Raw genomic sequence first — 72,089 nt, 5'->3', positions numbered from 1 at the left:
CACCCACATCTGTGTCACCCAGTCCACGACCAAAAGACAAGCACAGTTTCTTTACGTGTCTCTAGGCTCCATGCGCCTCCTCCAGGTCTCCTTCTGGCTCCATCCTGCTCTTTCCTTCCTCAGTCTCTTCTTCAGCTTCTCTTCTTCCGGCTCAGCTCCACCCTCCCTTGGGTGGGGCAGGGAACCTCCCCCTTTCCTGGGGACCACCCTGTTACACAACCATGCAGGCCTCTCTTAGCAAACCTGTCCCAACTGGGGCAGCTCTTGCTGCCCACTTGTGTCTATGCAAGTGTCTTTAACTGTTTTATCCCTTCCCTAATAAACCTGCCCTTTAAATATAACTAACATCTCTGTCTCATGGAGAAACTCGCCTGGGAAACTCGCGGCATGTCGCTGAAGCGGGAGCTCTGGGGAAACCTTTCCCAGAGTGAACCCAAGGACCCCGCACTCCAAACCCACAGACTCCAAAAACCACAACATTAGCCTGATGCCAAATCCAGACAAAGGAATCAGAATGTAACAAAACTACACACAAACATTTCCTATGAATATAGATGTAAAACTCCATAACAAAATACTAGGTAAAAAAGGATTGTGCACCATGACCAAGTGGGATTTGTAAGTAATGTTTGTCATGTGAAAAAAGAGTCAATGTAACTCACCACCTAAATAGAGCAAAGGGAGAAAAACTCACCATCTCAATTGATAAAGAAAAGCATTTGACAAAATCCAGCACTTTTTCATGACAAGTCATTTAGCACATCCTAAACTTAAAATCACACCTTTTAAAAAATAATCATTTATCATCTTTTTAAAAGTTTTTAAAAGATTTATTTATTTATACAAGAACTGGGGTACAGGCAAGAGGCGCAGGAGAGGGGGAGGGGGGAGGGGGGTGAGAGAATTCACCAAAGACACAGCGGGGAGCAAAATAGGCAGAATGACCCAAGATGCTGCTGAGGGGAGCAGGGGCGAGGCAGGAGAGCTCTGCTGTGCTTGTGGTAACCTAAGGATTCTTTCCATCAGGTATTGTAAAAGTATCACCACTGTAGGGTACTTGCCACTAAATTACCCAAAGTCCATCATCATAGCCCACTGTGTCTCCTTCCCACTTTGTTCCTACTCCTCCCCTGCTCCCTCCCCCCTTTGGATGCTTCAGTTCTATAGTCACTTTTCAAGGGTTAGCTTTTTAAGTTTGTCTTTCTCTGGTTCTTAGTTTGGTTTCTCTATATTCCACTTATTAGTGACACCATCTGGTATTTATTTTTCTCCTTCTGACTTAATTCATTTAGCATTATTGCTTGCAATTTCATCCAGGTTGCTGCAAATGGCAGTTTATTTTTTTAGATTTCTGAATGGTATTCTATTATATATATATATATATATATATATATATATTCCATACCTTCATAGTCCATTGATCTATTTTTGGGCATTTAGGTTGTTTTCATATCCTGGCTATTGTAAACAGTTCTGCAGTGAACATGGGAGTGCAGGTTTCCTTTCCAATTGGTGATTTTGTGTTCTTAGAGTAGATATGTAGGATGGAATTGCTGGGTCATATAGCAAATCCATTTGAAGTCTTTTGAGAGATCTCCATACTGTTTTTCATGGGGCTGGACTAGTTTACATTCCCACCAATAATATAGTAGTGTTCCTTTTTCTCCACCTCCTCCCCAGCATTTATTGTTTCTAGTCCTTTTGATATGGGCCATTCTCATGGGTGTGAGATTGTATCTCATGGTGGTCTTGATTTGCATTTCTCTGACAATAAGTGATGATGAAAACCACACTTTAGATCAAAATATTTAAAAAATCACAAATACCACCCTTCTCATCCAATATAGTCTGTATAACATACAAACATATGGTGTTTTTCTGATACCATCAAAGCTGAGGTTGCAACATAACAAAAATGAACTATTTTCCAGAAAATGATGAGTCATTCATGGGCCATTTCTTTCCTAGAAGAGTGTCTTGGATTGTAGTAAGGAGAAAGCTACCAAATTTCTTAAGGAAACATTAAATGCTCTATGATGACTGGTATGTTATTTTAATTTTCCAAGGAGTTTCATTCAATGAGTAAATTTATACCCACACACCAGCTACTTTCCCAAGCCTTCATTAAATACATGGGGGCAATGCACTAAAATCTGGTGACAGGGTTAAATCTGACAGATGTATCTTACCCCACATTGTGTTGTGTAGGCCATCTGAGAGAAATCATTATGAATCACTGCAGGTCTTCCAAGAGTAGAAGTCAGACACAATGAAGGTTAAGGATGTGTCAGGATAGTTGAAAGACATTTCTCCACAATACTCCAAGCCTTCAACTAGTAGAAGATAGCAGCTTAAATAGTCCTCTGAACACAGAGAGCCAGGCATCAGTAAAAAGTGATTATCCCCTGAAGCTCTTGCATTCTTTGGGTATATATCTATGAGTGGAAATGCTGGATCACATGGTAGATCTATTTTTAATGTTTTGAGATACCTCCATACTATTTTCCATAGAGGCTGGACAAGTCTACATTCCTGCCAACATTTTATGAGAAAGGAAAACCACTTTAAATATAAAGACATAGCTAGAAAAAAGGAAAAAGATGGGTAAAAGATGGGTAAATATATACCATACTAATGTTAATGAAAATATGGCTCGATTAACAATATAGTATTTAAACAAAGCAGACTTCAGAGCAAGAAAATTTTCAGAAATACAGAAGGGCAGTATATGATGAGTCAGTTCTCTCAAAACATACAAGAGGGCTCTCAATATGTATGCATATGACAACAGAATGTTAAAATACTTAAATTTATGGATCAAATAAATTAGTATTTTTAAAATGTTGTTGGGGGAAGTCAGGTGAACATGACTGCTAGTTGACCTGTGCCCTAGACCAGGGCAATTAAAGTCTTTTCACCCCCAACACTGTTCTTGGAATATGTTTTCTTGTTTTCTCTGCTCCCAGAATCCTTTTCCACAGATACACCCTTGCGATAGCAATGAGATGCTGAGACCATCTGGATGGTGTATATGACTGAACCCAGTTAAGGCCTCTATATAAATTTTCAAGATTTGGCAGAAGGATATTAAAAAACTACTCAGAAGACCACACAAGACTGGTCTAGTAAGACTAGTAAGACAAAACTAGTAAGTTCTTGCTCATTGAAAAACCTACCAATTTGGTGTGGTCTACCTCTTTCTTTGTTTTCTCCTTGTTCTTCTTGTACAGGGGCTGGTTTCAGATTACACCTGGGAAGCCCCTGAGGTTGTTACTCAATAATTGAGTCTCCAGGCAGGAAACCAGAGAAATGAGCCATGGGAAAGAGGCATCCACAGGGGAAATCCATGTGGGATACAGAATTCCATGTGGGGAAGCATGGCCCAGACATCAGATGCTTATGGAGTCCTGTGTATGGGGATGGCCTGAAATCAGTGGCGGCTTTAATGTACCGGCTGAGGAACAGCAAATTTTTCACTACTGTGAAACAAACAAGTTGTTACTGTGATGGGCTGACATCTACCGTAGGCAGCTTGGCCACCAATGCCCAACTCAAGGATGAAACAAGACAGGAAGTTAGAAGAGAGCTGAGATTAAAGGATTGGGAGTTGTTGTCCGCCACTCAGCTAGCTTTGAGGCTAGCAGGCAAACTAGGCAAACACAATAATAAGTTGGGGACCTTAGCCTGATGTTTTGCAAAGCCAGGAGAGCTAAGATTAATATCCAAGCACTCGTGACAGCCTGATTAAGATGGTAAGAGTTCAGGGCCTCCCCGGTGGCGCAGCCGTTGAGCGCTGGGTTGCGAAGCTGCCTGCGGCCTCTGCGGCACCAGTTCGATCCCCGGCTGCTCCCCGGCCACCGGAGGAGGGTCCCACATGGCGCGCAGACCTCTCCTGCCGCCCACTGCTCCCCTCAGCAGTGTACTTTCTCCTGCCGCCCGCTGCTCCCCTCAGCAGTGTACTTCGGTCCTTCTGCCTGCTCTGCTCCCCGCTCTGGCTCTGGTGAATTCTCTCACCCTCCCGCACTTCTGACTGTTCCCAGTGCATGTATAAACAAAACAAACAAACAAATAAATAAATAAAAAAACATGCCTCTATTAAAAAAAAAAAAGATGCTAAGAGTTCAAATCTTCAGGAAAGAGGAGAATGAAGGGGAGGATGTTGTGATTGACAAGCATATGAATGGAGTGAGGGTAATGTCTGATGCCGAATACAAAGGCAAATTTTAAATAGCAATTACCTTAGACTTCTGAAAATAGTGAAATATACCCCAAAATTCCTAAGTGAAAATTTGCATCCTTTCTCTGTCCCTTGAAGTTGTAACCAAAGCACTGTCCACAGAGACTAAAGGGATAAAAAGGTGTGTGTGTGTCGGGGGGGGGGGGGGTGTTAAAATACAGACCACTCCAAAAGGTATGGGGTCTCTGTGGCTGTTTGCATGGTTATGTGTTTATTTTATGTATAAGTAAAGTTTTTCTGCCTCCAAAGGAATTATCAAAATTAATTTATAAAAAGGCCTATTTAACTGGCTTAAAAATAAGTTTTATTATTATCAAAATGTACTTATGTAAAACTGAAACCTAATTTTCTTTCATCTGCTAAAAGGATAAATTTTTCTTAGATTATTGGCTTGTTCTTAATAAAAAATTATGAAATGTTTTTTTAACTTTTTGAGTAATCTGCCTAGAAAACAACCATTCCATGTTTTATCAAAATAATTTCCTGTGCTGGGCCTCCCCGGTGGCGCAGCGGTTGAGCGCTGGGTTGCAAAGCTGCCCGCGGCCTCTGCAGTGCAGGTTCGATCCCTGGCTGCTCCCTGGCCACCAGAGGAGGGTCCCACTTGGGGCACAGACCTCTCCTGCCACCCGCTGCTCCCCTCAGCAGTGTGCTTCGGTCCTTCTGCCTGCTCTGCTCCCCGCTCTGGTGAATTCTCTCACCCTCCCGCGCTTCTGACTGTACCCAGTGCATGTATAAACAAAAATAAACAAACAAATAAATAAATAAAACATGCCTCTATTAAAAAAAAAGATGAATAAAATAATTTCCTGTGTTTCATGCTGTAGATTTATAGAAAGACTCTGACAAGTACTGGTTTCTGATAAGATCAGTTTCTCTTCATGTGGAAGGAACACTGATGGACCTTTCAAATGTTCCCCCAAGGCTACCTGAACAGTGCTCAATGATTAGGAACCTGAGATCTGTCCCTGTTCTTCCCCACATAAGTAAAATGAGTCCATTACGTTGATCAACATGTGAAGACTTGCCTCTGCTACTGGATGAACAGGTTTTGCTGGAACGTTTGCAAAGGAAAAGATAAGCTGCCATTTGAATTAGATGTGTCTGTGACTTTGAAAGGTATGGATTGGACAATGTGGCAGAATGACGAAAGGGAAGAGTTCTCCTAGGATTGGGGTTGTAGTGCTGGAAGGGGGCAGAAACCCCATGCACCCCCAGAGAGAGGCAGCTCTTTGCAGTATATATAGTACTCTTTAAACTAGAGCCTCTCAGGACAAAATGAACCACCAAAGCAACGGGTTGAATGAACTCAGATTGGCTTTGCTGGTGATAACTCATGAGTCCTGGCTGTTGAACTTTTTGTAAAATGTATTTATTTATTTATTCTAATTGAGGTAATATTTGGATAACTCCATTAGGTATTGTCACTGTAATTCTAAAAGAGTAACCCTTATTACTTGGACAATGGAAAACAAGGGATGGGGATCCAAAGGGGGAGGAGCTTGTAGAGTCAGGATGTGTGGAGAGACATTTGTGTTTCCCTGCAAAAGCCTGAGGCAATCCTCACTGTCTTCTGTATCCCAACTCCTAAGGTTCTGACACCTCCAGATAATCAGGAAGTTGCCTTAGCTTAGGTATGAGACCAAACAACCGACCTTTCAGGAACTATAGCAGATTGGGTGTACAGAAAAAGCCACCAAAATATCCAAATGGGATGACACATTGCCAAGGATGCCAGATGGCCCTTAAAATACAGTGACTTAGTGAATACGGTAAAAGCATGATTTATATGTTTTTAAAGAACACCCAAGGCAACTGACAAAGAGGTTCGAGGTCATCCACTGGAGTTTCCAACAAGTGAAAAATTGATGAATGGATTATATTGGCTCCCTACTTCCAAGTGAAGATTCAAGTGTGCTCTAGCTTGTGTGGACATTATACTGATCTAACCCAAGCTTTTCCTGTGACCCAGCAAACCAAGATGCCACCATTAGAGAATTGGAGAAACTGAGTACCACGTATAGATACCCTCATCAATTAGATAGTGATCAAGGGGGTACCATTTAAAAATTCATGCTATGCAAGACTGGGCAAAAGAACTTGACGTTGAAGGCAGGGTCCATCCCTGCTATAACCCGCAAGCAAGAGGACTGATAGAAAGAAAAAATGAAATATTAAGTAAGAGGTTAAATTACTGTCAGGTAAAATCACCTTGGCCAAATAGACTAAAATAATGTCCCAGGTTTGAATCCATTTGAATAATCAGTCTGCCTGTGGCCCCCACATGGCAGGCCGGGGAACCCCTGCGAAGACCCCCTGTACCATAAAGATATGGACCTCCCATGAAACTGTCATTGTCCCAATTCTCACCAAGGATCAACACGCTATGCTACTGAGAACACCACGCTCTGTTAGACGCGGGAAGGCTGTCATCTACTGAAATTTGCAAGAAGATGTCTCACCACCATGGGTAAGAAACTTTGCACCCCTGGGTGAGGGAAAACTACTCAGCCCCCACTGGGATTCCATTATCCTGCTGAAAACTGGACCTGTTGAAATTCACTATGCCTGGAATGGAAGATGCACCACGGAAAGGGGGAAAGATGGAGGTCCTGTCTGGCTATCCATGCCCAGTCCATCTCCTCACACCTGACAATGCTGCCTCCCTCCAGCCAACATACATGAACTGTCTAGACAAGTCAAATTGCTAAAGTTGTCAACCCCCACTCCCCAAAGACAAGTGGGCACATTCTATTCACACACAGAGTCCTTACTAACATCACCCAACAGGCAGTAAATGACAACGAACAAAGCCTGTCCTTACTGAACTCTAAAATATCTCTGATAAGAGAAGCTGTCCTCCAAAATGGAATAGTTTGGGACATTGTTACTTTCTCTCAAGGAGGGACCTATGTTGTTTTTCTAAACAGAATGTTCTGTGTTTATACCTGATGAGTCTGCTAATATATTATCTTTATTAAATCACATGAGGATACAAATGAATGCTCTGAAAAATACAACCCCAGCCTAGGGGACTTAATAAATCAATGGTTTGTATCACGGGGCTCTTGGTAGAAAAATTAGTCACTGATTTGGGGACTCATTGTCTTAACTTGTGTTTTCTCTTTCAAGCGCTCTATTACTGTTATAGCATCTGCCTCCAATGCAGCATTAATGTATTTTGTAAGTCTATATCATATCTAAGTGGAATTCATTCCAGGTGTAGAAACTTGTTAATCATTCGTAAGTCAAAAAATGCAATCCATCCTATCAGTTGACTGAAACAAAAATCATATGATCATATCAATTTGTCACAAAAAGCATTTGACAAAAGCCAGCTTCATTCTTGATAAATATTCTCAGTAAGTTAGCAATAGAGAGGCATTACTTTAACTTAATAAAAAAAAGTGCCTACAAGACAGATAATGAGGGAAGGAAAAGAGGAGGAAGGAAAACAGGTCTTCTGGGAAACAGGAAGTAAAAGGAGACATTTATTTATAAAACAAGAAATCAAGGGAGAATCCCTCAGGTTGAAAAGACTAAGCTGCAGATATCCTTAAAGTTGCAAGCTTTGCTCTTCTCTGAGCATTCTTGGAAATGGCATGTTCAAATTACAAAAGCAGTAAGAAAGACATGCTTGAGGAAGAACTAGATGAGAATGAGATTCTCACATTGCTGCCAGTTAAGGAGGAATTTATTGGGGACTGTTTAGTGGAACCAAGTGTTTCTTCAACTACAGAAGTCAAACCTAGGGGAAAAAATAAAGCTTCCACTATCCTTCTCTTGCTAGTCACATTGCCTCCAGTTAATAAAGGGCACCAGGACACTTTGTAGAACTGGTGCCAGCAATTTAATTTCAATATCAATGGGCAGAAAATAGAGGTTTATCAGAGGCTCCAGAAACATGCTTACTGTGAAAATAACAAGGATATTCCAGAAATGCCATGATAGCCCAGATTGCAATCATCTCCAAGGACATGCAAAATGGCAATCAAGAGAGTAAAAGTTCAGAAAAGTTGTAAGATGAATGAGCGAGAACCAGAGATAAATATAGTTCAAGTGATAACTTCACCTCAGAAAGCCATGTTGGCATCACAGGCAGGTTGTTGGAAGAACCACTTAACCTAAAGCTGAGATTCATGTTCCACTTCTGCTGAGTCCTGTGTCTGCCTCAAGCCTCTGGCATCAGGTGGCGCTTGGTCCATGGTAGATCTTTCCATGCAGATGCAAACACTATGTTTACCTACAATGCCATGCAGGTCAGGCCTGGGTGATTGACACCTCCGAGAGGATGATCACTTTCTTGTTGTTACTGGACTGTACTTTCTCATATATGATATGCCCCGAATGTACCAGGGGTAATCATATGGTGATGAAAAGATGTGGAGAAGGAAAAATAACTTGGTTTGAACACACCAAGATCATTCTATTGTGTTAATAATGCATTGATAAAGAATAAATGGTGGAGATCCCACAACTAAATTGAAAAATAAAGTGTCTATGAAGAACTTTATGTATTAAAGTTATGTATTAATCAAGACTTTCAGCAAAACATAACCAATAGGAGATGTTACATAGGGAGAGGACCTATGCGTGGATTAAGAAGATGTGGCACACTGCAGGTGGGAATGTAAACTGGTCCAGCCATTATGGAAAATGGTTGGAGCCTCCTGAAAACACTACAAATCCATCTGCCATGTGACCCAGCGATTCCAATCCTAGGAATCTACCCAAAGAACACAAAAGCACCAATTCAAAAGGAAACCTGCAGTCCTATGTTTATAGGAGCACTATGTCCAATAGCCAGGATATGGAATAAGCCTAAATGCCCCAAAACAGATGAGTGGATCAGGAAGATGTGGTGTCTACACACAATGGGATTAGAGAGATGACCTGGATCATAGGAAAGGATGGCTGAGTGGCTTGAAGGCCCAGCTGGGGCTAGAAATTCTGACTAGAGATGTACCAATATTGGGAGTTCTACTCCTTTCTCTCATGATGAATTATAAGGCTGGGAGAAATCAGATGTTTGGAGGGACCCCAAGATGAGACACAATAGTAGAGACATGGTGTTTTGAGATCTTGACTAGATCAGGAAAGAAATGAAAGGAAAGGGAAAGGCTTGAGGCATCAGGCACCCCAATGAGGCCAAATGGCAGGTTTGAATCAAAAGGGCATATTGGAGTTGAGTCTTTTAGAATTGAGGCCCATACCCAGTGAGGCCAAGTGAGTAGGGAGGACCAAAAGGAGTTAAAAGGCAGGGAGATGCGGCCAGGATGTATGGGATGGTTCTTCCCCACACAGAGACTGAAGTCACCGAGGATGAAGACAAGACTTGAAATGTCAAGTAAGCTTGTTGAACTGGTCCTCATAGCATGGGGAAGAGTGAGGGTAACCCCCACACCCACTTCCCATTCTTAGTTCCAACACGACATGTCAGCACCCGGGAGAAACAAAACGGAAAATAATGGAAGCAGTAAGATCAGGAGAAAACTGGTTTCAGGTAAGGCCAGAAAGTGAAGGGAATATTTTGAAACAATCTACATTCCCACATTTGTTACGGGGTTCATTTGCTGGTTTTTAAACCAAGCAGCAAAAGCACAGGTAAACTGATCCTGAAACATTTTACTATTTTTGACCCCATAAAGTCCTGGAATGGCAGTCAGAAGTCCTGTCTGAATTTTGATCCAGATGTTTCTAACTTTCCACCTGTCTCCAATACACAAAGAATTTCTCAGTTGTAAACTCCTGTAATCTCTCCCTCTGCTCTCCTGCTTAGAAGCCCCCTCAGTAGCTTCCTTCCTTGTGCTTGCTTCTTCTTCATCCCCCACGAGCCCTTTATTCTAATAGAGCCTTTCCCTTCTCTGTTTTAAATTACAGACCTCCTGGTCCTCCCTGGTGGCACAAGGGGTTAAGATGCAACCTATGAGGCTGTCCGCAGCCACTGCAGCACGAGTTCGATCCCCAGCCAGGGAGCTACCCACATGGCACAGCAGACCTCTCCTAACTTGCCTGTTGCTCCCCTCAGCAGTGTATTTCAGTCGATCCGCCTGTTCTGTTCCCCACTCTGTCTCTGGCAGACCCTCTCAGCCCCCACAACTCTGGCCTGTGCCTCAGTTCTTGTATGCATAAATAAATCTTTAAAATAAAAAAAATAAATAAATTACAGACCTCCCACTTTACTCCATTTTATTCCCTTTATTCCACATTATGCATTTCCTTTATTCCCCATAACCTACTCTATTCACATCACCGTGTCCCCTTTATTGCACATCATCCCTTCCCTTGATTCCTGCAAATGCAGCTCTTTTATCCCACATCACTCCCTCCCCTTTAGTCCACCTCACTGCTCCCCATTATTCCATTTCTCTCCAACCCTCATCCCACATCACTCCGCCCCTTTATTCCTCATCAACCCTCCCCTTTATTTCTACATCACCATTCCACTCTAACCCTTATGCCCTGCAATCCTCCCTTGTATTCCCACACCATCCTTCCCCTTTAGTGCCCATTCGCCCCTCCCCTTTTTTATTTTATTTTTTTATAGAGGCATGTTTTATTTATTTATTTGTTTGTTTGTTTATTTGTTTTTGTTTATACATGCACTGGGTACAGTCAGAAGCGCGGGAGGGTGAGAGAATTCACCAGAGCCAGAGCGGGGAGCAGAGCAGGCAGAAGGACCGAAGTACACTGCTGAGGGGAGCAGCGGGCGGCAGGAGAGGTCTGAGCGCCATGCGGGACCCTCCTCTGGTGGGTGGGGAGCAGCCGGGGATCGAACCGGCGCCGCAGAGGCCGCGGGCACCTTTGCAACCCAGCGCTCAACCACTGCACCACCGGGGAGGCCCTCCCCTTTTTTATTAATTAAGGAAATTATTTTTTCTTACATCGTTGTATTCCCCATAGTTCTCCCACCACCATAACACCCGTGCACCATCACCATGTTCCCTGTGCTCTTCGCTCCCCTGTGGGGACCCCTCCCTCCGTCTCCCCTGCTGTCTGCCTCAGTTCTATGGCCAGCTTGCTCGTTTTTTTTTGGCTTTTTCTTGCCCTTTTGTTTGATTTCTCTACATTCCACATATACATTAGACCACCTAATATTTGTTTTTTCCACCTGACTTCTGGCTAATCCCCTCCAGCTCCATCCATGCTGCCACAGTTGGCATGACTTTGTCTTTGTGATCACTGAGTGATATTCCATTCTGTAAATATACCGCAACCTTTTTATCTGTTCATCTATTTTGGACACTGACCTCTTTATTCACCATCACCCCTTCACTTTAATCCCCATCACCCCTCTTCCCTAACCCACATAGCCCCTTCCCTTTATTCCCCATTCACCCCTCTCCTTTATCCCACATCACCCCTGCTCTAAACCCATGTCTCCCCTTCCCTTTGTTCTCCAACATCACCCCTCCCCTTTATTCTCACATGACCATTTCCTTAGATTCCTCATCATCCCTCCCCTTTACTCCCCATCACCCCTCCCCTTTATTCCACATGCCCCTCACCCCTATTTCCCAACACTCCTCCCCTTTATCCCCCATCAGCCCTCCCCTTTACTTCCCATCACCCCTCCCCTTTACTCCCCATCAGCCCTCCCCTTTTCTCCCCAGCACCCCTCCCCTTTACTCCCATATCCCCTCTTCTCCCCTTTATTCCACATGCCCCTCACCCTTATTTGCCATCACCTTCCTCTTTATCCCCCATCAGCCCTTCTGTTTATTCTGCATCTTGCTCCCTTTCTATCTTGCTGGCTCCTCTTTATCCCACCTGACCCCTCCCCATGCCTGCCTCACCCCTTCCCCTTATGCACTATCAGCTACTCTTTATCCACATCCCTCTGTCCTCCTTATTCCCCATCACCACCTTCCCTTCATTATTCCATATCCCCTCCCCTTTATTCAGTCACCCCCCTTTATTCTGTATCACCCTTTGTTTATTCCCCACCACACCTCCCTTTTTCCCACATTAACCTACCAATTTTTCCACACCCCCATCCCTTTTTCATATCACCCCCTCTTCTTTATTCTAATCACCCCTCCCCTTTACTCTGCTGCTATTGCATTATTCTGTATCATCCCTCCCATTTATTGTACTTACCCCACCCCTCTATACCATGTCTTCCCCCCTTTATTTCACATCACCCCTCTCCTTGATTTCTCCTGCCCACCTCTTTTTCCCCTTCAGCTCCAGTCAGAGCATCCCAACTCACCCACAAAATTTTCAAATGAAGAAAAAAACACACACCATAAGCCATGAATATGCTGCTGTCACAATACAGATGTTTATTAATGATTAAATGCCAGAGAAGTTTGAACAATCACAAATCTTCGAGCTCTGCGGTTGTTACCCATTGTGTGATCAATTTCTATCCCTCAATACAATACATTCTTCATTCTATGGACCTTAGCAGTTGTTACCCATCAATATCAGCTAGAATTTTGGATGTCATACATAACCCATATCTGTGTGTTACCAGAGCATGTCCCGCAAATTGGTACCGTCCTGCATAGAGGAGCTACAGAGACGATAGAGAAGAGCATTTATAATCAGGTGACTTTAACTACTTGGAACTATGTGTCCTTACCTAACTAGATGTTTTGCTGACAACAGGGTGTGAACGCCAGCTGTCTGTAAAACAGATCTAGGTAATAAAACCAAATTTGTCCTCTAACTTTTGACCCAAGAAAACTAGTTAGGCTTACACTAGAAGTTTCCCTGTTGGCGTAACCTGAGCAAAACTGCACAGAAATTTGGGAGTGGCTGTTTGACGAGCCGTTGGTCTAAATAATTTGGAAAAAGAAAGATCCTGAGGACGTGGAGTTGCTGCGGGGACACGGCTATGAGTTGGTGTGACATGGTTTAGCATTAATTGTTTGTCAGCTGTCAGGGGGCTGACCTAACGTCCTAGCATGCCTCTTGAGGGCCTTGCCAATTGAGCTCTCGGGAGGAGGGTAGGAAAGTCAGGAAAAACATGCAATCCCCTTTGGGGGAGGGAAAGCACCTCGAGATTTGTGAGCTTCTCTGGGACAGGTGTTTACCACAAATGTCACATCAATTAAAGGGAGGGCTGTACTGAGGGAAAGCCAGGATCAGGGGTAAAAGAGAAAGGCAAGGTAGCACCAGGGAGCCTGGGCATGACACAGAAACATCTCTGCTTTAACCAGCTGGAAGGACCGAGCTTCCCCCACGAAGGGGCTGGCAGTGTGTTTGGAATTCTCAGCCTGACCCGAGCATCAGGTGGAACTCCTTCTACCCTCAGCACCCTCAAGACTCTCCTGAATGTTTCCTGTGACATCCCAGGTCTACCCCCACCCTTTTCCCCTGTCCGGCACTGTATAGAAGGAGAACATCTAAGGAAAGAAGTAGCCGATGCCAGTTTTGGCCTCCTTCTCCCGGGGCACACGGAGCAATGGGCGGTCTTGCTCCGGAATGGGGGGGTTACCCGCTCCTTCCTCATCGTCATGGGAACGGGCAGTGCCGGGAGGCACAGCTGGCTCCTCAGAGGAACCTGGAAAATAGTAACAATGTTAACTCCTTATGTTTCTAGATCTCAGACTTTGCACAGCACCCAAGGAACTATGACCGAATTTTGAACTTCAAACACAAGTATGAAGCAAGAAGGTAAGGCAGGAGTGATTATCCCCACTTGACATGTAAGAAACTGCAGCCTAACAACAGAATATAGATCTCCAAGTCAAGGCCCACGGTGGAAGCTGGGGGAGGAAACTGGGTTAGAGAACAGAAAGCGACAGACACTCAGCGTTTAGAGCAAATGGACGATGCCACCTGCAAGGCGGGGATCAGGACGACCTCCTAACAACCACCACCACCCCACAACTAACCTGACCAGTTTTACTAAGCAAATGAGTAACAAAGCTGGAGCCGGAAGCTTACAGCACTTCATGGAGGGGAGAAAGCAGGTGTCATTCTTCAGGGGTTCTGGGAAGGACTTGTAGTCCATGACTTGCACAGGCCGAGACTGATTTTTAAGGAGGGTGGTATCTACAGCACCTGTGTCTTCCTTATAGAGCCAGGATGGATTCTGAACTTCTTTAGGGTCAACGTCATTAGGCACTGGAACTGCTTCCACATTCATGATTTCTTCAAGATTGAGGGACAGGTCGGGCTGAGGGTCTGGAATTGTGTTGAGAATGGAGACATCTTCCAGTTCTGGAGCCACATTGCTGTCGTCCTCTTCTTCAAAAGCACTGGCTCGGTCTTTCTGAGAATCTGGCATTTCGGTGTGAATGTCAGCATCCTCAGGGTATGAGGCCCTGGAGTTTTCTTCAGAGCCCTGGATTTCACTGACTTCCGATGCTTCCTCGTGTGCTAAGATTTCTTCAGCATCCGAGGTCTCTTCGTTGCTTGAGACCTCACTCACATCTGAGGATTCTTCTTCATCTTGAATTTCATCAAAATCGGGGATGTCTTCAGGGCTGGTTACCACATGGAGAGCTGGGACCTCTTCGGGGTTGGAGTCTTCTTCAGAGTTTGCAACGCCATTTACTTCTGGAGTTTCTTCATGGTCTGTAATTTCTTCAGCATCAGAGGTTTCTGCATCATTTGGGATTCCAGCAAGTGCTGGAACCTCTTCAAGATTAAGATCTTCTTCAGAGTCTGAAAGTCCATTAATTTCTGGGGAGTGATCATAATTTGGGATTTCATGATCACCAGAGACTTCTTCAGGACTTGGAACTACATGAAGAGCTGGAACTTCTTCAAAGTCGAGGTCTTCTTCAGAGTCTGAAATCCCATTGACCTCAGGGTCACCTTCGTGGTCTGGAATTTCTTCATCATTTGGGATTTCATCAAGGGCTGGAACCTCTTCAAGATTGGGGTCTTCTTCAGAATCTGGGTTTTCGTCATTATCTGAGGCATGTGCATTGTCCGGAATTTCATCAGCATTTGAGGCATCATCGTTGTTTGGGACAATGTCAAGATAGGGGACCTCTGCAAGGTCAAGATTTTGGCCGTCTTCAAAATCTGGTCCTTCTTCAAGGTCATGGTTTGGGTTTTCTCCAGGATTTGGGATTTCTTGCTCATCTGGGCCTTCTTCAGGTTCTGGGACTATATCAAAATATGGTATTTCATCAAAGTCTGGGATTTCAATGAGTTCTGGAATTTCATCATCAGGCTCTAGAATATCCTCAAGGGGAGGAAGATCATCAAAATTCAGGGTATCGTCATCATCATCGTCGTCGTCATCGTCATCGTCATCATCATCATCTTCATCAAGTTCTGGTATGCCTTCAAGGTGTGGGCCTTGAATCTCAAGATCATTTGGGATCTCGAGACCTTGGACTTCCCCAAAGACTACTCCTTGATTGAGATATTCAAATACTAGCTCTTCATTGACTGACACATCTTCCTCAGAGGACTCATCTTCCTCAAGAGGCTCATCTTCAGCAAGGACCTGGCCTTCAGGAAGGGCCTGACCCTCACCAAGGGACTGACCTTCAGCAAGGGCCTGACCTTCAGCAAGGGCCTGACCTCCAGCAGGGAACTGACCTTCATCAAAGGGCGTGCTTTGAGCAAGGACAGCAGCCCGGATTTCAGCAGAGTTTTCCACTGGATCAGAAAGTAAAGCATCCTCCTCCATCTTAATCCGTGCACTCCTGAATGGGAATGAATTTTAAAAAGTCAGTCAGTTTGTATACTTGGGTTAACTAACACAAAGGTGGTCTTGGACCAGAAACCCCCAGAGGAGATTCTGCTTCAGGCTAAGCATAAACAAACCAAGAAAACACTCACTGGATCTTCCTCAGATTCCTGCGTCTGATAAAATCAAGGGCCTCGGGACTGGACTTCCACACCCTTTTAGCAACCTGCTTCTGGATATGGGGAGGTACCTGAGGGCAAAATTAGCAACATGAGCCTTTATTGCACAACATTTTAAAATTTATACTCATCTCTATCAGGTGCCCAGGAGTGAAGGCACCATGACCAGCTAATGAGAATGGGAGATTTTGCAGCAGCCTGCTTTGGTTACCGTCAGGGATGTGCATACAACTCTCCCCTGCTTGTGAACAGCAGAGAGAGCTGTGAAATAAATGTATCCAAAACTTCTACCTACCTGGAAGAGGACATCCCAGTTATCAATCATGGCGCGGACCACATTGACAGAAGCAACATAGTGGTCAATCCCCAGCCTTGTCTTCCTGGATTCCCTCTTGCCAAATCTCCCCTTCTTCAGAAGAGCAGATCCAAACACCAAGGCCAAATTGGTAGAAGTCATCCGGTTGCCAAAGACCTAGGTAAAAGGCAAACAGAAAGTAATATTAGAGTATGAGTTAGTAATGGAAGTTGTTCAAAAAGAAATGCCTTTTTGTACTTGTTTCCCTCTCCCTCTGGCTGTGTCCCTCTCTTCTACTCCCACACATGTCCCCTACTACAGCCCTCACTACCCTCTCCCAGGGCATTGTACCAGCTGTCCATCAATGCCAATGGAGTCCTCGCAGTTCTCAGTGATCTTATGCAGGGCCTTCAGCAGACGCTCCAGGGTGTCACTGTGACAGGGTGGCATCAGGTAAACCAGCAGTTGCAGGGCAGAAAGTTGATCCTGCGGCTTCAGAGCTGGAGGAAGGAAAATGGGGCCCGGCTCAGGGGGCTGCCCTTGGTAGCAGCCTGATACCAAGAGAGACAGGATTCTGTTTGAAAACTGCTGAAAGTTAGAAAGTGTCTATGCCCAAAGCATCGGGGCTCAAGAGTCCTAAAAGAAGAGGTGCTCTCATCAATATCAGACCCCCTCTAAAAGGTTCTTCTTTGCCCTTGAGAGGGCACACACCGCTTCAGGAAGCTCTGGGAAAATTTCCCAACAACAGATTTATATTGAACTATTAAGAGATATGACAAAAGTAATCTGGAGAGGTAATTTCAACTTTTCTTTTGGTTGAAATAATTTTTATTTGATATGTTTTCATTTTTAAGACTACATAAAGTATTTGCCTATTGCTTTATGTTTGTGTGTTTTCCTTTTTATATGCGTTCTGTCTTCGTTCTTTGGGGTAGTGCAGCCTGACCTCTGTTCCTAGACCCTTGCACCCCCCTGTACTATTTCCTTCCTTTGCCTGACAGAGGAGAACAGAAGACTCACTTGCTGTCAGGAGGAAAGACATGTAGAGATCATCTGGCAGCAGAGAGTCCTTCATGTCACGGAAAAACTCCTTAAGGAGTGCGGCCACATCATGCACATTCTGATTGTCATCCAGCACTACATCCAGACCTTGATCAAATTCTTCACGCAGCTAGAAGAAGGGAGAGAATATATGGACTGTGTGCCCTGCCAGTACAGGCACCCCTTCCCCCCCCCATAACCCCCAGCCACTTCTGTAGTAAGGTTCAGGCTTCAGTGGAGGGATCTAGATGTGTGGTGTGCCAGGGGGAGTGGGGCTCAAAAGAAGACCTTGGTCTCCCCTCAGGTCTATGAGGGAGCCCTCAAGCCCACCTGCTTTTTCTCAAGAAGAAAAGTGTAAACACAACCAATTTACCTTACGGACTCTCTCCTCAGAGTATTCCAAAGTGAAAATCCCCACCGTGCTTAATCCTGAAAGAAAAGACCAGAAGGTGTTAAGTTTATTCAGTGCCCTTCCCTATGGAATTTCCCTTTTCCTCCCCTACTGCATCCCCATCCCAACTGGTAGCCAGAGAATGTTCCAAGCCCTTCATTACCTCCCCGCCCCCCCACCACCATATTTTTCTGTCTACTGCGCGGTTCTTTTCCTTTAATTGCCTCCTAGTTTGATTTAACCATCATTTGGGGTCACCTTACCATGTTTCTCAATGAAACTGCAGCAAGCTTCAACAACCTGGGGGATTTGTTTAGCAATCGGGTTGAGGCTCATCTTCCTTTTGGACCCCAGAAGTCGCTGGCCAATTGGAAAGGAAATCTTGGAAAGTTGCAGGGTCTGCAGCAGCAGGGCCCCATCCTCCAGTTCAGCCAGGCTATCCACAGATACTGCACCCTGTAAAGACAGCCAGACAACCTTAAAATGGGCAACAGGAGGGTCTCTTCGGACCTTCTCCAGGACTGCGTCACATTCACAACAGGAAACATTCTCTCCAATTACATCCTGCCAAACTATTCTGTCCGAACCCCCTCTCCCTAAGGGCACAGGACCCGACCCTACCGCCCCACACCCCTGCACTCCTTAGTAAAGACCCCCAGATGAAACCCAGAAAGTTTAACTCACTCGACGACCACGGCGAGTGAACTCCCGGGGCAGAGTGGGCTCAGCCCGTCTGCGGCTGAAAAAGCGCCTGATGCGGCCAAACATCCGTTGAACCACGTTTCCCCGACGACGACGACGTCCCGTAGCCGGACCGGTGGCTTCTTCAATCTGCATCGCGGCTGTTAGTTCCAGATGCTTGCGGCGGGTAAGCTCATTCACCAGCACCTCTTCCAGACGAATGCCAAACGTCTTCAGTGATACGGCTGGGGAGCCAGAGAGAGAAAGAATGAGAAACGTCAAAGCTCCGCAGCGCTTAAATCAGGAGGAACTGCAGGGGCTGTACCACTCCGAGCCGCCGCTGGCAGCCAACCCCACCCCTCCAGACCCGCAGCGCCCCTCCCTGGGGAGGGAGCCGAAAAGACCCTGCAGCGGTTTGGCGGAAGGACTCAGTACCTCTCCCCCACCCCGACGGAGCCCAAGATCCCTGCCTTAAGTCCTGTTCGGGGGTGACTACCTTGAAGTAAAGTGGGCAATTTCTCCAGGGCGATGTGCCTGGGGTGGATTCACCCGGGAGACTTAGGCAGATCTGATGGGGCCTCACCCCCGCCCCCTCCCAATACGCCAGCAGCTAGTGCGCCATTTCCTGAAATCATCCCCTACGGGGTTTCTAGGAGGGGGTGAGTACCCCCAGGGGCACTGAACGCCGCCCAGCCTCCAGTAGCCTGGGACCAATACTGGGGGAGGGGGGAGGGGTGGCTGCGTTTCTATTTCTTTCCTAAGTAAAGTATGAGAGACCCTCACCCCTCTCTTGTCCTCTCAGAATCAGAAACCACTTCTCCAAGGTGTTTGGACGGTCAATAGGTAGAGCTACGGGAAAAGAAAGAGAAAAGACACGCACACTCACCCAAACAGAATTTGATAAGTGACTGAAACATCGCAACGCATTGATCTGCAACGATGGGGGTGAATTGGGGAGGTGGGGGAGGGGGAGACCAACAGCTCAATCCAGTCCACAAAAAGTGATTTGCCTCTCTCAGCCTCAGTTTCCCCACTTGACAATGGGACCAGTCCTATCTACCACCTAAGAGATTTAACCAAACCAGACACTTTGAGGCTCTGCGTGCGCAGAGCGCATCTTGCTACGCACCAGTAGTAGCTCAACACAACTCTTACAGCAAGAAATCGGGGGCTTTGAGGCGCTGGGACTGTGCAACAGGCGAGGGGAGGGGTTGTGCCTGCGGCGCCAACACGAGCGAGTAGGGGTCGCCAAGTTACTGCGGACGCGCGCACACCGGGGATGCCGTCTGCTCACCGCGCTGCGGCTGGGGAAGCTGCAAATACCCGCGGTCCCCGCGCTCAGACCCCGCAGCCGCAGCCGCCTGCGGGGTCTCCCAGCTCTTGCCTTAGCTCCTTTCAGGCTGTGCCCGCTGCGCGCACCCTGCAAACCCTGCCGCCCCTGCGCTTTCCATGACTGCAGGGACGCCCCTCAGTCCGCGCGACCCCTTCCCGCCTCCCCTCAGCAGCCCGACCTGCACCCGCACCCCAGAGACCCCCTGGCACGCTCGAACCCCGTCCGGTGCCCGGTCCCGCTCGCTCCCCTGCAGCCAGCTGAGGTGGGAAGCGCTCCCGGCGCACCTCCTGCCTCCGCTCCCGGCGCCCGCACCGCCCTCCCGCTCTCTGCCCGGATTGGCGCGTGTCTCTCTCTCTCACTGTCTCGCTATCTCTCTTTACTCTCCGTCTCTCAACCGCGCTGTCTCTGTCCCGGTCCTCTCCCAGAGTACCTCTCTGCGCCTCGGTCTCGCCCTGGCCGGTTCTCGCACCGCACCTGGTGCGTCTATCTCTCCACCTGTCCTCCGTCCACTTCCCCGTCCCCGAGAACTGCCTGTCTGTCTGACCGCCCCTCAAGCCCCCAGAGTCAACCCAACTCAACTCATCTTTACCTCTTCCTCAATTCAACCGCCGGCTCCCTCCGTTCCAGCCGGCTCAGGTCCCCAGGCGCAAGGAGAACCCAGCAGGTCTGAGACCTGCCCGAGCCCCTCCCACTCCCCTGGACCCCCAAAGCGCCGCGTCCCGCCCGGGGGGTCCACTCGCCCGAAGGCAAGGACGCCACACTCCGGGGTACTGCTCACCTCTCTCAGGTTTGAATTCAGAGAGGAAACGTCTGGCCACGAGTTCTTGGTAAGCAGTTTCTTGTAGCTTCAGACGCTCCAGCTCGGAGAGACTGTGTATTGATATCATGTTCGTCCTGCGGTCCGGGTTGTGTCCTGGTGCTCCTCCCAGGACGTTCACTAAAAAAATGAAGGCGGACAACAACAGCAAAGGGGGCATGATTCTGGGGCACAATGTCCTGGCTGCCCTCAGAAAAGGAATGCAGCCACCCATTCTGGAATCGGATGATTATCAAGACTGCATCATCCAATTGTCACTGGACCCGGTGGAGGGAACTGGGGGGGGTGGGGGAGGGTGATAAGGGGGAGGGAAAACTGGGAGGCGGCTTCACCCTCCAGCAGAGCTGCCTCTGGTTGCTTATTAAAAAAAATCCAACTTTAAAAAAAATCCAGCCCTGAACAGTCTAGAAAAGAGAAAAACCTAATTAGGAAAAAAAAAAAAAGAGGAAAGAAAAGAAAACGGACCAACATTTCTCACAATTTAAAAATGCACATTAAGACAAAAATAAGGTAATATTTTCCATTAGTTAATTAGAATATTGGTGTTTATTTTTATTTTTTTAATGATAATACTTGATGCTATCCAGGTTGGGTGAGGTAGGTATTTTCATCTAGGTTAGGAACACTGTCAGTTTGTACAACTCTTCCAGATAGCAAGCTGGGCACATAAGTCTGGAGCCAAAAATCATCCCTAGGCCCTTTGACCCAGTAATTCCCCTTCTAGGAATCTATCCTAATGAAATCTTCACACACACACACACACACACACACACACACACACACACACACACACACACTGAGGTATATGAACCATAATCGTAAAAAAAAAAATTAATATAAAAAGCAGCCCAGCAATGAGACTAGATTTACAAATTGTAAGATGCCCATATGTAAAGCATACAATCATTAAAGTGATGTTTACAAAGAGTTTTTAAACAACAAATACACAAAAATGCAGAATTGTTTTAATTATTATTACCATTATGTGAAGAAAAGCATTCATTAAAAAAAAAAAAAAGACAGAAAGACATGCACCCAAAATACCAGCACTATTTGCATGGAGTGGTGAGATCTTGCCTTTTCTCTATTTACCAAAACTGCACAACTAGATCAAGTTAATTTTTTCCATTAAAAAAAATCAGTTGTACCAAAACATCATTTCCAGGCCATTTCTAGTGAATTCCCTACTGAGGATTGGTGATCAGAATGAAGTTTATCTTAGTGTACTGGCAAACCTGCTCTACCTCCCTTCTCCATGGTGCTCAATATCTCATACAGCTCCCAGGCTGCACACGATCCCCTAGTGGGGATCTCCCTGCACCCCACACAACATCCTTTCTTTTCTCACTTCTATTCATTCATTTATTCATTACAAAAAAAATAAAAGTGTATTAATTACTCATTTTGTGTCAGGCACTAAAGACTCAAATATGAGCAAGATAATACTACTGCTTTCATAAAGGATTTAACAGCACAGTCAAAGAGATACGCAGGTTAGCAACAATTTACTAAACCTTGTGATAAGTCAATCAGTTGAGATATAAACAAAGTACTGTGAGCACAGAAAGGAGGAAACATCTAAGTCTGCCTGGAGATAGGGGTGGGTGGGGGCAGTCCAGAGGATGAGAACAGCTTGTGCAAAGACAAGGAGATGGGAGAGAGGTTGCTATATCCTTAAAGCTGTACAAAGGGGATGGAAGGAGATAAATCTGGATGGATGAGGTCATGAATGGCCCTGTAAGCCATGTTAAGAAGCTGGACTTTCTCCTGAAGGCAATAGGGAACTACTGCAGGGTTTTAAGCAGGGAATGACAGAGTCAAAACTGCAGCTTGGAAAAATCACAGAAAGCAGTGAGAAGCCTGGTTTGGGTAGAGAGCCTGAAGCAGGCTAGATGGGTAGATCACCCAAAAAGCAAGAGTTGCTGACACAAGTCCTTGTCACTGGGGCTGGAGCAGGGAATGGATTTTATAGGAAGAACTGAAAGGACTTAGGGGATTGTTTTTATTGGAATGGAGAGGATTTAGGATAGCTCTGAAGTTTGTGCTTGGGTGGGTGTGTGAATGCTGGTTCCTGACAGAAGATAATTTGGGACTTGGGGAATTAAACCTTGGACAAGGAGAGGGATGGCATTGCCACTGAGTTCCCCCTCTTAGAGAATTTTATACAATATTCTATATATTATTGGGTGGGGCTTAAATTCCAAAGATCAGGTAATGTGGCTTTAACAGAATACAAGTAGGTAAGGGGTTGTCATACAATAATGTATATACATGAGTTATGTCCAAAACAAATAATCCCACCCTTCTTTTGTTTCCAAAACTATATTTGCCCCATTCTCCTTAATGACCGAAGCACACATGTCAGAAATAAATGCTGGATCACTGAAGTGCAGTATTGAGAAAGAGTGAGTAGTCATCCCACTGCTTTTGAACTGAGCTAAAAGGGAAATCCTTAGCATGGATTCTTTAAAAATTTTTCAACTGCAAAGCACCATCCTCTGAAGCCAAAGTAAAAGCCTGAGCACAAGCATCCAATTGCAACACAAAGTGATCAGTTTAACCAAAAGCACAGACATACCACCTAAGCACAGTCCCAGGCTAAGCCCCCAGTGCCCCCCCATACCCATGATAGCAGTTCTAGAAAGTATTCTCTGGGGGTCTCATCCATATAGCCTAGTTCTGGCTTAATTTTTCTAATATAGCTCCCATCTTCCCTTAGCCCAATTCAAACTTTTTTTCTTTTTTACCTGTCTTAGAGTTGCAGCAGTATCTTTTTTTATTGAGGTTACCAGATCTGGTCATCCACAGAGCCTAGCTGGTTCCTTCACCCAAAAATCAAAATGAAAATCAATCCTTCCTCCAAAAAATAAGGTAGGAACAAATAAGAAAATCGCAAAACAACACCAGCCAAAAAAAGAGAGAGAGAAAAGCCTTTGAGAGATGAGTCAGCCTAGATGCTTACAATTCTGAAGGAAATCAAAGGCCTTAGAATAAACATTTGTCATTGCCTCATGTTCAAAGATATAGGGCTAAACTTAAGAGCAATCATATGCTGCAGTTCTGCCAGCAAAATTGACACTGTCCTGCTTGCCTTCAACTCTCTCAAGGCACCAGCAGAATCCAGGACAGACGCAGAGTTAGGAAGGCCAGTGTGTCCAGGCAAAAAACAAGTGGCCCACCGGGGAGGAAAGACAAGTGGGCAGGCCACAAAAGGGAGCTCTTACTAGGGAAGAAGGGGCTAAAAAGACCTCTCTTGCTTTCACCATGTCTTCCCTACCTCCTTCAGCAGTTCACAGCACTGGCCTGAAGTGACCATGACATCATAAAGAGACATAAAGCTGAAAGCAAGCCCTCTAGATTTTGGCCTAGAAGCCAACAAATTTGCAAAATCTATATCCTAGATAAATATCTGCAGTGGTCATTGAAATTAGAGATAGCCAGAACTGAGTTTGAAGACAAACTTTATGATTTCTTTAGTGTGAACTTAGGAACATGAATTGAATTGTCTGAGCTTCTGTGACCTACTCTATAAAATGGGGAAATCTATGTGTGGTCGTTAGTACTGGTTTTTAATAAACATGTTGGTTGTGAAGTTTCTTTGCAGAGGACTTGGGTTTACTAGAAAATATCTGGCTTCCAAAGTCATTACATAAAATTCAAATTTTTTCAATTTCTACTGAATTTGAATTAAATTAAAACAGGTAAAGAGGTCTAGGGAGACCACTGGGAATAGATCTTTCTTTTCCAGTCTCTATTTGCATCAGGGTCAAGTATAAAAAAGTGGTCTTATAAAATTTGGATAACTAACTGCATAGGTCATTTTTTCAAATGCTATTATTCAGGTGAGTAAAATGCCTATCTGTCTCCAAGTTTATTTCTCTTCCAAACCATTCAATTATACATTGTTACTAGAAAAAGAATATATAATTTAATTTGCATCAGTAAAGGGGCCAGCATATAAGCAGATACCCAGGGAAAGAATTTGAAAAAAGAGCAGAGGAACACCCAGATCAAGTCTCCAACAATACAAAAAGGGGAAACCCACATAAGTGGCATCAAGCCTGTTCCTCACATCCTCCCGCAATGCATGGCACAGATGGAGAAACAAATTAACGTCAGAAAGGTCACCCGCTCCGACATTGCGAGGACAGAAATGCTTTCAGCTAGGCATAAATCCACAGCCCTCACAATTTGGAGGACTAATTTACTCCATTGCCCCCATCAAATAGTTAGGGGTGGCGCAGTGCTCAATAACAAACTCCTATGAGAAAAAAAGCAGGGACTGCACTGATGCCATCGTTTGAATCCCTATAAATTAAGCACTTTATGGCACCATCAGAATTTTGCTCCAAGCCTCTGCGAGCTCCTCAGAGTTTGAGAAATTGATAGTGAGCAGGGTTGGGTGCCCAGAAGGCAATGCATCTGTGTTATTCAAATGTCTAGGGGCAGTGACAATGGATAAAGACATCCCCATTAATATATCACAACACGGAAAAGAGATACGGGTCTCTAGATGAAAACATTTGGGCACCAATTTGGTCTGCTGGCACATTACCTCACTCATCCCTGAGCATTAATGAGTTAGCCTTTAAGTTGTTATCCCATAACCTCCATTTCAGCAAAGGCTGCAGTGGTGAACAAAATGGCTCATTTTATCCTATGTGGTAGTGATCTCCCAAGATAATTAAATTTGGGGCAGTGTTCTTCAATAATATGTGGAGTCAGCCCATTTTGCCATAGCAGAAGCTCATAAACCCGAGGTAGTACTGTCAAAATATATTGACAAAAGCTCTGGCTTCAAAAAAATAAAATGTTTCAGGAATTGCTTAGGATATTAGAGTGTATCAGATATAGAAAGGACCTTAGCCATCACCTAGTCCAAAACTTCGATTCTACAGCTCAGAAAACTGAGGTTCAGAAAGGGACAGGAGTTTGCCCAACACAGCACAGCAATCTGACAGCAGTCTAGATAAGAATCCAGTTCTTCTCAGTCTTAGGGCTTTTTCCACAGCCCCACCCACCCACCTTTGCTCATAATAGCTGCAAAATAATGCATAGCTAAATAACGAAATCAAAAGAATGGACACATAATCAAAGACTAATTCAATAAGCCAGGGGAGGTCATAGCTGAAGGCAGACAAGCACCACAAATTACAACCTCTTTGTAAAATAAATACAGTCATTCTATAGAATATGGGATGCCCTTTTTAAATTTTATTGACTAAAGAAATTACTCAAGCTCAGGGTAGTGAAAGACAATCTTCATGCTATAAACACCCCAAAGGATAGTGTAAACAAAGTGATGTGACATCAAATACAAGCTATAGATATTCTCACTATTATCTGCAATATGTGTCAGGATGCTGGATGGCGCTGGCATCACAAGCTGTTCACTGACTCTTTTTTTTTTCCTCCTTTTGGTTGCTGCTTTTATAATGTCTTGGTGCAAAAAGCAAAAAAAAAAAAAAAAAAAAAAGATGTTCCATCAGTAGCAGGTAATTTTTTTTTTAAAAAAAGATTTATTTATTTATGCATACAAGAGCTGGGGTACAGGCCAGAGATGCGGGGGGTGAGAGAACAGCAGGTAAATTTTTAAATGCCTATTTTGTCTTGTGCTTTTTATTTTCTCAAAAGTTTTCTATATACCCTGGCACATAGTAGGTGTTTGTTGGGTGAATCATAGGATTATAAACTCTGAAGGCTTGGGGAGAACATAAATATCTAACTAAAACAGCTATTTATGATTCATGGATAAATGAATCATGCCACTTTGTTCTCACAACCACCCCTGGAAAGGAAATAGGGTGAGGATTATGTTTCCCCACTTTACACATAACAACTATGTAGGGTGCTGGCGAGGTTAGGACTTACCTGAAGTTGCACGAAAGTGCCGTGGAGGAGTATGAGCTGGGAACCAGTTATTCCTATGTGTGCTCAGGCTAGACCTGGCCCTTCCCATCAAACCATAGTATTTATTTCTTGGCATTCATCATCAGCATACGCAACCAGGAACGGGGTTGGCCAGGTGAAGGGTCCTTTCTTTCCTAAGATGGCTGGATTTGGGAGGCCTTATTTAGACATGTTATTCTTGGGAAATGGGAATGGAGATAGATGATTGATAAATGTATTGCTAATTGATTGACTGAGAGCCAGACAGATAGCTTTATAAAAGGCTATTAAGAAAGATAAAGGCGAAGAGTGGATAGAGGAAAAGGCCACCCCACCAAAAGTCCTATGTATTGCTCCCCTCACATCTCACACTCCAGCCCACCCCCAAGCGCACAGCCTGCCCTCCTAGACCTGGACTGGAATTTGGGTTCAAATTCCAGCCTCACCACATGTAAATCCACACACTCGCCAGCTTTGTGACTTAGAGACAATTACCTCACTTTTCTGAGCCTCGGTCCCACCACCTTATAAAATAATAATGAAGATACCAATTAAGTGTAACCATGGTAAAGATTAAATAAAAGATAGGGTAGAATAAAAAAATCTAAAGGGCACAGCTTTATACCCCAGGTGAAGAACTGCACCCTCCCAAAAAATACCTGGGAGCCAAATTTTAGAGGAAGCTTAGCGAAAGTGCTTCAATCTGAACTGAGGCACTTAGTGCCCCCACTGATGAATGCCCCCACTGATGAATGCCCCCACACCAAAGCAAAAAATGGGTATTTACCCACTGTCCTCAGGACAGCGGAGAGGGGGTGTCCTTTCAGAGGGGATGAGCTAGACTGTTTTCTTCACTTGGTCTTTCAAGATCAGAGACACAACACAGCTGACTGTGAGGTTCGGGGAATTAGTCTTTGCTTTGGGATGCAGAAAACAGTAAACTGGCCCACAGAAGGGATTTAGTCCCTGCCTTTGGCTTCCTGAGCCCTGTGTGTAAGTCATTCACACTAGGACTGGAAGAGGGAAGGTGGGGGCCATCTGGAGCCCCAGTTCCTGCCCTCGGGATCTTGCAGGCTTGTTCAAGGTGACGTAATTTTAAAGAGTCTGAAGACTATCAAGGAAAGTCTATGGGTCCAACATTATTCTTCCCTGTACTAATTTAAATCTTTCTTTCCCTGTTCCCTTAGGAATATTAAGAATTGACAATTTCCTCAGACCCACCATCACTGGGCAGACCCTTACTCGCTGGGCTCTCAGTAAGGGCTCAGTGACTTCCCTGTCTTTTCAATGCCTCGCCACACACACACACATTCCCTTTCATCAACATCGCGTGTGACTCCTCGTGCTCTCTTATACACATTCTCTCCCCCTCCTCTCTCACTCTCTCTCTCTCTCCCTCTCTTACACACACACACACACACACACACACACACACACATAGAGAGAGAGAGAAAGAGAGAGAGAATAGATCTCTCCAATGTATTCACGACAACAGAGGGAAGCAGGGAGATGATGTTGAATTAATGGGAGGGCCATCACACATCTGTCCCTCCAGACCACATTCAGGGCATCTATAATGTGGGCACAAAAGAGAACAGACCCCTGCAGACACTCCCTCAAGCCCTCTGGTCAAAGGCCTGTTAAAGAAACCTTCAGAATAAAAAAGTCCTCAGAATCTGTGCTCAGAGCTTCCTTTCCTCCATCTTTGACCCCTCCCCACCCCACCTGCTTCCCTTCTTTGGTTATACCTTCCCCAACAAGCATCCAGTTTTCTTCCAGTTGCTTTTTCAAAATCCTGAGAGGCTGTCATAGGGAAATTGGGCTGTGGGAGATGTTTTTACCAGTAGTTTCACCATCCAAATGGTATTTTAAAACTATATTACAATAAGTGGCGGGAGGGGAGGGATTGGGGTCAGAATGGGGGGGTTGCAATTGTATGGGGAATATAAAAATAAAATTAATTATTTAAAAAAAAACTATATTACAATAACCATATTAAAAAAAAAAACCATCAGTGAATGTCTGTCTAGCACTTACCTACTCCCCTTCCAAAATAAAGCCCTAGCCAGGAGTCAGTAGGCTGCCTAGTCACTCAGCAGCTAAGTGGCCTTAAGCAAGTTGGTGACTGTGTCCAAGCCCCAAACACAACCAGCGTGATTTATGATTCTCCTGGAGAGACACAGCCCTGCCTCTGCTGGGTCCTTGACTCCTTACAGGAGTTAGCCAACTCCAGGACTCAGAACCACCGTAGAGCTGTTCAGGTTCCAGGGGGTGAGGGGGGTAGGGGAGAGAGGCCCTCAGCCAGTCTAAGGGCTTCAAAGTGTGGGGGTCTCAGAGGGACTTCCTCTCCCCTGCTGTCAGAGCCCGTCTGGCAGGCAGCCCCGGACCCGGACCCGGAGCTAGGTGGCATCAGAGGGAGGGAGAAAAAAGTGAGGAGAGGGAGAGGGACACAAAGGTCCTCTGCTTGGTAGGGCTGTCCCCGGGCCCCTGGCTGACATCCTGCTCTGCAGATCTTGGCCTTTGGGCAGGGCTTCCCCTTGTGTGTCCTACCCCCTCTCTAGCTGGAGAGAGCAAGTGCTCCGCAAAGTTAAACACAACCTCACAGCATGCAAAGACGATTCTCCCACGCCTAGCCCCTCCGAGAGTTGCCAAAATCTCATCTTTCTTGCTTGTTCTCAGTTTGAACTATGGACCGCAAAAGCCTGGGCAAGAGGTGGGCACTCGCAGGCCACTTCTCCCTCCCCCACATCCAGCCCCTCCACTTGGGTGCCCTCAATCCCCACTCTAGCCCCGAAGTGAGCTGCATGCAGGCCCCTGGAGCCCTGCCCCTACACTACCTCTTGGCGACTCTCTTGGTCCAGTCAGGGAACAAGTGGCTGCGTGACCCTCTGGTTAGTCTTGCTGCACAGCCGCTGCCTGTCCTCAGATGCGTGCCACTGGCTCGGCAGGCGCCTGGCTCTGCTGCTTACACCCCCCACTCTCTGCAAAGCCTTCCGCGGTGGGGCAGGGGCTGATTCATAGCAATTTTCCATGCAGCAGCCAGCTCAGTGCATCACGCATACCTGTTTGCTAAATTCCCTGGGCTACTCCCACTGTTTCTCGTTGAACCCCACAAACTTCTCTCCCTTTATTCAAAGCTAATCTCTCTTTCAAGACCTAATCTAAGGGTCTCTTCCTCTGAGCACTCCCCACTTGCCCTCCCTTGGCCAGGCCTTACAGCCAAAAATTGCAGGTGAAGGAGTGGCAGGCATTCAGATTCAGATCCCTAAGAAACTTAATTAAGGACAAAGGGTTAATTAGCCGAGGAAGGCCCAGAACTCCTGGATCCCAGCTCAGCACACTTTTTGCTCTCCTTCTGCCCTGACTTATATAGCTTTGGAGGGTAAAGGACAGCCCTTGTTAGCCCTTTGCACAAAAGGAACAGTGCCCTTCCCTAGTTGCCTCTTCCTGCTCCTAGTTTCCCATCCTGTCCAGGGCCTCTGCCCTTCGGAACCCAGAGACAAAAAGATCGTTTTGTTCAAAGTTCAATAAGCATCAAGAGCAAAGAGAAGCTACTTTACAAAGTCCTCTACTCATCTGGATGAGAATGGGCTCAGCAAAACCCCCATACATACACACACACACACACACACACACACCTTGCCTACTATATCTTCATCTTTCTTTTCCTGTCTTCTTCCATACCTTGGCACCTAGAGAAGTCAGAGGTTATCCACATCTGCCTGCACCATCTTACCTTCAATACCTCTTCCAAAAATGCCGCCTTCTATTCTGCAGCCCAACAATCATATATACAATCACTATTCCGCCAAGCAAAAATATATTATTCACAAGCACTAAATATTCTCATCTGATGCGACAAGGGCAATACAGGGTTAGCAACTCCAGATCTCAAGTGGGAACAATTTCAAATACACAATTACTTCCCAGTCTGATTGATTTTTCTCTTCTCCTGGATAAAGTAAATGGACACAACAGAACACGTATGGGAAGGGGTGGGGGGACACTGAAGAATGCAGAGACTATGGGGGAGCTGGACGAGAGGGAAGGACAAGGAAGCAGAGCCTGGGCACAGGAGGGAAGGAGGGAAGGACCAAAGAGGAGAGAGGGCAGCTGCTGACTCCTGGCACACACTGGCACCAGACACTGCACTCCAGGAGGGCACGGACTATTTCCCCAAAGTCGCAGGAGTGGGGCTCTGAGGGACAGGGCTTGGGAATGTGTTCCAGAAGGCCAGCGGCAGGTCTCTCTTCCACCCCTTAGAAAGAGGAGCCCGGCAGGCTCAGGCAGCAGGATTGGTGGTGCTGTTTTCACTCTGCCCCACCTGGCCACCATCGCTTCCTGGAAGATGCCTGCTTTCTCCTCCTCCCTCCTGCCCCTCCCCCCTTCAGTTATCAAATATGCCTTACCCAACACAGGAATGTAATTTGAATGTCCAGGGAAGTTTTCCCTTCCACTGAAGGAGAGAACCTCTCCCTTTCCTCCTGCTGAAATTGGGCTGGGCATTGCCCCTTTACATGTTCTAGCGCAGCAGATCAGGAGAGGGGTGGAAAGGCAGAGAACAGCAGTTTGCGGCTGGTCCATTGTGTCCCTGGCATCCTCTCTCTCTCCTGTTGGGTTTTTCTGCAGCCCCTCCTTCTGCCCTGGCAGCTCTGCTCCCCTTCCTCACTGCAGTACCCTGCAGCCAGTTCCCCCACTCTTGTGGTAAGGGGTGATGCTGGTGTGCATATTTCTGTGGATGCTTGCCTTCTCATGTAAAATCTTACACTGATATGCCAGGGATCAATTTGAGTTGGGGGTAGGTGGATGTCCCAGAAGATGCAAAGAGAAGCCCAACCAGGCAGTCAACTGCTTTGCCGGGAAAGCAACAGAGATTTGCATTGTGAACCTGAGTGTGGGGGAGGGAGGACAATTTAGGTCTCATACAGGTTGGGTTACAGTGACGGCCTTGGCAACATGCATACATATAGACTACAAGGTATATTAGAGAGAAGGTACATCACTGAATATCATCACACCTCAGTTTTCTCAATGGTAGAATAAAGGAACACATGCTCACCCCATTGCACTGTGGGGAGAGTATGTGAAATAACATTGGTAAAAGACTTAGTACAAGTCCTGGCACAGAGTCCCTTGCTCCGTACCTGCCTTCTGCTGTTTGGCACAGGAAGAAAGGCTTGTCCAAATAGCAACATCAGGACTGGAACTCAAGTCCCCCAAATATTCCCCCTTTCCAGTCCACATCCTCCTTTAAGAAGGCTGCTAGGGATAGCCTCCCGACTTGATGGGCTGGAAGTGGGGAGGTGGGTTAAGAACTGACTCTAAGGACATGTCACTTAGTTCAGCCTGAAGGCTGCCTCATCTCCCTGCTCATCATCACTCAGGTAGTGTCCCCAGGCCATTTTGGACAGATTCATTGCCACTTTAGCGCCACCTCTGCTGCCCAGCTCTGAGGCAGTGACTCACCCTTTTGCTGGCCAGGGCCTCTGCCCTCCAGGAAAGAGGCTTTCTTCTTAATTGACTGCAGAATCCTCCTCTGCAGTGAGACAACGCCCTCCAGGGCAGGCTTAAGTGGGAGGGCTTGCAGAAGAATAGGAGTAGCCCCCTAGGGAAAAGCCCCTGTTCTCCATGCATACCATGCCCGTGCCACTCTCTAGATTCCTCAAGATAACTCCATCAGTGCTTTCAAGTCTCAGTATTTCTAAGGGATTTCACCCAGGGCCTCTCTTTGCTGCACGTATTCAGCCTTTGCCGTGTGCCTGGCACCATGCTAGGCAGTGGCGAGACACAAGGTAAATGCAGATGTCCTTGGCACACAACGAGTGGTCTACAGTTTTTCTAAATACTTTAACAAGGCAACTTGGAAAGGGGGAGAAGACTGCAAGGGGGCGTGATTTAGAAAGTCCCTCTGAGGGGCAGGGGTGATGGGCAGAAGGGCCTTACTGCAGCCCTGAAAATCAAGGTTGTGACCTGTATGGTTAGTGAACGGCATTACTCAAATCACTGATGCAGGCGATTCCCTTAAACGCAGCACATTGCTGAAGAATGTGAGTGCTACCCGAGTCCCTGTTCATTCTCTGCCTTGCTGGTCAGGCCTAGTGGCGCCCCTAAGTCTCTGACTTTCCCAGCTTCCTCCAATTCCCAAGTCTTTATCTCGGATGAGAGTGAGGGAGAGGAGAAAGCTGTGGAAGAGAATGGACATGTTTGCATACGCTTTCCCCTTTAAACTCGACAACTATCCTAGGACTTCGGTCAGTGACTTGCCTAAGGAGGCAGTCGAATTGGCAGAGCTGGGATTCGAACTCTGGACAAGGACTCCAAAGTCCGTGCACTTGGTGAGACAGGCTCATTAAACAAAGTATTGTGGGGGGGTAGAGAGAAGCGGTTCCTCTTCCCCCACCTCTCCTTCACCCGCTGTGCACCTTTGCAGCGCGGAGGCCAGAGGAGGACTGGAGCCAGACGGTCATCGGGCCGCGGAGCATTTTGCAGTGACCCCTGGAACCCGCTACAGTGGGAGGGGACATCAGAGTTCCCCGCGGGGCCTAAGCCTGCAGAGGTGCAAAGCACCTTTGGCAGCTCTACCGCCCCCTGCCGCCGGCGGCTCGCGGGCCGAGGCGGCTGTGCTCGGGAGGGCTTGTGTGCTAAGCGGAAAACACTCGCCGAGCGCAGAAGCGCCGTCGCGGGCTGGGGCTCGGGCTGCAGCTAGGCCGGCCAGATTTGGTGACAGAAGCGGGAGGACGGAACATTTATGACGCCCTACTGTGTGCGCAGCGTGGGGTCAGAGATTTCTAACAACAATTGCCTTTTATTTAGAAAATAAGTTACTTTTCAAAGCACACTCTCCGTTAAGAGAATTCCTCATTCAGGCTAGATGAGAACGGTCTCGCAAAAAGCATGTGTGCAAATGGAAACTCCTAACTTCTCGAAACAAATAAAGCCCTTTACCAATGACAGTTGCCCACTCTCCCGGGTAAGGCAGAAAGAGGCACTTCCAGCTCCCCCCACCCCCACCCCCACCGCCCCCCCTCGGGGCCAGAGGTCAAGGCTGGATGGGGTCTGGGGAGGGGTGCGGGGAGGAGGAGCCTCTGGCGGGTCGACCACTAGCGGAATCAGGGTCTCCACAGAGCCTCTCTCCCGCCTCCCGCCGGCACGTCCCGGACCTTCCCGTTTTGCCGGGTTCGGACAGGATCCCGTCTGGACCCAACTCACTCACTCCCTTTGCTTGGAAGTGGAAACGGGCGCGTAGATAGGGCAACACCCCAGGTCAAAGGAAAAAGAGCTCGTGTGCGGCACGGCCCCGCCTGCCCATCCCCCCTCCTCCCTTCCCCTCCTCCCCTTCTCGCCCCTTCCCTTCCGCCCGGAGGGAAGGAGGGGCGGGCTGTGTGTGTATGTATGTATGCATGTACGCGTGTGTGCGCGCGCGCGGGTGCGGCACGTCCGTGTGTGCGCTCCGTGTGTGGCTGGGTGTGGGGTATGTGTGTGCGCTGCTTGTTTTCGCCTGAGTGCTGGGTGTGGGGTGTTATTTGGTTTGTGATCGGACATAGAGGGTGTGTTTGTGCGGGGTTTGTGTGTGCACGCTTGTAGATTGTATGTTTCCGCCCGATTATAGTGTGACTGCGGGTTCGGTCTGGATGTTGGTGTGTTCGATGTATGTTTCTGTCGGTTTTTGTGGTTGTGCTGTGGTGAGTGTGTATATATGCACACTATGTGTGTTTCCCCGTTAAAGCTTGTGTGCATATGTGCATTGGTGTAGGTTTACCCTTATATGCACTGTCAATTGGGGTGTATGGGTGGTCATTGTTATAGTATGTGTGTTCGTGAGTAAGCTGTCTATATGAGCCTACTTAAGGCGTGTGTGTTCAGAGGTTTATATGTGAGAGGCCAGTCTCTGGGTGTGATGTGTTCCCGTGTGTGCTGGGGACCCATGTGGTTAGTGTACGTGCATGGACGGAGGGCTGGAGACCGTGTGTGTCTTGGAGGGCGTGAGTGCGTGAGAGCACAGGGCTGTCTAAAGAACCCAGGTGACCGTGTGCTTGGCTGTGTGTGTGTGTGTGTGTGTGTGTGTGTTTTGTGTCTGCAAGAGCGATAGGGGGCGTTGCAGTAGGACTTGGAGGAGAAAAGGTAGGGGCTGGGGAGTTGGGCAGGATTACCCGCTGTCCTGATCTTCGGGGTCTGGGTCCACCGCCCCCCGCTGCTGTGCCTCCGTGGCGCGCTGGGGCTCGGTGTGAGCTTACCTGGCTGCTTAGAGGAAAGAAGAGGAGGGCGTCGCACGTGATTGGCCAGGTAGGGCGCCTAGGGCGCAGCGCAGGGGCTGGTGGGAGTAAACTGCAAAGATTTTTGGTCACTCACCGGACACACCCCTCTTTCTCCCCCCTCCTTCCCTCGGGGAGATCCCAATTCCCTACTTAGCACCCAGCAGAGCCCAATTGTTTGCTCTGGGCCTGTTTCATACCTCCTCAACTTTTGGTGAGCAGATCCAGTTACCTGCAATCCCTGGAAACACCCCCCTGGGTTTCTTGACAAACTTTTTAAGGCTTTTTTAGGCCTAACTCAAGAATCACTAAACTTTCTTTGCTTTTCTGTATCCTTCCCTCCCATTTGAGGTTTCCCTCCTTTGAGCCACCATAGTTACACTCTTCATACTTCTCATGACATGGTCATACAAAATTGCAATTATTTGCCTCTCTTTTAAAAATGTAAATTCCTATAGTAAATGTTTGATATATAGTGAGAATGATATTGTGACCATAACAATAATATTACCATTTATTAAGCACTTGTTGTATACCAAGCACTGTGTTACGTGCTCTTAGCCTGCATTATTTTCTAGAGTCCTCACAAGGACCCTATAAGGTAGATAGAACTATGATTATTTCTAATTTACATCTCACAGTCAAGCTCAGAGTAGTTAGGTAACTTCTCCTAAGTCACACAGCCAGTAGGAGGCAGAACTGCTATTTGAACACAGGTCTGTCATGCTCCCTAAACCTTCCTTCTCTGCCAGGCAGCTTCACCAAGAGTCCTCTGATTCCTGCCAGGCATTGAAGTCTCTATCAAAAGGTATCTTTTCCCAACACATCTTTCTTTTGAGTTTACTGACAGCACTGAGAGTGCTCAGCATAATTACTTTCTTTGTCTCTCAGACAGCTGATACCTTCTCTACCTAATTACCTGCTTTGTTGACACCTCAAAATCTTTAATTACTTTAGACTCATAAGCACCTCACCAGCTTCAGTTCTGGAGCTCTCCTTAGGCTGGTGCTGAAAAGATAGAGCTGAGAATGAGGATTTCCTAGCCATAGGGTCAGAGGAATTGGGTATGGAGGGGGACAGGGAAGAGGGGTCAGGATGGAGTCAGGGAATGATTTCACAATTTCCTCCAGACCCATTTTTACAGCATTACCACCAGAAAACCGGCATGCACTAAATTTCAAGAAAAACAGCTATCTCCGTATCAGACTACACAGAGAAATAAGCAGAGCCCTCCCCCACAGAAAAATTCTTGAATGGATCCCGTTTTGTATTATGCATGATTAAGAGGAGCACTATCTTTGCCTAATGGGACTCATGCTGCTCTGATGCCTTCCAAGCAGCCTTACCTAAGAAATCCATATTAAAACAATATATTCCATTTGGGGGAACATATTTATTGGGGGGGAGTCAGTCCAGACACAGCCAAAGGGCTGCTAGAAACACTGGCTTCCAGCTCAGCCCCCAGGGGACCAGCCTAGACTGCTGCAAAGAGGTCAGGGGGTGGATAGAGAGGGACAATTCAGTGGTGGTGAGTCACTTCACCACTTTTCGGGGGGGGGGAAGCAAGAAGCACGATTTAAATTGCTACTGTTATTATTGTGCCCTTTCGACTGGCACAAATGAGCCTGGTGTGAACAAGAAGCAGCTGGAACATCCATAAAGCTTCCCCTCCCCAGCTGGGCCTGGGTCAGCACCTCGTCCTGGGTGGGCAGGAAAAGTATTGCCTGAACTACTGTGTAGTCAGAAAGTCTCCTTTTGGAGAAACAAAGGGGGCTTAGGGGCTAGAGAGGCCAGTCTCAGTCATTGCAGGCACAGGCTAGCCGAAGCCTCTTGGTAAGGCGGTTTGAGGAGGTCATGTAAACTTTGGTGCCAGTCTCCCAACATCTGGCACTTGGTTTTCCTGCTGCTGTGGGCACAGTCTGACACCTCCTCTCTCACCTCTGAATGTACCAGCTTCACTTCCATTTCCTACAGTCACTCATATGAAGCCTCTTCCTCTTGGAAGTTTCTCTCCCTGTCTCCCACCACAGTACACACACACACAGAGAGAGAAAGAGAGAGAGAAAGAGAGAGAGAGAGAGAGAGAGAGAGAGAGAGAGAGAGAGAGAGAGAGAGAGAGAGAGAGAAAGAGAGAGAGAGAGAGAGAGAGAGGAAAAACCCACCAGGCCACCTATATAAATCCTGTTGTGTAAGTGCCACTGGGTTCATGAAGACTGTTTCCCTCAGCTCAAGGGTCCTACTTATGAAATGGGGGACAAACTTTAACTTTGAAGAAGCCAAAAAAAAAAAAAATCATGGACTGTAGTTTCAAAAATGCAGTCCTGGAGCGGAGGCTCTAAAATCCCCGCTGGAAGTCAGTCTCTCTCTGTCTCTGTATCTCTCCCGGATATATGTCCCCAAAACATGAGGATTATATGGGGAAAATGGCTTCATAAACCCCATCACTACCAAATGTAAATAGAGATTTGCATGTTTTCTCCTCAAAACTAGAACCTATGGGGTCTCCCCGGTGGCGCAGCGGTTGAGCACTGGGTTACGAAGCTGCCCGCAGCCTCTGCAACGCCGGTTCGATCCCCGGCTGCTCCCCGGCCACCGGAGAAGGGTCCCGCATGGCGCGCAGACCTCTCCTGCCACCCGCTGCTCCCCCCAGCAGTGTACTTCGGTCCTTCTGCCTGCTCTGGCTCTGGTGAATTCTCTCACCCTCCCGTGCTTCTGACTGTACCCAGTGCTTGTATAAAGAAATAAATAAATCTTAAAAAAACAAAACAAAACAAAACTAGAACCTGTAGGGCAAGGCACCAAAATGTGAATTTTACTGCTTTCCCCCATGAGAGTAAAATTGCTTTAAAGAGGAGGACCTTCGTTTTTTTTCCCATGGAGGGAGATTATTGCAGGCTTCAGGGAGAGCTGAGTTTATATCCTAGCTCCATTGCTTTCTTGCTGTGTGATCTTGGGAATGTTACCTCATCTCTCTGTTTCCTCGTCTATAAATTGGCAATGTTAACGTTAATGCCTGTCTTAGAAATGCACAGATGACTGGAGGAGGTAAAATATGAAAAGTACCAGCCAAATGTCTAACATGTATAGTCAGTGTTCAAGACAAAGTTAGTTAATTCCCTCCCTCACTTTACACCCCCCCCCCCTTTTCTCAAATAGCCCAGAGTGTCTCAATCAGGGTGTTCAGGGTCTGAAGTCGACTGAGGGAGCTGCCAAATTTCCTCATTACTTGTTTGTCTGACACCCTTGAAATAGCCCCTCTTCTTTTAGGGTGATGTTTTGATCAGCCTAATGCAGCCCCGGAAGAATTGAACCCGAAGTCCAATTCTCACTCTGCAGTTTCTCCTGACAGTGTTAATGAGACCCAGGTTTCAAATGTAATAGTCCACACGGGAAAGTTTCAAACTACCTGCTCAGTGTCTCGACTTCCCCCCACCCCACCGGGACTGAGCTGCAGACCCAGCCCCAACCCCACCTCCTAAACACGCGTCCTTGTGTTGAAGAGAATGACAGCAGGGATAGTTCCTGGCTAAACTGCCCCAAGACTCCGGTCTTTTTGTTGGTTTATTTTTTCTCACCTCTACTCTGGCAATTAAAGATTCCCAAGGTATTTTTTCTCTAGCAGCCACCAAGGTTGGGGGCAGGGAGGATGGGGTGATGCGGGGAGAAATGATGGTTCTCTGAGACATACTCTGCAGCACCTAAAATACAACTCCAATTAGTTGTTACTCATCTGTTCACAGTTCAAGAGAAGCAAAATCTATCATTTACAGTAAATGGTAAAGTGAGAGAAGCTCCCGCCTGTGCCCTTTCCTCCCTGAGGCTGTGGCCTCCCTCTAGAGACAAAAGTAAGTCACTACAAGCTAAAGCTGCATTTAAACCGGGAGTGGTGGAAGAAGGTGGAGAAGTTGGAGGTAGGGGGAGATATCCCAGGGAACAATACAGAGGCTACAGCGTGCAGAAGTATAGAATGCAGAAAAAGCTCCGAGAGGCTGAGTTTCAGGTGTTCCCAGTCTCTGGAAGGGGCCTTCAATTCTTCCCTCTTATTCATCCTGCATTTACCCCTCACTAACCCCAGATGCCACCATGCAAGATAACTTAGGAAGACTTCTCCAGCTCCTCCCCTGTCTGTTTCTGAATAGGTGGGGAAAAAAAAGCCTGTGCTTTGAGGAGGGTATTGGGAGGGGTTAACAATTAAGGTTCTGCCATACCCCACAGAGAATAGCTGGAGCAGAAATAGATTCAGGATAGGCCCCGACCGCTAAGTAAGCTTTTCTGAGTCCAGAGACCTACCAGTTCCAGGGTATTGGGTGCTGATCTGCGTGGAGGGAAGCCTCGTGGTTTCTCAAGAGGTGTATCTGAGATGTGACAGTAGCTGCCAAGGCTCATCAAACATGCCATCTACCTAGTTCTGCTGATACATGTGAGAACAAATAATACTGCCAGAAGGAACCAGAACTTGTTTCCCAGTGACTCAGAGCCCTAGCTATAAGGACACAGGTGGTATTTGCATTGCATCTTCTAGTTGAAATGTGCACCTTGTCAGAGAAAGGACGCTATAAGTAATCAAATAGATCAAAGACTAGAATTTGGACTCGGAGCAAGGGAACATGATCACCATCATGCTACCACCTAGTAAGTGGCTTCTGTATGTCAACATTGTGCTAGAAGCTTTGCAAATGTTACCTCTTTTAATCTTACTCAAGCTTTGAAATCAGACCAAAACATTGTAATCCTTGCTCAGTCACTGTGTTGGTAGTGAGAAAGCTACTGAACTCCTCAGAGCTTTTGTATTTATTCTCTGGTTTTATTTTTTGATTTTTAATTAAGGTATAATTGACATGCAACATTATATTGGTTTCAAAGTACAACATCATGATTCGATATTGGTGTACATTGTGAAATGATCACCCAAATAAGTCTAGTTCCCATTCGTCACGATACAAAGTTAACTTTTAGGATTTACTCTCTTAAGCACTTGCAAGTCCTGAGCTTTTATCTTTAAAATACAGATAATACTACTTACCTCAGAGAGCTGTCATGAAAGTTTAATGAGATTGTTTATGAAAAGTGACGTACATAATATTTGGAGAAAGAATAAAACATGTCTTTTGCTGCTTGAGCCATAGAAGTCATTTAATATGCTTTAATATCTTAATATCTATAATAATTATTAACTATATAATAACTAGTAGTAGAAGTAATAGTAGTAACCCCTAAATGTAGGCATTATTACATCATTTTAAGAGAAGGTGAATAACTTGCTCATAGCAATACTTTAAAAGCAGGCCTAAGATTCAAACCAGTTGTGCCTCTCCTACACATCACACCCCCCAGTGTTACAGGACATTTCATGATCATTGGGGAGATCACGTTTGGCTGGCCTGATCTAGTCATTTTATTTAAAGTCGGGGGGAATCCTTTAGATTTAAACTATGTATGGTGGGATTCTAGATCATTTATTTGCATATCATGTCCTCAACTAGGTTTCTTAAAGCCTTTTTTAGAGGTTATAAGATAAATTGAAGAACAGACTTAATAGAAATTTTAGGAAACAGAAAAAAATGATGGTTACCCCACCTATTACATAGAATCTCTTACTTTACCTTGTTGCTGAATTTTTCATCGACACAGTTACAATCATATTGTGTTCCGTGTTGCCACAAATTCTTCATAAACACCATTTTTTATAGGTGTAGACTAGTCTAACAAGTGGATATGTTATATCTTTATTTAACCATTCTGTTGCCAAACATCTAGGTTGTCTTAGTAGATGAATGTGAAAAAAATAATGATGTTGCTTTTGCCACTGCCATAATTGCCCTCAGGGACCTGGTGTCCTGCTCTATCAACACCCCATATGCTTCCCATCATTTGATATTTAAGCCTGATGAATGTCAGCTCTACTGCTAGAGCCTGCGGTTCATTACATTGGTGAGAGTATTGTTTTCTCCGGGTTTTCATCACACAGATTCTGCGTTTTGTCCTCACAATGGGTAAAATATGGACCAATCTAGAAATCTAAACTCTGAAGTGTCACACGTTTTCTCTATGGAAAAAAAATGTCTTTTAAGGGGCAAACAAGTGATTTACGAGGAACTTTGGGAACACCTGATATTGGTTAATCAGGATGCTCATCTGATAACGTGACCAGGGGGATATCTCATTGACAAACTTGCCCCAGCTCTGGAAAATGGTCCTGTGGCAGCTTGACCAGGCCTGGCCTCAACAAATCGATTGGGTGCCATCTCCAAGAAAAGATCAAATTTGTATGTAAAGTGGGCCCCAGGGTCCCTTCAGCTTTAGCGTTTTGGCTGCTTTACAGAAGTCCAATTGTTTGAGAATAAATCTAATGCCAAGAGTGAACTGGGGAGAGAATTACAAGTGGGTCAATCATGGTGTCCTTTTCCCTGAGAAAGAAGACCTTTCTGGGCGCACATTCTACCCAGATCTCAATAATGCTTCTCCCAAATGTCTTTGTATGGTTGTCCATTGCCTGTTGCCATCCTCAAAAGATTACTCTGACTTACCAGCCATATCCTGAGCAAGGGTGTATGTGTCTGTGAAGAAACATTTAGAGTACCTCCCCCATTGTCCAGCTGACTCCTGAGTATTTCTGGAAGGCATTTGAAGGGCAATTACAGCCCAACAGAATATCAATAGTTGCGCACAAAGTTACTATTCATGTTGCACAGAATTTCTCAGGGGGGGCTGCAATGAATGGGTTCTTACCTGGTCAAAAAGCTGTACAAAGGAGACTAATTATTTAATCAGAATGATGTTGTATGATTTAATGGAGATTATAAATGTAAAGGAGAGAGCCTAGCTCTCAGCTTCTGGGAAGTACTTCACATATATTAACTGTGATTGTACAAGTAGTGGAACCGGTGTAGGCAGTGGTATGACATTGGCATATGTGGGGAGACAGCTCTCTCCAGACTGGAAATGAAGTAGGGAATATAAGATTTTGCACTTGAGTTTAAACACCAACTAAATACAGAGTAAAAACTCTGAAAAAGAAATTGAATGTACTTTTTTAAAGAAAGAGCTTCAGTTGAAAGTAATTGCAATATACACAAACTACTTGTATGAACTGAATGAGATGTATGTGGCATTTGTGTGTGGTGTGTGCATGTGTGATGTGGGTATACTGTTTTGTCTATGAAAAGTATGTGATGCACGCAAAGTGGGTGAGTGCATGTGTGTGTGTGTGTGTGTGTGTGTGGTTTTGTGTGGTTGTGGGGGTGTGAATATATGTGTGTATTTATGGTTATATATCTGTATACCGTGAGTGTGACATGAGTGTGACTTTCCCAAAGGAGAGAAAGTCAGTTACTCAGGACCATATTTATAGGGGCACAGCTGGAAATCCTCTTTTGGCCAGGTCATTGGGCATTCACAACTTGGAGCAGGTTCAAAGATGAGTGGCTAGATGCCGGGTAGGCCTTGTAGCCATGTTTGGCCTGGATAAGAACAAGGGTGAGGGTGTGGGGGAATGGGGAGGGCTGGCACTGTTCCCTTGGAAGGATCATGAAGGTCAGCACCAGAGCCTGAAGGACACAGATTTGAGTTAAAGAAAAGCCACTTCTTTCTAACAACCATGGCTTACTTTAGGTGAGCCTGGGATTCCTCCTTACTGACCCCCTCCCAACAGGGTTATTCATAAAGGAGCTTTCATCTCCTCATCTCACTGATATCACATGACAGCGTGGTAGATCAGGCAGGGGTGGGAAGTTTCCCCCTATTCCCTTTAGGAGGGTAGGGAGTTTGAGCTGTAAGGCCTTAAAAGGTGACTTATAACCCCCCTCCATTTTTTGATTTACCAGGATCATAATAACTTGGGAAAAATGTATACAGAAGGAAAAGTTAAACCGTGTGCATGCATATCTCTTTCCTCCTCAGAGACCTTGTGGCCTGCCAAAGACTGTACTTGAACTTGCTAAACATGCTGGGGTTCCTTAGCAGTGGGTCAGACTCCTGGGATGGTTCTCAGCAGGGTGCTGGGGGTTGTCCAGAACTACAAACTGGTTTCTGCTTAATTAGGTTACTGAGGCCCCTCTAGTCAGTGACTCCTCTCCCCTGCCTGGGAGGGGGCAAGGGAAAGAGGAGGCAACCCCAGGTTTGGTCTTTGGCTAGTGACCAATGACGCACTCTCACCAATATAGATTTTGGAGGTGGAGACTGTGGAAAAACAGGTGGCGGTGGGGGCAGGTGGCAGCCTGGAGGGGGTGGGACCAACCGAGGGGGACTGAAGGACAGTGTGGGGGGTGGTCCCGGGAAATCTCAAAAAGAAAACATCAGCCTCCTGAAATTTTGCGGAGGAAAAGATAACCCGTTTCCAAAATGAACTTTGCAAAAGCAGTTCCAGGAAAAGGGGGAAAAGTCACCCACATATTTAGATCCAGACTGTGGTCTTTGCACACCTATGTCCTTCACAGGGATTGGAGGACCCAACACTGATCTCGAGTACCCAGGCAAAGACCCAGACTGAAGACCGCACGTCTCCCCGCTTTCGGCAGTTTGGGGCAGTGGGCAGCTGGCAGGGCGTCAGCAAAATCAGATTGAGGGCCACCCCCTTGTCTGACCTTGGGCAGGCCTTTCCCATCTCTGGGCTTCAGTGCCAGCGCTCTTAAATGAAGGGGTAGGGACCGAATTCGACGACTCTCAGAGACCCGAGCTGATACTCTGGAGTTGCGGCCAGGGGGACGGGCTTCCAGGCGAAAGGATCCCCCCCTCGCCGCCGTCAGGATCCGGGCTGCGCGCCAGGCAACGCTCAGCCTGGGGCTTGGAGGGACCTGGAGTGGCGGGACGGCGCTCCCGGACGCGGAGCCGGAGCGCTCGGGCGGTCCCCGGGGACGGCCGCGCCGGCGACTCCGCCCCCGCGCTCGCCCCGAGCCCAGCCCTCCGCGCCGGGGCTCGAGGCTCCCGGCAAAGCTGGTGATTTATGCGGGGCCTCGACGGCGCAGTCCCCCGAGCCGGGAACGATTAGCTAAAAGCCGCGCGAAGGGAGGCCGCGGGGTGGCGAGCCCAGACCCGGGGAGCGCGGCGCCGGCGGCGCGGCGGCCGCCCCCCCCTCGTCCGGCCACCCCCGGCGCGACCCCCGAGCCCCCCGACACGCGCGGTCCCACTCACCGCGGCGGGGGCGGGGCTCAAAGGCCGACGCGAACAGGCAGTCCAGAATCCACGCCATGGCCCGCGCTCTGTGCCCAGCAGCCTCGCAGCTAGCTTCCGCGCGGTCCCCCGCACCCGCCGCCCTAAGTAGCCCCCGGTGACCACGCCCTGAGCCGCACCCTGCACCCAGCTAAGAGTGTCGCGGTCACCGGACACCTCAAGCCTGACACGCAGGGGGCAGGGCCTCAGGGGAGTCCCCCCTCCCGCCGGAGGGGAGGCCGCTGGTCCCGCAACAACCCCTGCCTCCCCCACCCCCCCCCCCGCCCCGCGTGGAGGGAGCCAGGGACACCGCTGCTGTCCCGAGAGGCTGTGATTCTGAGGTCGGGACCCTGCCCCTACTCCCGGGAGCAAGAGTCTGAGGGGAGAAGCTATCTCAACCCTGGTGAGCCCCAAATCTGAGAGGGAAGGGAGGTCCCTGCGCCCAGGAGCTCTGAGTCGGTCGCATCAAAGCGGGTGTGTTTCCAGACGCTGAAATTTGAGGGCGACTTGGTGCACCTGTCCCAGGGAGCCTCAGCTCTCGGGGTGAGGGTGTATTCCACCCCTAAGAGACTCCATGTTTTAGCGGAGACGTGGCCGCAGCCCTCTGGACGCCTAATCTAGGCGGCAGGGGGGTGTTTTTGCCCCTGGAGACCTTAATCAGAAGGGGAGGCACATTCCTCAGCCCTTGGGAACCCCTGTCTTAGGGAACGCACTCCCGCAGCCCGGGGTATCTCCAAATCTGATTTTCAGCCACGGAGGCCTTCTGGAGGGCCGAGAGTGTGAGCAAAGACCGTGCTCCCCTCGCCTCCCTCCACCCCAATTACTGCCCCTGCCCTGCAGATTCCACGGGAAGGAGAGAGGTGCTTTGCTGCTTGGGAAGCTTTGTTTCGAGGGGGCTGATCCTCAACTGAGATGAAAGAATGCAGCGTCAAGGTGCATAGAAGTATGGGGTGCCCCCCAGTTGCTGTTAACTTACGGATTCCACCACCTATGCTTTTAGCTCAAGGCGCTGGCATAGGAGAGGACACCAACATTTATTTTTAGAAAGAATTTGATACTTGATCTTTCCATGGGGGGTGGTCTGGCATGGATTTAACTATGCTTCTTTCGTGGCTTTTAAGGTTTTGTATTTTAAAATTTTAAATAGGTTACTAGAGGGTACATACCAGAATGGGTTCGTAGCTTTTGAGGCATCTGGTGGTGGTAAACCAGCCCTGTCCCCAAATCCTGGGACAGAAGCAGCCATCAGAGATGGCCCCTACTGGGCGTGAAGAGCTTCTAAACTAAATTTCCTTTTCTATTCAAGCCCAAGGGCCCAAATTAATTTCTCCCCCACTCCTTTGGCACTTGTACAGACGTGACTTGGTGCCTTGCTTTCCTCCACTGGGGAAGTGGGGCTCTGTCGATCAAAATGCTAGTGAGGAGGTAGAAAGAAATATGAAAAATCCTCTTCCAACAGCTCGATTGCAGGCCTGAGGAGAGGAAGCTGCAATCACAGGTCCTTTGGGGAGAGCTGTTATTACATTTGCTTTGCTAACCACTGATATTAGCATTAACGTGGCAAAAGGGGTGCATAAAATGGAAAAATCGCCTGCCTTTCCCGTGCAATTCATAGCAAAGTAAAGCTGTAGTCGGAGTTTAAAGGGCTTCCACTCATTCTCTATCCCTTCTAGGAAGCATGGCACCTTTCTATCTTTGCACCAATTTCCAAATCATTTCCATTTTTTTCTGTTTTCTAAAAGCAATCAAAGACAACAAACATTCACCAGACCTGCTCTTTTACCAATTTCTGCTGTGCAAATACCCAGTCATCCAAGCCAAATAAGCCTGACATCTAGAAATGTCCAGTTTCAGGCTCTGGATTTTGAAATCTTGGCCTTACCTCTTCCCGTGAGTTTATCCACCACCAGCTTTGTAATGGCCTTAATGGTGTCTTTTTTTCCCAGCTGAATTAGCTTTGGGGAACAGAGGAAGGGGCTTCCAAATACTGCCTTCTCAGTTCAATGCAACAGGCCTCAGTAACTGAGGTTCCTCTTCTAGAAGAGCTCTACCTGAGGTACAAGCTCATGCTGCTCTCCTTTGTTGCCCCTTTCTGCAGGACATGTGTGGTGGGACAAGGACAAAAGATGCCTCGCACCTAGATTAGATTGGAAGCCAAATTCTGCTATGTGCATACTATGTAGTCTTAGAATGATTATTTAAGCTCTGAGGCTTGGTTTCTGTCATCTGTAAAGTGGGAACTTTAATAGGTGTGAATGAACTCCAGACAAACGAGAGAGAGAGAGAGAGAGAGAGAGAGAGAGAGAGAGAGAGAGAGAGAGAGAGAGAGAGAGAGAGAGAGAATACAGACTTCTGAATTCTAGAAAAATGTATTTTGCAGTCAAGTTAGCAGTTCTCCTGTCTTCCTTTTCCTTGACCCAACTCCTCTGCCACTTAGTTACTTAGTATTAAGTTCCTCTTGAAAATATTTACCCTTAACTAAATGTCATATAATAGAGGAATGCTTTCATCCACCTTTCCATCCATTCATTCAACAAATATTTATCAAATGTCCTCTGTTTGTAAGGTATTGAGCTATGTAAATAGTGTTGATTCACTCAAAGAATGTTCAATTATTTTTAAATGTATAATTTGGAAGCCTAGATGATCATTTGAAATATACTTATGATTATTCTCAGTGAAGAAAGACAGGAGGCAAAATGTATGCATCCTATAATATAAACAGTGCAAATAAATAATGTGCCTATACATAGAAAGAAAAAAAGACAAGCAGGAAACACACCAGAATCTTAATAGTAATTGTATTTAAGCAGTGCAATTATGGGCAATTTTTTACTGTTTTATTATTTCCATATTAGTATTTCCCAAATTTTCTTTAATAAAACATATATTATTTCCTGGAGTCAGAGAAACTTATAGAAAGAAAATCTATAACTGTGTCACTGGTGAATAAAATACCAGCTAGAGAAGAAAAAACTGGGGTTGTGCTTGTACTCCTAGTACAGGGTTCTGGGGCTACCGTTGATGGCCCAGAAAAAGCTGAAAGTTGGCCTGTGAGTAAACTTCAGGACTACCTTCCTGTGCAGGGGTGCAGGACCAGTTAGGGCCACTTCTTTCCATGAATGCAGAGTTCCTTCACACCCCCACTGAACAACCAGCAACCTGTTAGCCTGGCCCTCCACCCCTCATCCCAATGGTTTGTGCTCACAAGGGCCCCATTGGGTATCTGTCCTCACCCTTACAGCCCAGGACCTAGAATTTGACATATTGCTGCCTTTAAGGGTCTCTCACTGCAATTCCAATTTAAAGCCAAGCACCCTGCTTCTTACCTTGGATCTTTATCATGCGGTCTTTAGCAGGAAGAAAATGTATTCTAACTGAGAAGAGGTCACAATGATGGAGTTAAGCTAAAAGCTTGATGACTATGAGAAGGAAGACTAAACTTTTCCATCTTTTTCTTCTGAAGCTCAAGAGTGCTTGGCATACAGGCAAACAGTTGCCAATTAAGTAAATAGCCAAGAATCAAAGGCCCGTAAACATCACTGTGGCTCAGGGATTTTTAAAGTCTGGTCCTTTGGGCCAGATGCTTCACCATCACTTGGGATGTGCTATAACTGCAGATTCCCTGCTCCTACTCCAGACTTTCTGGAGAAGAGTTTTTGGGTCTGGAGATCAGAAGGGAGCATTTTTAACAAGCTCCTCATGAGGACTCACACCCAATCATACAATAAACTAATGTAGAGGAAGAAGTCCTTTCCTGAAAACCCTCCACTGCAGTTTCTTCCTGTTGCATTCCAGCTGCAAGAAACCCTGGGCAGCCATCTGGGCACATTGATCCTTTTAACTCCATTATACTTGCTTTGGTGTAGGGATAAAAATGTAGAATGGGAAATTCAGCAAATCTTAAAACTTGATTCCTGATAGATCCAGTTGTATTCAAAATGAGTATATTCCATAACGGTCATTTATTTGGATTTTGTAAGAATCGTGTGTGTGTGTGTGTGTGTGTGTGTGTGTGTGTGTGTGTGTGTGTGTATAACTGTAGCATTTTCCAGTCAGGTTATTTTGATTCTACTTGCTGGGTGGGTTTCTTGTATCAGGCAAGAGGCAACTGGAGCACAGTGCAAAGAGCATTGCATTAAAAGTTAAAAATCAGGAGGGGGGCTGGGCATGCTGGCTGGCTGACTGACTGGGTAGATGAATGCTAGTATATCTGCTCCCCAGCCTAAGCCCAGGCTCCTCCTCTATGAAGGAAGACTAAACTTTTCCCCAACCTCCCTCAACAGGTTTTTGTGAAGGACTGTACAATCTCAGGAGTGATATATCAAAGGACTCTACCTGCCCCTCCCCCATGGTTGGAATTGGAAGCTTAGCACCCTTGCCTTTGTCTTTTGAGGACTCCCCTCAGAAAGTCCGAGTGATGTGCACAGCAATCATACCTGTTCTCTAAAGGGCACTGTAAGCCTTAGGACCTTCCGACAGCCTCCTTGCTTTTTTTTGGTGGCGGGGGTGGGGGGTGGGGGGGTGGGAGGGTGGCGCAGGGGGAAGAATTATCTGGGCTTTTGGTTAACTTATAGTGAAATCATGGGGGAACCGCAATTTCCTCATTTCTCAAATGGAGTTGTTCAAGGAAAACTTGAAGTCCCTTTCCAGCTACTTAGTATTCCTAGGACACTCTGCTTTTATAGCACATTTCCCCCTGTTGCTCTATTACCTCGAAACATTTTTCTATCACCAAAGTCTGACGAGGTCCTGGCACCATCTTGGTGAGTTCGAATTAGGAGAGAATGATTCCCACTTTTTTAAGTTCGAAAAGCTGAGGCAAAATACAGTAAGTAAGTAGCCCAAAGCCACCCAGGGGAGAAGACATGAGCCAACACCAATCTCCAGATATCTCGCCACTCCCCACCCACCCACCCCCAGTACCTTTCCAACACCAGATCCTAGGAGCTGTCTGTCTGTCAGTGTGCTGACACCACTCAGGAAAATGCAAGTTTCATCCTGACATCAGGAAGACAGAGCTACGATTACGCTTCAGTCCCCAAAGAGGCAAAGAAATTGCTTTTAGTTGACAAGTGCATCTCCCACACACATACCCCTCTGGTTGAATGAAAAGATAAAATCAAGGTAAAAATCCCAAATGCTCACTTAATTTTATAAAGTACTTTGCTCTTTGAGCTAGGGGTAGGCAGGTTGAGAGAATTTTCCAGCTCTAGAAGTCTCGACAGGGGTCGAATACTAGGAATTAAGGGGAAGCAGAGGGAAAATGTCAGAAAGAAGAAAAAGTGTAGATGATCCTTTAGTTTTGTGCCATAATGAATAAGACAAAATGCAGTTATCTGAAAAAAGAACCAGAAAGAACTAGGGTGTGTGGTTATGCCTCTATAAAAATGTAAGAGATGTATAGATAAACATTTTGTAGCTTCCAGTAACAAGAGATGGGGGGTTGAGTAGGGGGGGGGTCATCTGCTTCCTTGTTTCCAGAGACCTCCCAGCTTGAGCCAGGGAAATATTGCTCCTGAGCTTTTCTAACTCTTAAGGTCATCTCTGCAAATCACTTGCCCTTATATGTTAAATATGGCAGTTCCATGAGCTCTCATATCTATTTTCACATCGGAACCTTATACCGCTGTGGGAGGTTGGCAGGACAGAGATTAGCATACTACCAATTTTATAGATGAAGAAACTGAATCTGAAGGGAAAGAAGTGTCTTGTTCAAGATAATTCCTTTGCTTTTGTGAGTGTCTCCCTCTCTTGTGCTTAGCTCCTTCACATACTACCCCAATTCAGGCTGACATCCACTGTTGAGACCTCATAAACTTCCTGATCCCCTTCGAACTCCAGAGACTGAGTACTTTCCACTAGCTGAGAATTGCAAAGCCCTTAAAAAGCTTCCCTACTAAGCACATCCTTATACTTAGGAAATGTATACTGAAGTGTTTTGAGAGTGAAAGGCCGTGATATATGCAATACACATTCAGAGACAGACAGACAGAGGGACAGACAGGCAGACAGACAGGCAGGCACACACACACACACACACACACACACACACACAGACAGAGAGAGAGGGACGGAGGAGAGGAGCGGAGAAGGAGGGGGGAAATGTGGCCAATTGTTAATGAGGTTATGTACAGGTATTTACTGTGCCATTCCTTCAATTTTGCTATATGTTAAAAAGTTTGAAAATACAAACCTGTGGGGAAATATCTCCCACCGAGGCAGCCACCCCACCTGCCTAGGCATGTCCCCACCTACAGGATTCCACCGCAGGGCTCCATCAAGAATGCCCAGCCTGAACAAAGCACAGAACTAATTCAGCAGACGGAGCAGGCTAGACCCGTGAATGGTTTTGATGTCTTAGAATGACCTGGCTGCTGGAAATTAACTCCTAAGTGGGAGTTTAGAGTGAGGGAGCTGGTGCAAAGCAGCTGAATGGGTACCCTCAAGAAGGAGTCCCCAAGCAAATTCTAATCAAAGTTAGATTTTTTTCCAAAATTAGGATATAATTTTTTTTTAACTTCAGGGTTCATTTATCAGGGCAGGCAATCCCATTAGAAATAATCTAGCTCAACATCTGCACATCACAGGGGGACACTGGGTTCCAGGGAGGGAAATTGACTTACCCAACATCGCCCAGCAAGTTAGTGGTTGAAATGGGACTAGAAGCCAAGTGTCCAAACTCCCAGTCCCAGGCTCAGTCCACTACATCACACTGTCATCCCGCTTTGGTTCGTGGCTCTTGAAAGGTCATCTGCCCACCCTAGGGCTTGCTCTCCTCAGACCAGCATGGCACTTGGGGGATTTGCAGTCAGCGACAGTCCCTGCCGCTGGGAGCAGAGCCAGGCGCCTGAAGATGGCACCTGTCACATCCCATTGGAATGAATGACCTCCCTCTGAAACTGAGAAGGGCCGGGCGGAATCTGGGAGCGGCACCTTGAGAGAAGAGTCAGCCCAGGCCCCTGCCGCTGGTGCGCCATGGACATTCAAGGCAGAGAAGGTCATGGAAATGTCCTGAGCACTGTTTGCTGGGGAGTTTCCACCTCTCTGGGACCCCAAGTGATTTATTGATTATTTTCAGGGCAGCCACTCTGGTTCATTGCTTTAACTGCCACTACCCCTGAGGGGGCGGAGTGGGGGTCCGCCTGCCACTTCCCCTGGTCTGTCTGCTCACAGGATTGGTTCATGGGACCGCTTGGCTGGACCCTCGTGAGCCTGTCGGGATTAATGGCATTTGACTGTAGATCATGAGAAATCACATCAGTGGCTGCAGGTGGGGGTGGATGGAGAAGCAGGAGGAGGGCAGAGGAGAGGAAGGGAGAAGAGCAAAGGGGTGGGGGAGAAAAGGAGGAGGCAGAAGGGGGCAGGAAAAGGCAAGGAAGGAATTCTCATACACACCAAATGCTGACAGTTCTGCGCCTGTAGCTTCTCTCACTTTTAATCACCCCCTTTGTTAATTGCTATTTGTCAATGTAAATCAGTCTTTCTCCACTGTAACTCAATCCTGGGACAACTCAAGCCTTAAACAGGTGCTCACCGCTGTCTTCAAAGCCCTCGCTTGTGAATTGTTTGTGCTTTTCCCCTGCATTCCTACATCTCAGCATCCCAGCTACCTTGGAGGCTGGCATGTGTGCCCCAGAGCAGGACAAAAGATGCTAGGGGTTGACTATCTTTTAAGTTGCTTTGTGTCTGGCAGTACCCCTGCTCCCACCGAGAACCCTCCCTCCTAACTTCTGGAATCCAGCACCTCCTCCTACGAATCAAGCACCCAGCATTTATAACTGTCCCATTCCACTCTCCAGGTCCCAAGAAATTTGTTAGACTGTAAGCTAACAAGTAAGGCAAAGTGAGGCCGTCAGAGCTATATGTGCCTAGGGCCAGAGACCAGCCATGCTGGGGCCAGATTAGATGGCAGCAAGGCAGTCTGCTGCATTCAGCATGTCAAAGAGCCGAAGACCAGGCTGTATTCAGAAAGTCCTTCTCTTGCCTTCAATTGAAGAAACTTTGGACCACAGGACTCCAGAGTCCAGGTGACTTAACAAATAACTGGAAAACTCGAATGTGTCAGTGATGTGTAGGTATGGGTCATAGCTAGTCAGCTTTCCCAGTTGGGCCATGATCTGGGGCCCAGGGTTCTAGGTTTGGGGTTCCAATTCCCTCCAACCTACTTAGGGAGAGGGCCATGAATATATTCTGCCAAATCACAACCCTGCTCTCCTCAGAGACTGTCTCTGATATTTAGTGAGTGAGATACCCTGAAAGATGAAAGGTGATATCAGTGTCCTAGATCAAATTCAAGGACTGAGCACAGAAACTTGGCATCTCAGTTACATATTTTGTCTTTCCCTCTCACCTCAAAAACAGGGGCCCTCCCTCCCTGGTGGTGCAAGGGGTTAAGACACAGCCTATGAAGCTCACCGCAACCACTGCAGCATGAGTTCTATCCGTGGCCAGGGAGCCACCCACATGGCACAGCAGACCTCTCCTGTCTTGCCCGCTGCTCCCCTCAGCAATGTATTTTGTCAGTCTGCCTGTTCTGTTCCCCACTCTGTCTCTGGTGAATCCTCACACCCTCCACACCTCTGGCCTGTTTTGTAGTTCTTGTATGTATAAATAAAGAAATCTTAAAAAAAATAAAGTCAAATTCCAAAAATACTACATTTCTTAAAAAAAGGGGGGGCCTCTATAGAGTGCTCCTCACTGATGTCCTGAGCTCAGCCCCTCCTGCTGCATTTACCTCAGCAATCAAGTAACTTCTTAACTCTCTTATCCCTCTTCCTGCCACCGACTCTCTCCCCTTTTCTATATGCATATCAACCCCCCTTCATAAAATACAATTTTTCCCTCAGTCTTTTTCTATCTGCTCAAGCCTGCAAAAATTCCGAAATGTGTGGTCTCTGCCATCCACTCACTATTTTACCTCCCCCCCTCAACACCCACTGTTGAAGGCCCCCATCGCTTCCTCATTCCACATGCAGTAGCCCTTGTCAGTTCCTAGTCCTTATGACCACTTGGTAGCATTTCTTTTTATTGATTGAAAGTTCCTCTTCCCTTAGCCAAACCTCCCAGGTCTCATCTCTCAGCCTTCTTTGCATGTTCAATAACCCTCTTTCTCACCTGCTTGTTCATCTTGCCTTTCCCTGTGGACATCTTGCTCATAGCCACAAAGACATGCAGACTCTCCTATATGAAAACAATCCTTCTCTAGCCACGCGTCCCCCTTTACCTATCATCCAGTCTTCCTTAGTCTTATTCCTTAACACCTTCAAAGAGTCGCGTGCCTTGCTCTTCTCACCAGGCACTCATTCCTCCACAAGATGCTTTCTGCCCCTACACAAGCGCGCAAGCGGACACACACACACACACACACACACACACGCTCCATTGAGACTCCTCTTACTGCAGTTACCAATGTCCTTTTGCAGACCTAATCCAAGGAGATACCTCTATGTCCCCTTAAACAAGGGGACACCAGAGCCTTCTCTGCAGAAGGCTGCATTGTGAACCTCCTGCCTCCCACCCCCGATTTATTGAAATTCTCTCTTCTTTTGGCTCTATATGTATCAACGATTTCTTCTTGTGACTCTGCATTCTCCTCTGACACCCTAAATGGGAGCACGCCTCAAGGTCCCGTCATTAATGCTTTGTTCTTGTGTGAAGGGGCTGACCACTCCGATGGCCTTTATCCTTCTGGATCACTCACAGCAACTAAAGCAGTATCCTGTGTGTAGTAGACACTTAATCCATGTTTATTTAGTTGATTAACATTGGTTAATTGCACTGTGCCTGATGATACATAACAAATGTTCCATAAAGGCTGCTATTGGGATCTTAGAGTTTACAAACATCTCTGTATTTATTTGACTTCATCCTCATAACTAACCCTGTGAGGCTGATTCTTTATTATTCCCACTTTTATAGAAGGACAAAGGGGAATGGTACTAATGTTTGTTTTCTGCTTGTTCTGTGCCAACTGCTTTACACACAATTTAATTTTCACAACAGTTCTGGGAAGTAGGTGTTCTTACCCACATTTTACAGATGGGAAAACTGAAGCTCGGAGAGGTGCCGAAGATCACTAGGAGTATATAATTTCCCTCCTCTGCTATTTCATTGTTCTGTAAATTTGATCATACCAAATTTAGTGCACAATACTGGGGCGCATATAAAATGTATCACAGAGTGATGCTATAATTATTATTTACATATAAGTATTTTTTGAGTTTTCGTTCCTACGAAACGTAATATCAGGCATAAAAAGAGCTGAAGAGGAACATAAAACCCTTCTATTGCCAAACATTCTCTGCCTTCCCCCTTGCATATTATAATAATAGGAACTGATTATTGGGTTTGTACCGTGTGCAGGCATTATCCTTAGCCCTTTACATGTGTGCTTTTATTTCATCCTCACCACCACCCTGTGAGGTAGGGACTATTATTATACCCCAACTTATATGTAAGGTAATTGCACCTCCTAAGAGTTTAGTAACTAGTTCGAGGACTTCTGGTCTGACTCCAAAGCTAATGTTCTCTCAGTGTCACCAGGCTTCCTTTCCAAGAGGTCAGAGAAACCAGCACAGAGAAAGTGTCCTGAAGGCGTCTTTTATTTTATCCACTTTGCCCCAGCTCTTGCATCTCTTTTTAGAGGGGCCTGCTTCCCATTGTCAATAATCTTTAGGCGTCTGTGGTCTGTCTCCTCAACCACATTGCAAGCCCTGCCAAACCTCTTTAGATCCCCACAGAGGGTTCTCGCTAAATACTTGTCAATTGATAAGTGCAGAGCTCTCTTCAGTGGAGAAAATTATTAATAAGCCATCAGGCTTTGACAAAGCCCTTCTCATCTCCAAAGGAGTTGGGCCCTTGGTGCTTAGGAGATGTATCAATTCCTCGCTTTCCCACAGCTTAAAGTCAGGAGCCCACGCTCCCCACCCCCTGCACAGCATCCATCCTCCAGGGAGCCTCGATAACGTTAGAATCGTTTCACCAGGGGCTGAATTATGTGTGTGACGCTGGGAGGATGAGGTCCCAGGGAAGGGGGAGGAGAGTGCAGGCTGCGATTCTGCATGCAGGTGGACTCCGGGGGCGTCTCTTGCCATCTGAGGCGATGTGTCTCCCTCTGCAGCCATACGCCATAGAATGCTCTCTAAAGATTAATTGTTACTGCTATTATTGGGACTATTAATAATCCTTCTTATATTTGTACAGTGAAATTCCATTTACGCAAAAGGCTCCTGCACAAGATTTCATTAGTTTTAGTTCGTGCTGGCCTTCTGCAAAACCATTCTGGCTTCAGTATTCCCCAGAGAAAAAGTCTTCTGTCCAGCTTTTGAGGAAGGGACCTGCCACAGGGAAACTGACAGCTGAAACCCTGGAAAAGGAACGTTAGCAGGTTGGAATTGAAGGCCAGCAATTGATCCTTCTGAGCAAAATGCTACTGGGACATGTTTAGGGCTTAATTGCTGATCCCCTATCTCCCTGCTTCTCTACCTGCTCCTAGGACCAGCCCATCCTCCCAGCCCAAACAAAATCCCTAGCCTCTCCAGTCACTAGAATTTACTCGTCCTGGTCCCATCCCCCATCCTTGGCCTCAGGGACACCTTTGTGGAAGCTGGCTCATCAATAATCTCTTCCCCTCCCCCAGACCAATTTTCTCATGCATTTGTATGAGTTCGCTCAGCATCCTGCAAAGAGACAGGCAGTAGTAATAATCATAGCTAACACTCATGGGGCTTTTACTATGAGCCAGACACTATATTAAGCACTTTTCATGCATAATCTCTCTTCATCCTCATGACAGTCCTATGAGGGAGGTTTATCAGGATCCCCATTTTATAGAGGAGGAAATTGAGGTTACGAGTGAGTAAGCAAGCAGCCAAAGGCCACACAGTTTGCTAATGCAGAGCCAGGATTCAAATCCAGATCTGTCTAACAGTGAACTCTACAGCACTGTCTCAGTGCAGACTTCCATTTCCCAGACGGGAAACAGTGAGACCCGAAGAGCAGAAAACCACGTAGTCTTTGGAGGAAAGAGTCACAAGAAGTAAAAAAAAAGAAAAAAAAAAAACAATGAAAATTTCCTCCCATTTCTGCTAGCAATAAGCCTGATGAGTGGGTGAGTCTCTTAAAAGCCCCTGCTTCTGAATCTGCCAGCAGGGTCCACACTGTGTGAGACTGAAAAGCGAAGAGCAAAGGAAGGTTACTCTCCAGTAAATTTATAAAGTTTAAAAGCGCCATGCAAATATAAAGTGTTCCTTATCATAATCCTTAACATTATTATTCCAGCCTATTCATCTACCAATGAACCTGGGATAGAGTCCTGGCTCTGCCTCTGGATTCTGGTGCCATTTAAGTGCCAAGACAAATGGTCTCAGGGAGTCGGGGTGATCCATTATCCGGATATGGATTATTTCTCAGGAGTAAATCGTTAGCCCTGTCAGGCGGCTGATGAATTTTCCCACCGCACCCGGGGGCTCATCGCTCGGCCCGGGCGGGCGGGCGGGCGTGCAGGGAATGCAAGCAGCCGCTGGAGACGCAGCGTGACTCCGCAGACAGGGTCCCGGGGGCGGGGACAGGCTGGGTTCCCAGGAGCAGCCAGGCCCCACCCACCCGTGACTGAGAGGAAGGATAATGAACCCCACCCACAGCCCAGACGAGGGCCAAAGAGGGTAAGTGCTCCCTCCTGATGCTTGAAGCGTCTTGGAAGAACACAAAGCACAGAAAAGACTGACAGATTCCTATGTAAGGATCTAGCGACAGAGAGATGAGAAGAATGGACAAGACCCAGAGAAATGAGAAAAAAGAAACGGAGAAAGACAGATAGGGATTTAAAAAAATGGGAGGGGCAGGGAAAGAGGGGGAGAAAAATGAACAAAATTAAGAACCACAGAAAAGAGGCACGTGAAGTAAGAGAATAGAGTGAAAAGGAGAAATCCAGGAAGAGGAGGCAGGAGGAGAGGGCAAATGCAATAAAAAAAAATTCAGAAAGAAACCCCATAAAAAGGGAAAAAAGATATACAGAGAGATTTTAATTTAGGGAAAATATATGGGGAAAGAAATCCAGAGAGAAAGCAAATAGAAACAGAAGAATAAAAGGGGGAAGAAGTAAAATAGAAAAAAATAAGAAATACATATGTGTGTGTGTGTGTGTGTGTGTGTGTATGGGGGGGGGAGAGAGAGAGAGAGAGAGAGAGAGAGAGAGAGAGAGAGAGCGCGAGAGAGAGAGAGAGAGAGAGAGAGAGAGAGAGAGAGAGAGAGAGAGAGAGAGAGAGAGAGTCATCCAAAATAGAGAAACAGGGGGAAAAAAAAGGAGGAGGAGAAAAAAAAACAAAAACAAAGAAAGAAAGTAGAGAAATAGGGAAGAAGAGACTGAGGAATTTAAGGGTACCAGAGGACTGAACTTAAAAATGCTCAGTGTCACCAGGTTTCCCTCCCAGCTCAGAAAGCTCCTTTCATCTCACTGCCATGACGCCATTCTGTGGGGTGAAGCATTGAAGGCAGAAACAGAAAGAAACAATCACCTTCTGAAGTAAAAGTCAGAGTTACAGAGTGCTGAGCACATAGAACACACACACACACACACACACGCAAAGTCAAACAGGCACAGAGACACATTCTAAGGCAGACAGACACACAGGCACTGACACCCTGGAGAAGTAGCCAGGGGCAGTCCCACAGCAGACAGGTATCAGCAGAGCCAACCTGGGCACAGGGACTGGCAGAGCAGAAGCTGACAAGGAACTAGCTATGCTGCTGCAGAACAAGATGGATTCACAGCCAGAGAGATACAGAACAGACACCAGGCAGGATGGAGAAGGAGATTCAGCCTTAGCTCTGCTCTTCCTCTCTTTTGCCTCCTTGAAGTACCCCAATAAAGGACATTTACTTCTCTGCTCATGCTCTCAAGATTTCCCTCTGAACTTTGTGACAGTAGGTAGCAGTGTGTTTTATTTAAATAATCTCAGGGGCCTCCCTGGTGGACCCCCTGGTGACGTAAGGGATTAAGATGCAAACTATGAAGTAATCCGCAGCGACTGAAGCACAAGTTCCATCCCCTGCCATCCAGGGAGCTACCCACATGGCGCAGCAGTCCGCTGTTCCCCTCAGCAGTGTATTTCAGTCAGTCTGCCTGTTCTGTTCCCCACTCTGTCTCTGGTGAATCCTCTCACCCCCTTCCCCCCACATCTCTGGCCTGCACCTCAGTTCTCGTGTGCATAAATAAATAAATCTTTAAAAAATATTACCCCTGCTAACAAAAAAAATCTTACCCCTGTTAGTCACTGTGTCATCTTTCCTAGGAAACAGACATCTCTAACCAGTTTAAACAACCACATGCAAAGGGCTCTGGAGGCTTAAGTTTCCATGGTGGAATATCAGGTCCTGTGGTTAATACAGTTTTGGAGTCTGTCATGACTCCGACTCTGAGACTAGGGCTCCCTGCCCCCCAGTATTCCATGATCCTTTTAAAATTCATTGGACATCTTTTCTTCCTTGCAGTTTGAGGCTGATGAGAGCGGGAGGCCAAGCAGTGAGAGCTATTACTTGTCCCCCCACTTGAGTGAGAAGAGATTTCACTGGATAAGAAGTGTTCCTGCAAAAGTAAAGTTTGAAAACCTCAGGGTTACACAGGGCCAGATGAGTTGGAAGGGTTCTTCCAGCTTTGACATTCTGGGATTGTATGACTAAGAGCTAATTCGTTCAAATCTAAACCCACAGTAATTGGACAAACCTTGATTGAATTTTCCGAGCAAACATGGCGTCACTGTCTGCCCCAATAAATATTTAGCTGTGGCCCCAGTTTATTGATTTTGTGTGGTATCAATATTTTTTGGCACAGTTTCCGACATTGACTGGTAGACCCATGATGATGTGAAACATGCAGGCTCAGGTGCTCTCTCAGAATAATCCCAGATCATGTCTGGCATGTTCATCTCATCTGAGCTGACACACAGACTGAGCCACCCCCTCTGGTTTGTGCTGGGCACACGAAGGGGTGATACAACTGCCTTGGAAAGGGCCATAATGCTTGGGTGAGTGGATGAAGTTGGCTTAGAAGGTCAGGGATTGTGTAGTCAACTGATCCCAAAAAGTACCTAATGAATGGAGCTTGCTTTGTGCAGCTCTACTTTGATCCCGGGAAACACTCGTAGAGTTCCTATCTCACTGTTATTCATTCATTCATTCTAAAGTGTTCCAAGCTCTGTGCTAAAGCTGTGGATCCAGACAAGATAGAGTCAAATAGCTCTCAAATATCTCATCTGTGAATCAGAATTGTGGTGTAGTCAGGGGGGCAGTATATGAGCTAAGGCTGAAAAATATTGATGCTGCTCAGCATCAACAAACTTAGGCTATGGATAAATATTTATGAGAAGAAATAATTTGGTAGCAGTATTACTGTATATGCATGCTTTTAATTATTCCCACTGGCAAAACTGATGAATCAGAGGCCTTTTTGTATGCAATATTTGAGATGCATAAAAGTCTTATAATTAGTTCAGGTAACATAATTTGATTGTTTTCTAAGTACAACTCTAAAAAGTACAAATGAACTTAATGGTTTTTGTTTCTCTTTTAGTTACACATTTGTGGCAACAGGGTTTCATTTGTTGGTTATGGTTTGAGAGCATTGTTTTTTGGAGAGAATTAAGGCATTTATGGGAAGAGAAGGGAAGATTCATTCTTCTCTTTGATGCTGCCACGACACTGACCCTATCATTTTTTTTAGATTTATTTATTTATTTATACAAGCACTGGGTACAGTCAGAAGCCCGGGAGGGTGAGAGAATTCACCAGAGCCAGAGCGGGGAGCAGAGCAAGCAGAAGGACCGAAGTACACTGCTGAGGGGAGCAGCGGGCAGCAGGAGAGGTCTGCGCGCCATGTGGGACCCTCCTCTGGTGGCCGGGGAGCAGCCGGGGATCGAACCGGCATTGCAGAGGCTGCGGGCAGCTTCCGCAACCCAGCGCTCAACCGCTGCGCCACCGGGGAGGCCCGACCCTATCATTTTTAAGCAGAGAAGCATTTGTATACGTTTGTCCTCTTAGTCATTTATTCTTTTATTTAGACTTTCATCCATCCACCAACAGTACACCAAGCACCTTGTCTGAAGTATGTACTGGATCAGGTGTGGGGACATGGAAAGGTTCAGACATCGCCCCTGCCCTTGAGGGGCATGCCCTCTGGGAGGGGAACCAACAAATAACTTGAGGGCTTGATGATGGGTGAGCAGAGGTGTAGACAAAGGGAAGCTTCAGAGAACAAGCACTGACAGACGAGGGTAGCTGGAGAAGCTTCCAGAGATGAAATGACCCATGGGGGGCGGGGGGAGGTCTGAAGGTCGGTCCTATTCATCCCTGTGGGGGTGCACAAAGCCAGCTTATTCCCCAAGCTCTTTTTTTTTTTTCAGTACCAGCATGTATTTGTAAGAGCCACAGAGCTGCACAACAAACAGATCAGTCTGTGGTTGGGGTTAACCCAGTGGCTCACGTAAGTTTAACTGCTTCCATCTAAGATGAAATGTATTCACTCTTTTTAAAAAACACAGTGAAGGGATATGGGCCAGAGACCTGTTCTTATCCACTGACTCTAGTTTCTCAAACGCAGACTTTCTTTGCCCACCTTCTACCCCTTCCTGGCTGAGCCCTTCTCTTGTGAGAGCACTGGGGCTTGAGTATTACTGGGTATTGTGGTGGCTTTCAAATTATTCACATTCCAAAGGAGCCTTAATGATTTCCAAGATAATTGGCTGTAGAAATAAGTCCTTCTAAAAACCCAGCGATAGAATATTCGTGATGCCACAGGATGATTCAGAGCATTTGGCCTTAATTACTTTGATTGTCCGCCAGGATTTAATATATGAATATTACATTGCTATCTTCAATTTAATTTCTTGTGTAAATGGATTGTGGCAGAATCCTGTAGTCCTGGAACTGGCACATAATTCAGCGTGGGAGACACTATCTTAACTCATCTCATTACTCAAGCCGTTTGTTGTCCTTCAGGCCTTGACAGCCAGGAGATGGGAAGGTAGCAGAGGTGATGTGATCTCTCAACCTGGGTCCAGACAGACATGAGCCGTAGTCTGTACTGATTACGTTGTTACACAGACACAGACAACACTTAAGAAAAAACACTAGTCAATGTGCATCTGTGTAGCCTGGTCTGTCCTAGCATAATGGAGCTGGAAATCTGGCACACACATGCATAAGGTCTGGGTTTTGGTCCTAGTTTGGCCACCAACCTGCAGAATGACCTTGGATGAGTCCCTTAATGTCGCTCAGTTTTCAGTTGCTTATCATTAAAGAGAGAATGGCATGGTCTCCAAGTGTTTTCCAGAGTGATGATTTTCTGACCTATAAGTAGAACATGCAAATCTGACAGTCTTGGTATCATGACTGAGAAAAGATTTTTCTATCCATCCCATGGACAGTAGGGAATCTCTTAGAGCTGGGCAAAGTCTAAAGGAAGAGCAGATGAGACACAGGGAAGATCAGTGGGAAGGAGAGAGGGAAGAAGGAAGGCAAGGCGGAAGAAACAACCCTCAGTGTTAGTGAGGTATTCCCCAGGGCCTGGGGAGCTTGGTGAGACCCTTGAGAAATGGTGGTCATTTAGGCCTGGGGATCCTGATAGAAATTACAAGAAAATGAGACTCCAGAAGTGTTAAGTGGGAGTCAATTATGCTGGAAAATGTATTTGTAATACATGTCATAGACAAAGAGTTTGCATATAGAATGTATAAAGAATTCTTACAAATGAATAAGAAAAGGGCAGACAATCTAGCAGGGAAAAAATGGACTAAGGATTTAAATAAGAATTTATAAAAGTCTATACAAAGAGCTAATAAACATAGAGAAAGGTAGTCAATTTCATTAGTCAACAGAGAAATATTAATTAAATCACCATAAACTACCATTGCACACTCACCTCATTGATTATAGTTTTAAAAAGTGACAATACTAAGTGTTGATAATAATTTAGAGCAGTGAAGAATGTAAGTTGGTACATCACCTTGGAAAACTGTTCAACAGCATCTACTAAAATGAAACATGTGCAGTGCCTATGACTCATTGATTCCACTGCTAACAGAAATGCATGCACATGTGCACTAAAGGTGAAACAAAAATATTTACAGAAATGTTAGCTTTAATAGCTCCAAATGGAAAGTGGCCCATGTGCCCATTTACAGTTGAATGGATAAATAAATTGTGGCATATTCACAAAAGGGACTATTATACAGCAATGAAAATGAACAAAATGAGCTTCATGCAACAGCAAGGATAAATTTCACAAGCATGTGGTGAGTGAAAGAAGCCAACACAAAAGGGTATATATTAAATGGTCATCTAAAAGTCAACTGGCAACACTACCATGTTTATGGATGCATGCTAAGGTACACGGATATAAATAAAAGCAAGGGTGTGATTTATGTGAAAATCAGAACAGTTGTTATCTCTAGGAGGGAGGAAAGGAGTTGTGATTGGGAAGAAGCACAAGTTGGGCATGAGGGGCACTGATAAACTTTTACTTTTTGACTGGGTGATAGTCATAAGTGATTCATTGACTAAGTTGTATATTTAGGATTTAGGCACTCTTTGTTATGGGTGGTATACTTCATGCACACAAGAAAAACCTTTAGAAATACAAAGGTCAGAAAAAGTCAAAGACAACTCTTTGTCTCAGTCTGCTGTGATCCCAAGTTCTATCCATCCTCCAGAACCCTTCTTCACACTAATGGGATTCGAACCTTGGACAAAAGGAAGGCTGAGATTGTGTCTTCTTACACTTCGTATCCATCACCACCACTCTCCACCTTTAAAGCCAGCCTGAGTCATACTCATATTCAACAGCTGTCAATCAATTGACTGCAGTCAAAGATAACTATCCCTGTTGCTATCTAGGTCAATTCTCATGCGCCCCCCCCCATCATTCTTAAACTATTCTTGTTTCATTTCAGTTCTATTAATATCTTTCTCCTGAGTCTTTATTTTGTCGTCTGTTTTTCAGCCTTGTTCATGCCCTTTAGAAAAAAGAGCGTGTGACGTAATTGGGTTTCCTTGACTTGAACCTCAGCAAGTTCTACCTCTCCAAAAACTTGAATATCTATTCCCTTCGCTGTACAGCTTCCCCTGCCCTGCTGACTCAGGTAGGCTCTCTACCCCACCTTACTGCATGCCCCCCCCACCAGACCCCAAGATCTTACAGGACTAAAGTGCCTTATCCCAAATACTTGGGGCCAATATGTTTCAGAATTTATGAATTTGGGGATTTTATCCAAGTAATTATGAAGGTAATCCTGTGTAATTCACCTATATTGCGTAACACCTCTAGCAGGTTTGGGTTTTGTTCCCATAATAAAAAATAATTTTTCTGTCATGAAATACATGAATATTCAGACTGACTGGGAAAAATAAAGATTATTAATATCTTCATGTTAGTTAAAATGAATTTTAGCATCAAACTTGTGAGAAAGTTTTTTTTTTTTTTGGAACTGTGGTTTTTGGAAGCACAAATAAGCATTGCTGATCTGTAGTAGGAACACAATATTTGTTTGGTGGATGGATGAAAGCATGGAAGGATGTGAAATATCCCATATGCTTATTTTCCCAAATAAGTGACAAATATGTATTTAACAAGAGTCTTCATAGATTTAACCAAGAGTGTCCAATTGTGGGCACATTAAATCCCACTGCTAACAAGAGTAACACCATTAGAAAAATCTACTACATAGCTCTTCTACCACATCATGGGATCAAGTGACCAACACTAGTCCAATCAGTGGCTACTCCTACGCATAAAGTGGCCAATACTTTTCCTGACCATAGGGCTGTGGATGACACAGGCCTAACTAGAAGGGAAAGATGGATAAGGCACATACCTGGGGTAATTCTGTTGGGTCCAGCATGAAAGGAGTGGATGGGTGATTGTCCTTAAATAATATTGCTTTCAGTCAGGTTTCACAAAGGCATTGAATGTCAGTGAGTCTGAAATCACCTTGTAAAACAAGTACTCAAGGGGCAGTCACTTCATGTTGCTAGTTAAGTGTAGAGCTAGCTATAAATACTTCCAGTCTCCTAGGGGCAGGGATACTATATATTGCTGTGCTGGGATTCTCCCGAAGGCAAAAAAGAGAGTTCCAGAAGAGGCTTGCAAAGGACTAGAGAATAAAGCAAACTCAAACCTTCAGGTATCCCACCCAGAAGATGCCAAGGAATCATGGGAAAATTCAGCAGGAGAAAACCACACAGTTACTTCTAGAACCAATACCTAGAGAGGAAACCCAATGTGGAAAGGAGATTCAAGGAGAGTTTAGAAGGCCCAGCCTCAGAAATCTAGGGCTCTGGGCTATTTGTCCTAGAGAATGGAGCTTGAGTTACTAGCTCCTTTTCTCCCACAGCAATCATCCTAGGCTTTCAGCCTTAAAGTGAGGGGATAGAACCCATATGATCTCTAAGGTCTCTCCTGCTCTAATTTTCAAAACCCATGAATCTATCATTATACTTTTAAAGATAAACATTTTTTCTCATAAGAGTAATGTATGCTCCTTGCTGATAATGTGGAGAGTCAGGTAAACATTGAAAGTTTACACTCACTTATCATCTACCTCTTGCAAGTTTCAGTTTGTTTCCTTTTTGCTTGTTTCCTGTTGTTTTCCATCTTTATAAAAATGTGATCATAGAATTTTGTGTTTTGAGTCATGCATTTACATATATTGTGAGTATCTCTGTGTAATTATAAAAGCTATGATTCTGTGCAATTTGAACGTTCACCAGCCACGTGGAGCACATGAAATGTACAAAATGTGTTCCCCACTCTTATGGACTTTATAATCTAGTTGGGAAGATGAGACTGATCTACATGGAACCAGTAGTGAGAAATAAAAAAACGGAGTAAGATTAAATGTCATTTCTTGGGACAGGCTGGAAGGACAGTAAGAATCCAAAGGAGGGAGAGAATGACGTAGAAAACACCTGCAAGGAAAGTGTTTCAGAAAAGGTAGGAATTCAGTTGGCCTTTAAAGGACTAGAACAGGAGAATGAGGACAGCAGACTCATCAAGGAAATAGAAACAAAGAGGAGAGACTGGACTGAGCAACAAAATCCTTTTATGCTTTGTTGTTGTTGATAATGCAGGGCTGTCCGTGGCCAGGATTTGAGGACTTTCCAGGGGCTCATCTAATAGATGAACCAATAAACCCAGGTTTCTAACCTAAAAGGGATTTGGAGGGTAAATGTGTGGAAAATGAAGCACTCATTAATGTGGCAATAACTTAGGCTCATACCGTTTTCAATTTAGTAATTGACTTGCTTCTTTGCTGCATTTGAAACAGTGATGCCTCAAATGTCATGGTGCTGGTGGCCAGAGTCCCCCGTTGGAGAACTTCTTATGTAGCTAATATGTAACTCTTGAGGCTAGGGAGCAATTAATTCACTACTGTGGGTAGGTAATCACAAGAAGAGAAAAATGAGAGAATGTCTGAGACACAAGCCTCCTTCTCTATCCAGGGAAAGCAGAGCTGAAAATTCATTGAGAAAGTAAATTAGACGACATCGGTGGTCTGGAGAGTTCCCCAGTGGGACTAAGAGTTTCTTGGTGGCAAAAAACCTGTGGTTTGAAGAATAGAAAGGTAGCCTCATATGAAATATCACAGTTCAAAATGCATTTGTGATAGATCAGCAAATGTCCTTGGCTACTAACTGGCTCTATGACTTTGACCAAATTCCCTTACCTCCCTGAGTTCCTTCAGCTTTCTCCCTCATCTGTAAAATGGGAACTGTTGTATTGGGCACAAAAATCTACAAATCTGTGATTTCTTGGACCATCAGAGCCTGTCAGATCACAGGAATCCTCTACGACAATGCAAATAACCTGAGAAAAGGCTACTTCTTACCCTTGTGTTGTCAGTCATCACCATACCTGGGAAGCAAAGTCCTTTGGGGAATGGGACCAGGAGAATGAGCAGCCCAGACTGAGGGGAGATGCACAGAAAAGGGAAGTGGGTGGGCCCCCACAATGTCAGCAGTTAAGCAGAGGGAGGATCTTGATACCTCCTCCTCCATCTGCCTCTCCCCTGAGTGCCCAGCAGCAGGCTGTGCTTGACTGTGTGGTGCCTACGTAGGTGCCTGCTCACCACAGGGTGCCTTGGCTGCCAGCCTGCTGTTACAAGCCAATGAGAGAACCCTGAGGTGAAGTACCACAGGGCCAATCATAGGGGGAAGTATCTCTTTAATGGCCAGAGAAACTGCATCTTTAGTTCCTTTTCATTGGTTCAGGCCAACTGAGGGCTTTCTGGACTCTCAGCCAATGCTGAGGCATCAGCCAACAGGAGTGGGCTCGGCTGCTGGATGCTGTTTTCCTCTGAGGCTGATGGGTAGCCCTGCCTCAAGGACTGACCCGTCTCCCCATTGTCATCCTTGATTGAAAACTTTTGCCACGAAACGCAGAAGGCATGAACAGTGGGACCTAATCGAGGCAGCCCGGTGAAAGGTAGGCATGCTGAAGGCCAGGAGCATGCCCAGGCCCAGTGCCTGCAGGTGAGTGCAGGTGAACTGGCAAAGGGAGAAAACACAGGTAGAACTACTGGGAATGGGCACTGTAGGAGTAAAGCTAAGGGCAGATCCTGGTAGGTTAAACCCTTATTACTTCTTTCCCATAAGCCACAAGCATCCAAATGGCTTGACTCAAACCCTAAGGTGTTCTCTCTATTCCTGCCTTGTACCTCAAACCACAGATAGGAAAGAGTTCTTCCTAAGAGAATGAGAAGTTTGTTGGGTGTGTGTGTGCTAGATCCCAATTGGTAGATGGATTCCCTTCCCTAGGATGCCCATAGTTCCTGGAGTAGAGTTGGTGGCTCTGGACTCCAAGGACACATGGATCCCATGATCTTTGCTACTTACATTTCAGACTCCTCATATGCTTCAAGGAAGTCTGATTTCGAGGGTTCAACCCTAGACTGGCTAGCGTTTGCTTTGCTCCCTGCCCACTGGCACTATTATTAGTGCCACCCAAGGGCAAAGCCAAACCTGGGAAGTCATTTCAGCAATGTGTACACAGAAGGCAGAGTGATGGAGGAGAGAGGGCTCAGTGCAAAATCTTCCTTATTTCTGGGGACATTCAGTCATTCATTAAATACCTTGGGAGTATTTTTTATGTGACAAGCATTCTGCTAGATGCTAAGGGGACAAAGAGAAATAAGCCACATGGGCTTTTGGTGACAACCAGTAGAACAGGGTCAAGGGAAGTGTATGCTTTGAGCATTGGTGATGGACTGCTTTATGTCCTTCAGTGACTGACCTGATGTTATAGATGACTTTGGAATGCTCTAGAACTGACCCTTGGTAAAAACAAATGAGAAATATCTGTCTTCACTGCCCTTAAGGTGTTCCCCTGTTAAAACTTTCTTTCAGGAAACAATGAGCTACAAAATTGTTGTAAGACCCTGGGCTGGTCAATTCTAAGTTCCCTCCTCCTTAAAAGAATGAGCTGGGTTAGGGGGCTGTGAAGCCCTTTTTTCAAATCTGATGGACCATCTAGGATTTTATAGTAGCAATCATTTACTCCTTAGTATAAATTTATCTCTGCTCCTCCTCCCTGGGCTGAGCTATATCTTAAGCCAAAAGTTTTAATTTTTCCTCCCACTGTGGCATGAAAGGCATCGTGAATTGGTAAAGAAATTTCAGTGTCTACCTACAAGAGGGAGAAATATTTTGGGGAGGGGAATGAGAAGGAAAGGTGATATAATAAACCTCTCCAATATCTTAACATCCTGTATTCTCAGACTGTAGGTCCCAAATTCGGTTGAAGCTCATGCAAAACTATAGCTACTAATACAAAGAATCGTTTTCAAAAACATAAGCCATTTTGGGGGATTTACAATGTTTTAATACCAAGAAGCTCTTGTAATAGTGAGCAGGACGGACTTGGTAAATAGTATGAGTACATATTCCACAGGTCCAAGATGCAGGTATCACAAAAGCATATTTGTCGTTACTCTTCCCTCCTCCCTCTTTCAGGTTCTTTTGGAGTGCAGATCTTGATCCCACTGGCCATGAATATTTTGACTGACATAAGGTCAGGAAAGGAGACAATAGTTCAGAAATGCACATCATTTCTTGAGTATATTTAATTGTAAAAGACATCTAATCAATCTAGTTCCCTGTCCAAACATGGCAGCTGGAAGAGGCAAAGAAAAGCCTTTGCATTTCACTCCAAACCAAAATAACAAGCCAGAGGGGCGAGGGAAAGAGGGTGGGATCAATGAATCCAATCAATGGTCTATATTAATATTTCTTATATGGTAGTGCTGATTTGCAGCTCTCCAGGTGCCAAATGGCATCTGGGAAACATTACTCCATCCCCCAATTGACGTAATAATTAGATTGCATAAATGGCTCCTCTGCACTCGCTGCCAGCCCAAGAGACAAATGTTATTGGTGAGCCAATCAATCTTTCCCCCTGTTAAAGTTTCAATCTGCATCAGCAATTATGCTGTGGAGGTTGAAAGCCACCAAAATGAGTGAAAACTGGCAAAGATGAATTTGGGGCGAGGATTATACTGCACTATTTCCCAGCAGGGTGTGTTTGGTCAGGATCTGGGCAAATACGTGAAGAGATCCACAATGGGACATACCAACAGGGTAATGACACCTGTAAGACTTTGGTTTTCTCTATTCCTGTTGTCTGCTTCATACAGCGATAAACTGAGGGGCTGAGAAAAGTATAACAAGGGAAATGGTCATTTGGTATTAGTCTTTGCGGTTGACTGAGTAATGCCTCTCTAAATATCTACATTCTAATTCCCAGAACCTGTGAATATTACCTTAAAAAGAATTTCGTGATGTGAGAAAGTTAAGGATCTTGAGAGCTCGTCTCGTATTATCTGCTTGTAACTGAATGCAATCACAAATGAGTCGGGGGACATTACAGACAGAAAAAGAGGAGGTGATGTGATGAGGGAGACAGAGCTAGAAGTGATGCAGCCACAAGCCAAGGAATGCCAGCAACCACCATAAACTGGAAAAGGCAAGAGTATATGTATACACACACACTCTCCCCTGGAGTCTCTGCAGGAAGTGTGGCCCTATGAACACCTTGATCTTGGCCCAGTGAGTTATATTGGACTTCTGGCCAACGAATTTCTGTTGTGTTGAACCTCCTAGCTTGTGGTAACTTGTTACAGTTACCATAGAAACTAATATGGTTTCTATTACTAAGCTCAGATCACAAGTATAATGATTAAGAATCTTCCTATTGTAGTATCTAGAGAATCAATATCTTCCTCTATGCAAAAGATGCCTTCAATCTATCACAATGCAATGTCAAGCTCTAAGAATTCAAAGTTCACAGGTCCATGTCATTATTCCACTTTGAGGATAATTCTTTCTTGCTGCTACATCACAAATAGTACAAAAAAGCCCTTGTTTTCCATTAGTCTTTTTGCATAAATTTATATATCCAATTACTTCTAGTCACCAGGCAGGCCTTAAGGGGACAGAGTAGGACACTGAGCAGGTAGGGAAATACAGTAAATATGTCCAAATTGTAACCACAATTGGGCTCAAATCAAATCTGTTTTAGTAATAACACTAAGTAGGGTCTTTAGGAAAACAAGTCATGGCAGAACTAACTTAATTTGCTCCCCTGATAAGGTTACAAGGCTTGGGGATCGGGAGAATGTTGTAGACAGGGTGCATCTGGATTTTAACAAGGCTTTTGACTTCAGCTCTCATGAACCTTTGTAGATCAAGTGAAGAAATATAGCCTGCAGGTGAGACTCCAGAGTTGTCAGGGTATGTGGTGCTGATACACAAATCAGGATGGGTAGTGATAGGTCACAGGTCTCTTACATAGGTCCCAGTAAATTCACCATTTTTATCGACGACTCATGTGAAGATCAAGACGGCATGTTATCTGAGAGTAAGGATACTAAGTTAGAGAGTCTCACTGACAGATTAGATGTGGCAATCAGGATACAAAACAATATCAGTAGCCTGGAACATGAGCTGACCTCTGTGGAATGCAATGTCCAGCAGTAAGAAACCCAATTCATGAGTAACAAGACAGGTTTATATAAAGAAAAGCCATCAGAGTTCAGAAGGTAGAAGGGCTCAGCAGGCAAACAGCTGAGTGAGAATGGTGAGACTAGCAAAAAGAAAAGAAAAAAAAAAGCTGAATGTAACCAGAGTGTGCCTCTCCAGAAACAGAAGCTAGCCATGTTCCCACTTGATAATTCTTCATCATCCAGGTTACACTGGGGTTCCGTTCTGGGAAGAATCTTTTTTATCTCCCAGATGTGAAATTAATCCTTACCGAAGAATTAAAGTAAAATGTATGACTCTGTCCCCTATCCCCAATGGGAATCACTGTTAACAAAATAGTAAGTATCTTTCCATACTTGTCTTCTAAGAAATTGTTTATTTTATACAATTTATTCACACAAATTAAAGCAGGCTAGACATACTGTTCCTGGCCTTGCTTTGTATTTAGCAATATTGTGGGCATTTTCCCATGTCAGTGATTATAGGAACAAACAATTATTGAATATTTTCCATGTGTCACACACAATTCTAAAATTGTTGCATGTTTTAATTCATTAAAAACTTAACAATAATCTCATGAGATGGGATTATCTTTGTCCCCATAGTAGAGAAAGGAAAATAGATTCAGAGAACTTTCCAAGATTAGAGAGTAATAAGATGACATTGGCTTTGAGTGCAGGTCTCTCTACTTTTACAGCCTGTACTGTTATTATCCCTGCTGCCTCCCAGTACTTTGAAGGCTACCTCATCAAAAAATATAACATAAGAGTTTATGCTATCTCTATCATAATTATTTAATTAATCTTACATGAGTAGACATGAGATGTATCTTTATAGAAAGTCTTCTCCAAGCTTCTAATATGCTAACATGCTCTATGTGCTCCCAAGAGGGGGACATTTTCCTTAGCCATGATATCCATATTTTTCTCACGAGCATTTCAGGAACTGGAACATTGGGGGTCAAATTTGGGTGTTCATCTGCCGCACCTGGTATCTTTTCCAATGCAGGTTACTAGACCTCAGCTAAAGTTCTTCTAATATAGGTGGTATATGGACCACACATTAAAAAATGCAGTGCCGGTTCAATCCCTGCCGGCCGCGGACATATCCACACGGTGGGGCGGACCCCTCCTGTCTCGCCCGCTGCTCCCCTCAGCAGTATATTTCGGTTGGCCTGTTCTGTTTCCCACCGTGTCTCAAGTGAATCCTCTCACCCTCCTGCACATCTGGCCTGTATCCCTGTTCTTGTATAAAAATAAATAAATCTTTTAAAAAAAGAGAAATGCTGCTACATGCAATGAGATTTATCTTTGGTGTGAAAAAATGAATATGCGTGGCTGCATAACCACAGTTTTAGAAAGACCAAAGTATACTTGCAGGAAAAAAAGCAGTCATTTTCTGTAGATTTTAATAAGATGCCTTCATAATTTATGGGAGAAATGCAAAGATCCGGGAATAACTTATACAATGTTACAGAAGAAAAACAAACACGTTACACTCTAGATATCAAGAATTGTTAAAAAAAGAAGTCATGCAGGGCCTCCCTGGTGGCGCAAAGGGTTAATAAGCACCATACTATGGAGCAATCTGCAGCCTCTACAGCACGAGTTCGATCCCCCAGCCAACCAGAGAGAACCCACATGTCAAGACAGACCTCTCCTAAAAAAAAAAAAAAAAAAAAAAAAAGCAGTCATTTTCCCTTCCTTCCTTGGGTCACCTAATAATACAAACCTTATCCAATCCGATGCCAGAAACTCACAGATCAATGGAGCATTAATTTGGGGTTCACAGTAATCTAAATTCCCGGGAGACTAATCTGCTGATGACCACCACAGCGCTTTCCCTCCCTCAGTGAAGAACTGTGCCACCAGTGAAAGAATAAACTGACAACAGGTGAATATTTCTAGGAAGTTTATTCCATATAAATTTGAACTCTTACTACTGGGACCTCTACTTTACCAGTTTCCATCACCTGTAGAATTATTAAGAGAAGTCAAACATCTGCAGACTGCGAATTAACCCAAAAGGGAAAAACCAATATGAGAGAATGAGAGTTTGTTTTTTAAACTGTGAGTTTGGAAAAGTACAAAATAACCGGTTTGTGCTCTCAAGTTCCATTTAATATCATCAAATCCCATTCACCCTAGCAGCTTATTGCTTCAGAGTCACCAGAGGTTGAAGTGGAGGCAGAAAAGGACTG

At 45.7% G+C, this 72,089-nt stretch overlaps 1 protein-coding gene across 3 annotated transcripts; it reads right to left on the bottom strand.

Annotated features, from left to right (window-relative positions):
- Positions 1-13,587: 13,587 nt before the first annotated feature.
- ARHGAP36 (Rho GTPase activating protein 36) lies at positions 13,588-43,901 on the bottom strand (the record flags this gene model as incomplete). 3 transcript variants are annotated; one of them, XM_084258375.1, is made up of 12 exons in its annotated part: positions 13,588-13,745; positions 15,746-15,852; positions 15,989-16,086; positions 16,311-16,487; positions 16,662-16,810; positions 17,331-17,481; positions 17,725-17,780; positions 18,006-18,198; positions 18,427-18,668; positions 19,207-19,272; positions 20,535-20,693; positions 43,844-43,901. In XM_084258375.1, 12 exons carry the CDS (start codon positions 43,899-43,901, stop codon positions 13,588-13,590), a joined length of 1,614 nt encoding a protein of 537 aa, XP_084114501.1. The 3 variants fall into 3 exon arrangements, with proteins under 3 accessions (XP_084114501.1, XP_084114499.1, XP_084114500.1); XM_084258373.1 differs by lacking the exon at positions 43,844-43,901 and having other exon boundaries at positions 19,201-19,272; positions 20,535-20,787; XM_084258374.1 differs by lacking the exon at positions 43,844-43,901 and having other exon boundaries at positions 20,535-20,787.
- Positions 43,902-72,089: the final 28,188 nt, after the last annotated feature.

Source organism: Talpa europaea, assembly GCF_964194135.1.
Source record: "Talpa europaea genome assembly, chromosome: X".
Lineage (NCBI taxonomy): Eukaryota > Metazoa > Chordata > Mammalia > Eulipotyphla > Talpidae > Talpa > Talpa europaea.
The sequence above is the reverse complement of the archived record's forward strand: the minus strand, read 5'-3'. Positions and strand labels throughout refer to the sequence as shown.